The sequence below is a fragment of the Monodon monoceros genome, unplaced genomic scaffold (assembly GCF_005190385.1).
Source record: "Monodon monoceros isolate NGI ecotype Baffin Bay Population unplaced genomic scaffold, NGI_Narwhal_1 Super_Scaffold_5, whole genome shotgun sequence".
Taxonomy (NCBI): Eukaryota; Metazoa; Chordata; class Mammalia; order Artiodactyla; family Monodontidae; genus Monodon; species Monodon monoceros.
Window position 1 is genome coordinate 106,834,183 of NW_021703782.1, and position 66,196 is coordinate 106,900,378.

At 56.4% G+C, this 66,196-nt stretch overlaps 3 protein-coding genes across 7 annotated transcripts; 1 reads left to right on the forward strand and 2 right to left on the reverse strand.

Annotated features, from left to right (window-relative positions):
• Positions 1 to 24,521: 24,521 nt before the first annotated feature.
• Positions 24,522 to 31,168, reverse strand: CUNH9orf50 (chromosome unknown C9orf50 homolog). The gene is given in 10 exon segments (XM_029203482.1): positions 24,522 to 24,841; positions 25,244 to 25,369; positions 25,523 to 25,685; positions 27,213 to 27,373; positions 30,078 to 30,192; positions 30,265 to 30,387; positions 30,651 to 30,681; positions 30,683 to 30,812; positions 30,814 to 30,888; positions 30,969 to 31,168. Coding segments are annotated over 9 exon segments (1,089 nt in total). The 3' UTR covers positions 24,522 to 24,841; positions 25,244 to 25,278.
• Positions 31,169 to 34,324: 3,156 nt separating this feature from the next.
• Positions 34,325 to 43,443, forward strand: NTMT1 (N-terminal Xaa-Pro-Lys N-methyltransferase 1). 5 transcript variants are annotated; one of them, XM_029201422.1, is made up of 4 exons: positions 34,325 to 34,470; positions 40,330 to 40,542; positions 41,355 to 41,607; positions 42,454 to 42,843. In XM_029201422.1, the coding sequence occupies exons 2-4, from the start codon at positions 40,381 to 40,383 to the stop codon at positions 42,708 to 42,710; spliced, it is 672 nt and encodes a 223-aa protein (XP_029057255.1). In that variant the 5' UTR covers positions 34,325 to 34,470; positions 40,330 to 40,380; the 3' UTR covers positions 42,711 to 42,843. The 5 variants fall into 5 exon arrangements, with proteins under 5 accessions (XP_029057255.1, XP_029057259.1, XP_029057257.1 ...); XM_029201424.1 differs by lacking the exon at positions 34,325 to 34,470 and adding an exon at positions 37,925 to 38,776; XM_029201423.1 differs by lacking the exon at positions 34,325 to 34,470 and adding an exon at positions 38,847 to 39,915.
• A 164-nt stretch (positions 43,444 to 43,607) lies between these two features.
• On the reverse strand, positions 43,608 to 48,877 carry ASB6 (ankyrin repeat and SOCS box containing 6). Its single transcript, XM_029204007.1, has 6 exons — positions 48,628 to 48,877; positions 47,410 to 47,591; positions 46,269 to 46,375; positions 46,060 to 46,168; positions 45,247 to 45,333; positions 43,608 to 45,144 (listed from the first exon to the last, which is right to left on the reverse strand). The coding sequence occupies exons 1-6, from the start codon at positions 48,738 to 48,740 to the stop codon at positions 44,477 to 44,479; spliced, it is 1,266 nt and encodes a 421-aa protein (XP_029059840.1). The 5' UTR covers positions 48,741 to 48,877; the 3' UTR covers positions 43,608 to 44,476.
• Positions 48,878 to 66,196: the final 17,319 nt, after the last annotated feature.

The following is a 66,196-nucleotide window of genomic DNA, read 5'->3' on the forward strand; positions in this document are numbered from 1 at the left end:
AAGTGGAGGACGGCCGAGGGGAGGGGAGGGGAGGGGAGGAGGGGAGGGGAGGGGGGGCAGGGCCCGCCCCCTCCTCCTCCTCCCCTCACCCCGCCCGGCGGCCCCTGCCCGGGTCTGCAGCCTTCAGCGCAGAGCGCGGCCCCGCGGCCCCGCCGTGGGATCGATAACTAATTTCACCGCAGCAGCCGCCCCAGTTTTTTCCCGATAATTGTGCGCCTGCAGCTGCGAGCAAGGCCCCCAGCCCGGCGCGCGGCCCCCGCCCGCGCCCGATCAATTGACACCGCCACCGGGCGGCAGGAAAACTCATTTTTCTCTCCCTCCCCGGCTCCGGGTCGGCGCAGGAGAAGCTCCGCCTCGGGCCGGGGCGGGGGGGTGGGGGGGAGCGCGGGCCGGTTCCCGGACTGACTCGAGTTTGGGAAGGTTTCCAGGGTATCCGATGCAACCAGACGGCCTCAGTTTCTCTGTTCCACAAGTAAGGGCGTGGCCGAGGACCTGGACTGACCCCGCCCCCTCGGCTTTCCCTGGGCGGGCCAGCGGTGCATCTGCCCCCCCATCACTTCTGGGAGGGAGGACCAACAGCGCAGGCGCCGTGGTCTGGGCACGTGGGTTCCAATCCGGCCTTTACCAGTTACCACTGTATGACCTTGGACTGGTTCTGCCCTTTGGGCTCTTCCTCTCCGAGCCTCAGTTTCCCCATCTTCCCAAAGGGGCTGGCATAGTCGTCGGTGCGCAGGGCTGTAGATGGGTGTGCGCAGTGCGTGCCCCACAAACGGCGGTGGTCATTAGAGAGTGGAGGAAATCTTCACTCACTCACTGAGCACCTACTGTGCGCCAGGTACTGTTCTGGGCTGGAGGACAGAGCAGTGATGAAGCAGACAAAAGTCCCTGCCCTCGTGGAACTGACCTTCTAACGAGGGCATGAACGATAAACATGTAAGTGAAGTAACTAGTGAGAAGACGAGAAAAGCCACGGAGAAAAGTAAACTAGGGCGTGTGGCATAGGGTGTGAGGAGGGGTTGCAAGGGCAGTGCAGCCCCCCAGGACCAACTGAGCAGGGCTTCATTGCCAGAGGCCCCTTTGCAAAGCTCTGAGCTGCCCCCTTTGCAAAGCTCCCAGCCTGCTGTCTGCTCAAGGTCAGGGAAAGCTGCAGACTTGGCATTCTCTGAGAAGGGTGGGCAGGAGGAAGGAGAGCAGAGCGGGGAGAAGGCGAGATGGGGGGGTGTCTGGAGAGAAGGGGGGTGTGCAGACAGAGGGAGAAGGGAGGACAGAGCTCCAATGGCCAGGAGGCCTGGAAGGTCAAGGTCGGACGGGACTCAGGTAGCCAGCCACCCCAGCTGGGCCACGGAGGCTCAGAGAGGGGCAGAGGCCTGCCCAAGTCCACAGTACATGTGGGGGTCAGAGGTGGGCTCCTGGGTCTTGGCTCCAGACCCTGCAGAAGGGTGAGAAGGGCCAGAGAAGAAGAGAGAAGAGAGGAGAGACTCACGAGGGTAGGGAGGGGTGCGGGCAGCCCAGAGGCTGGGTCAGAGGGGGGCTGGGAGCTTCCTTGGAGCAACATGGGTTGTGTTAGGACATCTTCGGGAGGACTGGGAATGACTCGGAATGACTCAGGGAACCCAATCTGCTGACCAGACTCCCTCCGCCCCACCTCCCCTCCAAACCAGTTACCCAAATCTGACAGAGGAGTCCTAAGGCTTCTGCATGATGGTGGGTGAGTCAGGCAGGGGGCGGGGCCCTTGGCTGCTGGGGAGGTGGGCTGTTCTGGGGCTGAACAAACCTCAGGACATTCCCCCTGCCTCAGTTTCCTCATCTCGAAAATGGAGTTAGTGGGGACGTTCTAAGGTTCTGTCTGTCTCCTTCCCTCCGGATTCCCGGCACACCCAGCCCCATCACGGGGTTGAGAGCAGTGACTCGGCAGAAATGAAAGCTCGAGACTGCTAGCAACCGAATGAGGTTAGCAGGGGAGGGAAGGGCTGGACTGGGTGGCTGGGATTTGGAGCAAACGGAGCTAGGCCACACCCACCTGTTTGTTTGTCCATCCATCCACCCACCCAGACAGTCATTCAGTCATTCAGCACACACTCAGTAAGCACCTACTATGTGCAGGGCAGTATGGAGGGGAGTGGGCATAAGGTCCTGCCTCTCCCATCCTCTCCCTCCCCCCATGACCCCCACGCTTTCTCTCGAGGAGTGGTCGAAGGAGCATTGGACTGGGAGTCAAGGTAGGACTGATGTCCCCTGGGTGCCCCTCTGTGCCTCGGCTGGACTAACAACAGCCACGTCAAGGGTCTGGCTCCCAGCATCATGTTCGGTCCCTCAGTTCCCCTAAGGCCAGATGAGGGATCGGAGACCAGGACCCACCCAGGGTCCCATGGCCAGGAGGCTGTGCCTGACCCAGTGCCCTGTCCGCCTGCCCCGAGTCTGGGAGGAATGATTGCCTATCAGGAAGGATTTGAGGATCCCAGGCAGAAACCAGGCTACAGCATTCAGAGTCCCCTTGTCCTGTCTCTCAACTGGTGGCTTTGGCCGCCAGTCATCTCAGAAAGGGCCTGTGTGGGTCAGCCTAGCAGCTGCCCCTTTGCCCACACCCAATGGTGGCTGATGCCCTGGGAGGCCATCCAGGGCAACTTCAGCCTCCACAGTGAGACCAAGCCTCCCTTTTCAGAGAGATGTATATTCAGTCCGTCCCATCTCTCAGAACACCATGGCAGATGACATCCAAGGCCTTACAGAATTCTTGATCTGGAGACATGGGATCCCGTCCCCCTGGGCCTTGGACCAAGGGCCCTACTTTATGGCAAGGAAAGAGCACAGTGGGTGTGAAGCACGGTAGCCACTGGTCTGACCCTGGAGCAATGGGCCTGACAGAACGCTGGGGCAGCCAGCTCGTGCGACACCCTGTGTCCAGAACCCACAGCTAATCAATGGTGCTGTGACCCCAAAAACTAGGACACACGGTCCAGGAACAAGCTGTGGAAATAGGATTGTGCCCGCCTCCATCACTCCAGTGCCTCACTTGTAGATTTGTACTTCTCCTCCCTGCAGCCTGAGATTTTATCAGAGAAGAGGTACCGGTTCCCTGGGACTGGGTGGGGGTGGGGGGGGGAGAGCTGGAGGGAGGGAACAGGAAGTGGAGGGAGGGAACAGGAAGTGGAGGGAGGGCTCCACCTGGCACAGAATGGGTCCCGCTGAACTCAAAGCTGTGACTGCCATCTGACCACTTTGGAGGCCTCATGCCAGGGACCAGCAGGCCGAGAAAGGAGTTACTGTTCAGGGGTGGGTCATCTACCCCAGATCCAGCTGCGGGGGCAATAGTTTGCTTCAGTAACAGGCTTGTGTCAAGTCTTTGCAGGGACTGTGGATGGCCAGCTCCTTTAAGGGGACTCTAATGGGCCGGGCCCAGCACAGGGCAGGGGCAGAGCTGAGTCCTGCAATGGGTGGACTGTATTGAATACCTTTCCTGCGCTACTTCCAACGTCTTGGCTTTGCCTCTTCATCCAGGCCCAGTGGCGGTGAATAAACAGCCCCTGCAGGGTCTGGCCAGACAACTGCAGGCCAACAGTGCCTCACCCTGAGCTGCATCTCTCTTCCTGCGCTGGGAGTTCACTGATGCCCCATATGGGATGTCCCTCTCCCCATCAGGAACCCGCTCAGAGATCAGCTGTAACACCATTCAGGCCAACCCTTGATCCAAGGGAGACGGAGCTATGGGGTGCCTCCCCCTTTCTTCCCCCAGGCAGATGGTCCCAAGATGCATTTCATAAGGAATCCCGGACAACCCTGGGGGCCTGGGCACCCAGGTTGCCTTAATGGTGAACTCAGGAATGCACATTTGTATTGGTTCTCTTTCCTCTCCTGTTTCCCTCTCCCCTCTCCCCATCCCTCACTCTTGCCCCTGCAACTGTAGTCCCAAACAAACTACGCGTACCTCAGCCTTTATTTTAGCCTGCTTTCAGGGAGCCCAGACCAAACAAGTGTTATGGGCAGAATTATGTCCCTAACCCCTCCCCGCCGAATTAGTAGGTTGAAGTCCTAACTCCCAGTACCTTAGATGTGACTATATTTGGACACAGGGTCTTTAAAGAGGTAATTAAGTTAAAATGAGGTCATCAGGATGGGCCCTAATCCAATATGACTGGTGTCCTTCTAAGAAGAGGAGATTGGGACACAGACACGCACAGAGGAAGGATCACATGAAGACAGAGCAAGAAGATGGCCGTCTACAAGCCAAGGAGGGAGAAGAAACCAGCTCTGCCTATATCCTGGTCATGGGTTTCCAGCCTCCAGGCTGGAAGAAAATACATTTCTGCTGTTTAAGCCATCCGGTCTGTGGCACTTTGTTATGTCAGCCCTGGGAAACCAATACACAGGTATATTCTATTATCGTCCCATCTTACAACCAAAGAAACAGAGGCTTTGAGAGGCAAAGGACTCGCCCAGGGTCACACAGCTGGTGAGTAGCAGAGCCCAAATGCAGACAGGGGTCTTTGGGCGGCAGAGTGCAAGCCCTCCACACTAGGGATACTAGGAACCCAGCAAGTCTTCAAACTCCCCCGGCCCAGTCTCCCCTCCCACGTCTGGGAAGCCCCTCCCTCTATCCAGACCCACCCCTCCTTCTCCAGCCTTGGCTGTATTGGCCTCGGGAAGCTCCCTCCAGCTCCCCGCCTCTGGGCCTCTGGCTCTGCCGTTGCTGCAGCACTAAGCTTTGCCAGCTCATTCCCTCCCGCCTCTCCTCTGAAGTCTGTTCTCCAGCAGCGTCTCACACACACACACACACACACACACACTCACACGCGCTCTGAGCTCACCTAAGCACTCAGGCTCTTTCTACCACCTTCCCTCATGCCTGCTGCAGACCAGCCACAGAGTGGCTTTGGGGGTGCCCCCTGAAGACCACACCTCCCTTACTCCCTGTGTCCCAGTTCTGCAGTGAGCACCCTCCTGTCCTAGCTGGGCACTGTGCACAGAGCACCTCACTAACTCCTACCCCCTGCAGCAGGGACTACTACTGTCTCCATTTTCTATATGAGGAACTGAGGCCCAGAGAGGGATAGGGCTCTGCCTAAGGAAGGATGCACAGCAATGAGAGGTGGGGCTGGGATTCATCCCAAGTCTCAGGACCGAGCTCTCTCCAGCAGAGGCCAAACTCAAAGAATGGGATTAATTCCAAAATGTTGTGGCTACGACACGGGACTTTCCCTGAGAGCAGGTTATGATGCAGGGCAGAGGGCAGGGACTGGGCATGTGCACCCGGAGGTCATGCCCCTCCCTGCCACTGCCCTGATCCTCCCCCTGTGGGTGTTCCACTCCCCCAAGGACAAGCATGAACCTCCACCCTGCCCACACTCATTATCATGTGGCCGCCTGACGCTCGGCCATGAGGGTGCTATGCAGAGACCCTCAGACACTCCCACTCGGGGGGTGGCGGGGGATGCTGGCAGTGGCCAACCGTTATCAAGCACCTCCTGTGTGCCAGGCTCTTAGCTGTGTTGTGTAGCAATGGAAGGGAGAGGCCGACCAGGGCTGACCTCCAGGAGCACGTGGTCTAGTGGGGGAAACACACACAATGAACTTTCTGATCAGAACAGATGCTGGGAGAGAAAGGCAGTCAGTAATGGGGTGGTTTGACCCAGTCTCAGGAGAGGTTAGGGAGGGCTTCCCAGAGTGCGGGGCCCTAGAGTGGAGATCTGAAGACTGAGTGGCAGTCACCTAGCTAAAGAGGGAGGGAACGGCATGGCAGCTTGAGGGAACAGCATGTGTTGTTCAAAGGACCTGTGCAGGGAGGGCCGCAGGGAGGGCCACGGGGAGAAGGGGCAGAGAGAAGGCCTGTGGAGTGGAGCTGGTGGAGGCTTCAGATGAGGCTGGAAAGACTCCCAAGGGCTGGGACATGTGGGGCCCTGTGAGCACGTTAGACTCTTGTCTTTCTCTGGCAGACATCTGTGTTTTGAGACCCCTGCACCAGCTCTCCATGATGGAGAATGGGGTCAAGGCAGGTCGGCAGTGTGTCCAGGGGAGGGGGCCTGGGGATGTGTTAGCTGGCATGAATATTAAAAAAAAAAAAAAAAAAAAAGACGCAAAACTCAGCACAGCAGCGACAATAATATCCAGTCCTCACCTGAAACTGACACCACATTTTAAATTAACTAAACCCCGATAAAAATGAAAAAAAAAAATCCAGTCCTGATTTCAAGATGGGAGGGACCTCAGAGATTCTTAGTTTGTGGACACACAGTTTTACACACGAGGATACTGAGGCCTGGAGAGAGGAAGTGCTTTAAATCCACATGAGTCTGCTGGTTCATTCATTTAACATACATTTTTTGAGCAACTGCTCGGTGCCAGACACTGTGCAAGAGGCTGGGGACAAAAGTAAGAGCAAGACAGAGCTGTCTTACGGTCCCAGGGTGCGCTGACGCCAAACCTGCGCGGTTCTCAGGGCAGGATGGCTACTGGGGAGGAGGTGGGGTGATAACGATATTGACAAAATTATACTCACGAGGGCTTCCCTGGTGGCGCAGTGGTTGAGAGTCCGCCTGCCGATGCAGGGGACACCAGTTCGTGCCCCAGTCCGGGAAGGTCCCACATGCCGCGGAGCGGCTAGGCCCGTGGGCCATGGCCGCTGAGCCTGCGCGTCCGGAGCCTGTTGGGGAGAGGCCACAACAGTGAGAGGCCCGCGTACCGCAAAAAAAAAAAAAAAATTATACTCACGAGCATTCTCCATCCCCAGACACTGTGTCAAACCTTCTGTAAACATGATCTCATTAATTGCTACAACACTGCAAGGGAGTGCTGTGGTGCCATTTTACAGATGACAGGATTAAAAGTCAGAGAGGTGGCATGACCTGCCTCACCCACGGATGAGGGAGGGACCAGGCAGGCTGTCTGGGCTAAGGGGCCAGGCCACCCCTCACCCAGCCACCGCACCCCAGCTTGCCCCCCTCCTGGCCTGATCAGGTCCTCCGCAGGACCCAGGACCCCGGCCAGAGCTGGGGGGATGCGGGGGGGCGGCTGCCTGGAGAAGTAGTGCCTGGCTTGGTGTCCCCTGCGGACACTGGGAGGTCTCTGCCCCTTCCCCCATTCAGTGGAGGAGCCCAGGCTGGGGGATGGAGGTCATGGGGAGGTCAGGGAGGAAGGAAGGAGCAGAATGTGTCAGCACTGAAGGCTGCAGGCATCCTCCTTCCTTCTCCCACTCTCTCCTCCCCCTCCAACAGTAAAGCAGCCTCCCTGAGTCCACGATCTGTGCAGGGGAGAGGGGACCAGAGTGGGGAGTGGAGCGCTCTGGCCTCCCCCTGCTCCAGCCGCCCTCCAGGGCACAGTCTTGACTCCACCACTGTCCCCCATCACTACCTGCAGGAACATACGGGCTGCACACCCCTCCAGCATCGAGCAAGCACAGACGTGCACACGCGTGTGATCGCAGCCTCCTCGCTCATGTACCCACACCTGTGCATTCACTCGTTCATTCATTCATTCCACAAAGTTCTGAGCACCTGCTCTGGGCTAGACCCCATGCTGGGTGCTGGTGACAGGGGAGAACAAGGCAGTCTAGGTTTCTGCCCTCAGAACAGGACCTCAGAAGGAGGAAGGATGCTCACAAGCGATTATCCTGCCCTGTGGTTAGTGCTGAGACCAGGGGAGCACATGGGAGGGAGTTGCTGTGAGGTCAAAGGGTAATCATCCCAGTGGGGGTAGCAGTCAGGGAAGGCTACCTGGAGGAGGTAACCTTTCCAAGACCCAAAGACTGAGTAGGAGCTAGTCAGTGAGGAGGAAAAGGGAAAAGTGTTCCAGACAGAGGGAATAGCATGGGCGAAGGCCTGGACTCCCACGGGAACGTGACCCACCTAAGGAATGGAGTGGAAGCAGGCAGGGCTGGATCTTAGGGTGCAAGCTGGGCAGTTGGGGAGGTGGAGAGGCTGCAGGTGCTAGACGGTGCTGGGTCCTGGAGGCCATGGTGAAGAGGTGAACTTCTCCCTGGACCAACAGCGGGCTGTGAGCCGGGCAGTGACAGGTCAAAGGTGAATTTCAGAATACTCATCCAGACTGCATATGTACCTGCACACAGGTCCTGGCACACGCAGACCTGCACGTGCACATCTGTCCACAAGCACCTGTACACGCATGCCTGCCCACCCGGACACACGCAGGGATACACCTGTGTGCCTGGCCCTGTGCTGAGCTCTTCACACACGTGGCATCCAGTTGGGCCCTACAGCTAAGTCCTACCAATTGTCTGCATTTTACCGAAGAGAAAACTGAGGCTCGGAGAGGTTGGGGGACCTGTCCAGAGACTCAGGTGACAGCTCAGCACAGCGGAGAAGCAGCGCCCGGGCTCCGGTCTCCAGGCTAAGCTTGTGACCCCTGGGCTCTGAGGCCTCCTGGTGAAGGGAGGCAGCGGCTGACAGCAGCCCAGAGGGGCGCCACAGCTCTGCTTCGGAAGCACATTCTCCTGTTTCTCCTGCTCACCTCTCAGGCCCCCCAGCAGCCCCAGGCTCGGCAGTCAAACGGGCTAGTTTTGTTTCCTGGAGGAAATACAGATGGAAAGTCCCAGACAAGGACTCCTCTGTGACCCCATGACCTCAGAAAGCTCCCACCTCTGCCCCTTAATCATTTGCATCACTGCATATTACTTCTTTTCTTTCTGGAACAGCAGGGCTGGCTAAGACCTGGGAGAAGAGCTGGTGCAACACCCCGTATGGGTTTGCTGTAGCTGCTGCAACAAATAAGCACAAATTTAGTGTTAACCCAAATGTATTCTCTTATGGCCTGGGCGTCAGAAGCCCGAAGTCCAGATGTCAGTAGGGCTGTGTTCCTTCTGTGGGTCTAGGGGAGAATTTTGCTTTTTCCAGCTTCTAGAGGCTGCCCACTTTCCTTGGCTGTGGCCCCATCCTCCTTCAAAGCCAGCAGCACAGCGCCTTCCAATCTCTGACTCTGAGCTTCTTGCCTCTCGTGATTACCATGGGCCCACCCGCCTAGCCTGACTGTAAGCCCCTGGAGGGCTCGGCAGTGCTTCTCCCACGTCCTCCTCCCCCAGCCTTTACACACTGCCCGGGATAGGCACGGGGCCCACCACTGCTGCCTAGAAGACAGGGAGCGCCTTCCAGGCTTCCTGGGAAGGAGTCAAGATGCTCCTGAGGTCTTCGGCTCTTTGGCTCCAAACTTGAGGCCTGCCTCTCCCTTGCCAGAGGTAAGAGCTGGCCAAGGAGGAGTGGAAGTTTGAGCTGCTGGGGACCCGTAAGTCCTGTATGAATTCCCCTAGGCCTGATTGGCATCTCCCACTTTGGGGAAACAATGCCAGCAGCCAGTGAGCTGGGCCCCACCAGGCTCTGGACCTCTCCTGGGGGCAAAGGGGAGGGGGGGCTCCAGGACCTGGAACCAAGGGCAGTCCAGGGAGCTTGGAGCAGGGAGTCCTTACTCTACCATGTCCCTGCTGGGCCACCCATGGGGAGTCTCACCCCCTCTCTGAGCCCCACGGGCCCATTGGGAAGATGGAGATAATCGTGGAGCCCTCTTCCTGGGTTGTGTGGGGATTCAGGGCAACTGGTTGAGCACGTACTGCGTATTAAGAACAGTTCAAACCTGCAAGTAGGCAGGGGCCCTGGCTTACCACGAAAACAGCTATGTCTCCACCTGGATCCTGGAGAGAAGGTGACACACAGCGGAGCTGCTGCCCTCCTGCGCTCAGCTGACCTCTGCCGTGAGCCAGAAGGAAGAGCTTTGCGGAATCTGGCAGGAGGCCCAGCAGATGGGCGACTGGTGTCCAGGTGGGGCTGGGTGGAGAGACAACGGGGCTCTCTGGTCGTCTGGGCCTCTCTCCCTGAGGGATGGAGCCTCAAGGCTGGAGATTGGCCTTTCCAGGCCTCCTCTCTCTGCACCACACCCAGATGGATTAAGTAGGAAGATGTCCCCAGGAAGAGCTCCTTGGCAAGACACCCCACGGGGAGGCAGCCACCACCCAGGGGAGGCGTTGGAGAAACGCTGGTGAGACAACATCCCCGGGCTCCTACCCACCCCCAGGCTCACCTGCGTGCTCCCCCAGGATCAGGACACCCCAGGAGCCAGAAGCTGGGGCAGGGCCACCCCAGCGTCCACACTGCCCTGGAAAGATCTTTTCACACTGATTCAGTCTCATTTTGTGAAGGAGGCCAGAGGCTGCCTCCACGTCGCCCCTCCCCCTTGGCTCTCTGGAACCCTCCATCACAGCTGCCCTGCCCCTCCGTCCCCTCCAAGTGGTAAACCCCCCTGCCCTGTCCCGGAGCTGGCCTCGCTGAGCCCCCTTGCATCAGGCCAGGCTCAGTCCTGGAGGCCACAGCCCAGACTCTGAGCCAGCCCAAGGGGGGAACCCACACTGGGGGGGTGCCCAGTGCATTTATGGGGCGCATGGAGATGAGCAAATTCAGTCGGGTCAGTAGTTCATCGTGCAGCTATTTATCAGGCACTGCAGAGAAGGCGAGACATATCAGCTCTAGAGCTAGAAGGCCACAGGTTCACATCCCAGCTCCACCACTTACCAGCCAGGTGGCCTTGGGCAGGTGACTTGACTAATACTGTTCCTCAGTTTCCCTACCTTGAGGGTTATTGTGAGGATTAAATGAACTACTGCAAAGTAACGTAATAAGTACACGTCAGCTGTTATTATTATCATTATTATTACTGTTATAAGCCAGGAGATGAGAACTGTTGACACAGGCTGCTAGGTCTCTTTTCTCTTCAACCATAAGAATAGCACCCCCGGGCTTCGCTGGTGGCGCAGTGGTTAAGAATCCGCCTGCCAATGCAGGGGACACGGGTTCGAGCCCTGGTCCGGGAAGATCCCACATGCCACGGAGCAATTAAGCCCGCGTGCCACAACTACTGAGCCTGCGCTCTAGAGCCCGCGAGCCACAACTACTGAGCCCGCGTGCCGCAACTACTGAAGCCCACGCGCCTAGAGCCTATGCTCCGCAACAAGAGAAGCCACTGCAATGAGAAGCCCGCGCACCGTGACAAAGGGTAGTCCCTGCTTGCGGCAACTAGAGAAAGCCCGTGCGCAGCAATGAAGACCCAACACAGCCAAAAATAAAATAAATTAAAAAAACAAACAAACAAAAAACCGAATAGTACCCCCCATTCTTAGCTAGACATAGAACTGCCTGGCCTAGAGACTACATTTCCCACCTTCCCTTGCAGCTAGATGTGGCCATGTGACCAAGTTCTGACCAATGGGATGTTGGCAGAAGTGCTGGGGCTCACTCCCTGGAAGCCTCCTTAAAGGACACCTTCTCCCTTTTTTCTCTTTTCTGGGATTAGATTGTGAGCATGGAGGCTGGAGCTGGAGCAGCCATTGTGCACTGCGAGGTTGCAGCTGTGTGTCGAGGACGGCAGGGCAACAAAACAGTAGGAGCCTGGGTCCCCAGTGGCCATGGACTCTCATACCAGCCCTGACTGCCTGTATTTATTTCAGCAAAGAATAGAAACTTTTCTTGCTTAAACCTCTACTATTTGAAGTCTGCCCTGTGTGAAGCACAACCAAATCCTTTTTTTTTTTTTTTTTTTTGTGGTACGCGAGCCTCTTACTGTTGTGGCCTTTCCCGTTGCAGAGCACAGGCTCCGGACGCGCAGGCTCAGCGGCCATGGCTCACGGGCCCAGCCGCTCCGCGGCATGTGGGATCTTCCCGGACCGAGGCACGAACCCGTGTCCCCTGCATCGGCAGGCGGACTCTCAACCACTGTGCCACCAGGGAAGCCCACAACCAAATCCTTTTTAACACAGAGATGCAGCAGTGAGGAAGACATACAGTCCCTGCCTCGTGGGGACTTCAGTTGGCTTGAGAGTTGTGGAGGATCCACAACCATGTAAACAAAGAAGGAAATAATTGCAGTTGTGACAAGAGCTATGAAGGAAGTGAAACGAGGGAATGGAGAACAGCATGGGGGGTGGAAGAGGCACTGACTGACTCTGGGAGGACAGTCCACGGAGGGCCTCGGGAGGAGGGAACAGCTGAGCTGAGATCTGAGGTGGGAGGAGAGGAGAGGTAAAGGGATGAAGATGGACACCACCCTTCCAGGAGCACAAGCCTGGGGTGGAGTCTGGTGGTCCTGGGCCCCTAGCCTGGTCCTGCCTCTTCCCAGCTGTGGCACCTGGGCGAGCTATTTCTCTCTCTGAGTCAAAGCGTTCAGCAAGTACCTGACACATAGTAGGGGTCCAATGAAAGATGGCTGTTTTAGAACACATGGGTGAACCGTGCATGAAATCATAGAGGGGACAGAGGCAGAGGGTGGAGGTATGTTCTGGAAGTCTTCACAGTAGAGGGAACATTTAGATTGGTTCCTGAGGGGGGAACTTCCCTGGTGGTCCAGTGGTAAAGAATCCGCCTTCCCATGCAGGGGACTCGGATTCGATCTTGGTTGGGGAACTAAGACCCCATATGCTGTGGGGCAACTAAGCCCGCACGCCACAACTACTGAGCTTGTGCGCCACAGCTACTGAGCTTGCGCCCGTCAACCAGACAGCCCGCAGGCCTCAACCAGAGAGTCCGCAGGCCACAAACTAAAGAGCCCACACGCCACAGTACGAAGAGCCCACGTGCCTAGGGGAAGAAAAAGTCTTCTAGGAGCGCGGATCACACGCCCTTTCTACTTGCCATGCACTTTGGAGCCAGCCCCACCCATCATACCTCCTCAGAGCCTAGTTTCTGGTTTCTCCGTTGGCCAGTCCATTCTAGGTGGGGTCTGATATACAGGCTGGGATTGTCTTCTAACCCCAATTTAATCCCTCCTGCTTCTTTTGGTCACACCCATTGCGTTCCCTCAACCGGGCAGTGAGGACCTTCTGGGCTGGATTCTGTGGGTTCCCAGGTCCGGCAAGGCCCTGCTGAACCAGGACCCTGCCCAGACCCCTTGCTGTCCCCTGGCCTCTGCCACACCACCCTGCTCTTCCCTCCTGCCGTGAGTCCCCTCTCTCACACTCACAAAATCCAGCCCACCCACTCTGCCCTCTGCCATTGCCACCACTTACTCTCACCTGCCCTGGCCTTTGCTTTCAATTCATCCATGCCACTTCCTGCAGGAAGCCTTCCTGATGTCTGGAGTAGAGCCTTTTCTCTGAACCGTCTGTAGTTCTACCATCATAGCCTGTATTTATGGATCTATTTGATTCGCGTCTGTTCCCCCCACTAAATGATGAATCGATCCTGTCCACAGAGGCATCCACAGCACTTAGCACAGGGCTGGCACAGAGTAAGTGCTCAGCAAACACTTATTAAAGGGAGGAAGTAGGAGAATTAGTCCAAACTTCCAGGAAAGATGAGAAAACAGGCTGAGAGGCTTGGCCCAGGCCGGAGTCAGGTCTCCTGCCCCCGGAGTGAGCCCTCCATTCTCTCTCCCTTCTCCCCACTGCCAGCTTAACCCAGGAGACAGCAGACCGTGGGATGGGGGTGGGAGCAGCGGGAGGGGTGGGGGGGAGCTGCAGACAGAATGCCCAGTCCCCTGGGGAGGCAGAAAGCTGGAGCTGGAGGGGAGGCTGAAGCTCGCATCTGGTTTGGCCCACCTAGGACTCACATCCACCTCTACACCCCGCCTAACCACGCCCCACCCTCCCCGTCCTGGGGAAGCACCGGAGGGCCCTTTCAGAGCTGCCCTTGGATTTGTGTGCACACACGGCCAGTTATATGGTGCCGTGCATGCATCTAAACAGCAGTTTCTGAGACAGAACACGGAAAGCTGTCTTGAGGCTTGCGGCCAGTTTGTTCCTGTATTTAGTATATGAAAGCCCCACCCCCCTCCACAAAAGGATGGTGCCTGGACCCAGGAGGCCTTGGTTGAATGGACTCTTAGGTTTGAATCTAGCCTGAGGGGCTCCGTCTCTTTCCTGAGGCCTAGCGCTGCCAGCTCTGTCCCCCAAGCTCTGGGACCTGACCCTTTTGTGGGCCTCAGTGTCCCCATGTGCAACTTGGAACCAGAACTCTGTCCCCAGACTGCCACTCTGGGGCGCTGGGACAGGCGCGGGAAGTCAGCTGGGCGGGCAGAGGAGAGGGTTTAAGGAGGCATCACGGGACACTGGAGCAGGGAGTCAGGAGGCTGGGGCTTTCTGGAAGCTGTCCGTGGTTGAGCCCCTCTGCAGTGAGGGCAAGGCCCGGGCTGGAGGTGGGGAGAAAGGCCACCCAGCTTTGTAATTGGAGGATACGGTGTACCGGGAACCTGGCATTCTCTCAGCGCCCTCCACCTCCCCCCACCAGACGGGCTGCCCCTAAGGCTTATTATTATGGCTGCTGTTACTGAAAGATTCCTTTTCCCTGTTTCCCAAGTGCGAACCCACAGCTGATCAGGATGTGGGGGGGGGGCGGTTACCAGAGCGTGGGCTGCCACGGGGGGCGCTGCGGCAGCGGACCGGGAGGAGGGCACCTGGCAGGGCTGGGGAGCGGTTCCGAGGAAGGCTCACAAGAAGAGATAAAGCCCCAACCCAAGAGCTGACCCTGAGGCCTGGAAGGAAAAGGTGGGAAGGACTTTTCAGGCAGGAGGAACAGCATATGCTAGGGCCCGAGATAGGGCAATATCTGGGAACCACAGTTATTGTCTGGCCCAGGGGCTTAGTGGGAGCATCACGACCGGTGGCGCTGGCATGGTACCCGCCGGTGGGGCCTTGAACGCCGAGGACAACCCTCTTCTTAGCTCCATGGGCGGGGCTTGGACGTTCCACACCCCCTCTCCCGCCTCATCCCCTCCTCCGGAAGGTCCGGGAAGGCTGGACCCACCGCTGCCCTTTCAAGTCGGCCTCCCGGAGGCTCCGAGCTGGCCGGGCGCTGGGGCCGCTGCTACTCCGCCGACATCAAAGCCCGCCGCCCCGGCCTGATCCGGTGGCGGGGGTGGCGGGCGAGCCGGGAGGGAGGCAGGTTTGGGCGGATTCCCCTTTCATCCCGCGGCTTGGCCGGCGCGCCCTCCGGGAGGCCCTGCACGTCCCTGCAGGGCATGTCCCTACAGGGCTTGGCACTCAGGGAAGGTAGGGGCTGCGGGGGCCGCGAGGCTGCGCTGCTGGGCACAGCGGGGACAGAGCCTCCATCCTGGTCGGGCTGTGTGACCTCGGGCCTGTCGCTGCCTGCTCTGTGCTTCGGCTTCCACAGTTACCCTCCTCCCTGCCCAGGAAGCCCTAGCACCGGGAAGATTCTGGGAAGATTCCCTAATGTCTGGATTACTGAGATCTGAGCAGGGAGCTAGGGCTCACCTTGGTCAGCAACCACCCTAAGAGGCAGCTATACTTATCACCCCCATTTTACAGATGGGAAAACCTTGGCATTAGGAGGTCACACAGCCGGCTAAGTAGCAGGGCTGGGTATTGACCTGGGTTTGCTTGTTTGTTTGTTGTGTGGTTTTGTTTTTTTCTCCAGAGACTTGAAGCTTAGCTGCTGCCTCCGGGATGAGAAGGGCAGGGCTCCCCAGAGCCCAGGCAGGGAACCATCTCAGTCAACACAAGAACCCCAGTTGGAGGTACTGTTATTATGCCCATTATATAGCTAAGGGACTGAGGCACAGAGGAGTGAAGGGTGGGCCTCAGTCTCACGGGAAATGACCAAGTCAAAATTTGAACCCACACTGAGCCGCGGTGCCTGATTTGATAGCTTTGGCCACAGAGAGCAGTGGTGTCACCACCACCATCCCCCACCTCACGGGTCAAACAATACAGTTACAGAGCCTGGAAGTGCTTCTCTGTGCAGGGCCTTATCTGCCAAGAGAGGGCGGTTTTAATGGGCCTCCCCAGGATGTCAGGTGCACTCAGTCTGGGGGGATGGGATGGGTGCCCGGGTATCAGGCAGATGCCACCCCAACCCAGAGATTTAGAATTCCTCCCTGGAAAATCAGATAATCAAGGAAGTCACATACTGTGAAATGAGTGTGATCCTTGCCAGAAACTCACAGGGAGCACCAGAGAATCATCACATGGCACCTTACAGGCAGGGAAACTGAGGCGCAGAGCACAGCAGGGAGCCCCCTCGCCCAGCATTTATTGAGGGCCTCCTGTGTGGTAGGGTCTGGGCTGGGGACCTGTTCAGTCCCTGGGCTCCCGGAACTCAGTGTCCGCTGAGAGTGGTCCTCTGTGCACCAGTCATGTAACCATTATTCGGTTCTGATCCAGGAGGGCTTCCCTGAGGAGGAGACATCTAAGCTGAGGCCTGATGTTTAACAGAAGTCAGTGAAGCTAGTGGGAAGAGCATGTCAGGCCGAGGGGAAAGCATGTGCAAAGGCCCTGGGGGCGTGAAGGGGTCTGGCCTGCTGCAGAAGAGGGGAGAAGCCACGGAGAAGGCGGAGGGGCAGGACCTCGCGGCTTGGAAAAGCCTGCCTGGGCCAGGTCAGTGCCTGGTGGCAGGATAAGAGGCAAGGTGGGGGGAGGGGAGAGTGAAGGCCGGCAACCACGTCGGTGACACCCCAGGACTTCAGGTCTCCTTGGGAGATCCCCAGCTGGGAGCAGGATTGAGGTGGGAGCTGTCTCCAGCCCTGTTCTAAACCCAACTCTGTCGAGCTACTAAAAGAAGAAGGAAGGAGATCAAAAGGGAAAATTCGCAAGTTAGATTTACCCGCGATTCTATTAAACCACCAAAAGCTGTTGGAAAATAGTATTAGGGTCTTAACTCCACAAACGCTGAAAATCCCAGCCTCGAAGGCCCGTGGAGGCCCGGCCCTGTCCACCCTGCACTGGGGCAGGAGGGAGGGGCCAACTGGATCGGGCAGCCTGGCCTGGTCTGAGGGCTCAGCCCACATGCAAACTGGGTAGAGCTGGTGGCTCCCCAAGACGGGGTCTGGGCTTCTCAGAAGTGTGCTGTGTACCTGGTAGAGCTGTTTCCACCCTGGTCTTTGCCTTGTTTATGGAGGGGGGGGGGCTATGGGGGAGGGAGGGAGGATGGAATAGGGAGGGAGACAGTAGCAAGGGAAGGAGGAAAGAGGGGCGAGGGAGGGAGAGGAGGAGACTGCCTTGTGCTGGGTGGCAGTCTTCCAGGGGTGTCTGCACTGTGGGACACCCACTTTGGTTCCTTCCCTCAAAATAATATCAGATCCCGGGATGGTGGAGCCCGGACGCTGGCCCTGAGCCTGGGGAATCTCCAGGTGGGTCTCATCTGATCCTCACAAGGACTGGACCCCAGTTGTGAAGCTTGACCAGACTCCCAAGCCTGGGTGCTTGACCTGGGGCTCCCCACGCAGACTCTCCCTGGGGCTAACCCACAGGTGAACTGAGGCACCGTGTGTGTGTGTGTGTGTGTGTGTGTACCCTCACGCACACGCGTGTGTACCTGCGCACACATGTGTATATGTTAGGTTAGGTTAAGAGTACAGACTGGCTGGACTGGCTGGGCTTAGATCCTGGCGTAGCCCCTTACCAGCTGTGTGACGTTGGGTGAGTGACCCTCAGTCATGGGGCGTATGTGAGTTAATCTGAGGAACCCTGCGGTACAGCCCTTGAAACAGAGTAACTGCTCAATTTTGGCTATTACGATTATTATTTATTATTATTCCAAAAAGGCTGACTGTGGGATTCCTTTAGGAACACGTTCTAAACTGGAGGGAGGGGGTCTGTGGATGGGCCTCAGTAAGTCCTAGAAGCTCCTGGAACTGACTGCAAAGCTTTGTGCGTGGGTACATTTTTCTGGACAGATAAGGTCCTTAGCTTTCGTCAAAAGGTTTCATGACCCCCCCCCAAAGTTGCGCCTTCCTTCGCCAGCGTCGATGGCACCCCCAGTGCTTGGAGGGCCCAACTTCTGGGGCTGCCTGTTGCCTGGGGTGGCTCGGCAGGGCAGGCGGGTGTCGGGCTGTCCTGCTGACCCACCACTGGCACCCACACTTGGGAGGCCGTGTGTGCCCAGGGATAATGAGCCCCCAACTCAAGGGGAATTATTTTTTAAGGTTGAGACAACGCAGCGCGTTGTACCTAAACCAGCTCCTTTCTCCGGGATGGGGGAGGCTCGAAAACAGATTTCAAAGGCGAGCTTTGAATAAACAAAACACAATAAAAATAACCCTTAGAACCCAAATGCTGAACGGCAGCCCCAGGCATATTCAACCAGCTGATGCCAGCCCTCTCGACAGGTACAGCCCACCAAGGGCGCCTGCCAGGAGCCTCCACGCATCTGGGGCCTAGGGGAGATGCACCCACACCTGCCCCCCCGCCCCCCCCCACGCCAGCAGGCCACCAGGCTCAGCCCCACCCTCCAGGCCTTGCTGGGACTCCCGCCAGCTCCATCCTGGTGGCTCTGTCAGGCTGGAAGTGTCCTTTGCCCAATTTTCACCTGCTGAAGTCAGGGGCCTCCCCATCTGGCATCAGGGAAGTTGTGAGTATATGGCAAGGGGCAGTGCCCCTCCCCCCCCGGGAAATGTGAACCTGCTCCTGGGAGGTAGTGCAGCTTTGCAGGTTCCAACCTTGGTTCAGCTGTGTGACCCCAAGATGGTGGCCACACCTGTCTGAGCCTCATGTAGAAATGCAGATCATCACAGTACCTCCTTCACGGGATGGAGCTTTGGCTCCCTCCACGGTAGTCCTTGAAATTAGGACAGGAGAGAGGCTGTCAGGGAGGCCTGGGCATATATGAGCACGTGGAAGGACCATGAGTCTCAGTACGCCAAGGCCAGGAGCCACGCCTGGGTCACCAGAACACCCACACTTGCTGTGACACTCTGGGTCTCAGTTTCTCCATCTCTACAATTCAGTGACCTTGAAAGAGACTTCTCCGATTTCCCAGTTAGACTGACGAGTGGGAACACTAAGGGCAGAAAGTGTGTGCAATACAGAATGTATATAAAATCGACACCGCACCAAAAAACAAACCAAAAAAGTCAGTATCACAATACAAAAATACACGAGTGTAAGCACTTCCTTGTATGATGCAGAATAACTCAGGAAGGTGCCCAGGAAACGTTGTTACCTAGTGGGAGGGACCAGGGCCTCGTGGGGGATGGCTAAGCAGGGCCTTCTTCTCTCTGGTTTCTGGCTTCTGCCTACCGATGCCGGGCATGCGTTATTTAGTCGATACAGACGTGCAGGGGTATTTTTAAAGTCCCTTTGGAGATTTGCTGGTCCTGACCTCCTGCCTGATGCTGACCCAGCTCCCAGGGAGCTGCCCTGAGGGAGCTGGGGACCTATGAAAGGATTTGGGGTCAGGACAAAGCCTACTCCTAAGCCGATGTGTTACTGCCGCCTCCAGCAAACCTCGTGGACCCTCCTGCCAGCCCTCCCTGTAGCCCCAGCCCAGCATTCACCACAGTGTAATGTCGGTGTCCAGGACCAGCTATACAGTTTGCAAGGGCCCAGGGCAAAGTGAAAATGTAGGGTTCCTTGCTCAAAATTAATTAAGAATCTCAAGATGACGGCTTTAAACTCAGTGGAGGGTCCTTTTAGGCAAGCCCCTGTGTGGCTGACTGCAGGGGTCACACACTGTGAGCCCAGCCCCATCTGTATCTGCCTGGCCACCACGATGTGGGCTCCCTGAGGCAGGAGTGTGTCTGTCTTGTTCACAGAGCCTGGTACACAGTAGATACCCAATAAATGTGTTCTGTGAATGAATACGGGAGAAGGAACAGAACTGAGGCGTGGGTAGAGTTTACCATTGATAGGCAGCCTGTGTATGCTGGCTACAGTCCTGCCCTCCTGGGCCTTTCCCTCTGGGCCAGAGGAAATCTGGGGCTAGTTTTTCTGGAGGAGGAAACCCTCACCTCAGAGGAGGCAGCTGCCCTGGGCTCCCCTGCACACCTGCCTGTACATCCCTCATCACAGCACTTCTCACTGACTTCTCATCTGGAGCTCAGCTGTGTGACCCTGGGAAAGTGACTTAACCTCTCTGTGACCCGGTTTTTTCATCAGTAATATGGAGCTAAGGGTGTGCCTACTTCACAGAGCTGCGCCCTCCTTCATGGATCAGTAAGCTCTGAAGCATGGCAGTCTTTGGAGCGATGTCTGTACAAGCACCTGCTCGATAGCCTTTGTCACTGTGCCTCTGTGATCCCCGGCGAACTCTGAGCTCCGTGAGGGCAGGGCCCAGGTCTGTCTTGCTCACGTGGATTCTTGGTTAACATGATGGAATGGCTGTGGGCTGTCAACAGTTACTCGGGAGCCATCCTGGGGAGGCATCGTCCCCTGGAGAATGCACACTAGGGATCCGGGCTGCCTGGGCCAGCAGGTTCTTGGAAGAAGATTCTTTGGGGTTTGCTGTGCCCTGCAGCTGGGGGAGCTGGAAGCCAGCCCAGAGCCCAGATGGGGGCTCCCTGCGAGCTTGCGGGTGTCACCGCAATCCCCAGGGCTGCCAGGTGCAGACAATAAATCCGGAAACCCTGGCGGGTGAGTCATTAAGGGTCCCCAAGGCCTCATGATGGGAGATGGCAGATGAGCTGCCCCTGGCTCTTTGGGTCCAAGTGCCACCATTCAAGAGGGTTCCAGAACCCAGTGCTGGGTCCAATCTCTGCTGCTGGCTCGGACTCCACCCAGCGTCCGAAGCTGGCTCCGATGGGCCCAAACGGCACAATGAACTTCACCAGTGTCACCCCCTTTCCTGAGGCTGTTTACAGAGGAATGTTGAGGCTTGTGGAGGTGGCAGCACGCATTGTCTCCATGGAGGGGTTTGATGGCCCTCCGCAGGAGCCCCTGGAAGCTGCAGACCATCTGTCACTTAGGGCATATTTGGGAGGGAAGGACAACAGGACCCCAAAAGGCAGAAATGTCAGGGAAAGGGAGGACATGGCAGGGCAGGGGGTCTCGGGGAGTTAGGATAAATGGCACAGACAAAGGCAGTAGGAATGAGTAGTGCGCAGCCCCACATGGCCGGGGCAGAGTGGGTGTGTGTATGTGTGCCTGTCTTGGCTAGGGGAACTCCGGCCCTTCCTTCTGTGTCATCAACAGCCCTCCTGGGCCCCTTGCCCTACCCTGACCCGTGCTAAGAATCGTGGCGCCAGCCTCGCTGTAGGGCCTGCAGCAATCACCTCCCTTTCTGCGCTCTTGGTCTGCTGTCTGGTTCTGACCATGCCTCCATCTCACTGTCGTCAAAAGGCCCAGGTGTCCACCCCGTGCCCCAAACTGTGGGTTTGGTCCCCCCTCTGTGCCCCCAAAGCCCGGGCCTCCCCTCACAGCACTTGTCACTGTGTCCTGCAATCGCCCATTCGAGTCCGTGTCCCCCACCAGACTGTAGCGTCCTGAGGGCAGGGCTGTGCCTTACCGCGCTCCCAGGGCCCAGCGTGTGTGTGGCAAACAGTAGGTGCTCACTGAACTGCCGGCAGAATGAAAGTGAATGAGCCCCTGGGGCAGCTCATGTCCCCAGAGCCCACCGTGGGACCGGCTCTCTCAGGTTCCATGTCTCCAGTGGCACCTCATTGCTATCCGAGCTTGTGGGCAGGGACCCTCTCTGACCACGCCCCTGTCTGGAGGCAGGCTGCCCTCCCACCTCCCCGCGGGTCCAGCCCCACCCTCTGGGCAATTCTTGAGGCTTGCGGCTCACAGGACCCTTTGCTCCTGTCCTTTCGCTTACCAGTCTCCACATCCTCCACAAACACCACCTCCAAATGCATCTCTCTCCCTACCTGACCTTGCCCCCGTTCTCCCTGCCTCCAAGGTGCCCTTCATGCAGGAGCAAGGACCCGGGGCAGGAAGGGTCCTCCAGACCCCCCTGCTTGCCCTGGGGCGAGGGAGCCCCAGGATTGTACATCGTCGGCATCTCTTCCTGCTGAATTTGAATCCTGACTCCAACCCTTCAGAACGAAGTGACCTTGAGAAAGAGATGAACCTCTCTGGGTCTCGGTTTCCCAGCGACAAATGGTTGTGAGAGGACACGGGTGTGGGTGGCTGAAGGCTGGGCACTGGCATAGGACACGCGTGGACCTAGTCCCAGCTCCGGCTCCTGTGCTTGGCACGGCCTGGGCAAGACCCCCTAACTTCTCTGGGCCTTGGTTCCCTTATCTGCAAAGGAGCTAAGGAGATGCCCTTGCAGCGGGTGGAGAGGCCCAGTGAGGTGGGGACCGCCGGGAGAAAGGAGCATTTTCCTGCTTCTCCCATCACTTCCTTCTGCCCTGGGTTGGGAGTCATTCCTCCCTCCCCACCACCTCCAAGACTAGACCAGCTCCCACTGCCCCCCAGCCTGGGTCGGCCCCGGTCTTCCCGTGGTCCAGGGCCGGGGTGTGGGTGGCAGATGGAATGGGGTGCAGGCTGCTATTGTGATAAGGGCAGACAGGAATTGGAAGAGACCGGTGGGGGGTACGCCTGCCTTGCCCACCCCCAGAGATTCAGGGGGGCTCTGAGCTTGTAGGCAGCAAGAGCTGGGGCACCAGCTCCAGCCACAGCCACTTCCCCAGCCTTCCTGCCGCACTGCTCCCAGGAGCCCAGGCAGGATTGGCCACCTGCCAGCCCTGAGTGGAAATGTACCAGCGAAAAGGAGGACCCTGGGGAGGGGTCCATCCCCTCTCTGCAGCACTCCCTCCCCTCCGCTCCCCCTTCTTGGTCACCCCACATTCAAGTTCAAGCTCTGCCTGCAGAGGGGCAGGGGCACGTTGCAAAGGTCTACAGAGGGCTGGGGTGGAGGTTGCATCTGTGGCCTCCAAGGCAACAAGTGGACTCTGGAATGTCGGGGTGGGGTCGCTGGGAGACCCTAGCTGGGGAGGACGTGCGCGTGTCCTCTGTGAGTATGTGGGGTTTCTAAGTGTCGTGGTGTGTGAGTCTTTGCATGGGTGTGGGTGTGGAGGTGTTTGTGGTGCCTATCTGTGTGCGTGTGTGACGTGTGTGCGCGACGAGTGTGTGGTGTGCGCGTGGGGCGCGTCTCCGGGGGCCTGTCTGCGGCTGTCCCTGTGTGTCCCCGCGTTTCTGCTGGCAGCGGCGGGCGGGGAGGCTCGGGGCTGCCGCTGAAGGTCCTCTTGACACAGAATCCATGTTTGTCGAGGAGGGAAAGAGAGAGCGGAGGGAGGAGAGGGGAGGAGAATGGAGAGAGGGAAGGAAGAAATGGAGGGCTGGGGCGGGGGCGAGGGGGGCGATGCGAGCGGAAGGTAGGCCGGCGAGGCGGGCGGCGGTGGGGGGGGCGGGGAGCAGAGGGGTCCCCGAGAAACCGGGCTGCGGGACCCCGCGTGGCCGCCCGCCGGGTCCCCATCCCCAGCCCACCGGGCAGGTCCCCGCCGGGAGGCCGCTGTCCGGCCGCCCCGCCTTGGGAGCCCCGACGCCGCAGGGCCGCCCCCGGCCCCCTTCTCCGCCCCTGTGCGCTGCACGCGGGACTCAATCTTCAGTGCTCGTGGCTGACGGCGCTGTTGCAAGCTTAGCAGTATTTTGGTTGAACAACGAAAAGCGAGAAAGAGAAGTTGGGGGTTGGGGAGCCTCCCCTCCCCGCCCCGCGGTCCGGCAGCGAACTCGGGCAGGTGGAAGGAGGCGGCGCGGCGCAGGGCCGGAGACGCGAGCGCCGCGCGAGGGGAAAAGTTTCCGACCCTTTAGCAAGAGGCTGAGAAGTTTCGGCCGCGCCGGGCGGCGCCAAAGCCAGGCCAACACTGCCCCCGCGTGGGCGCGGCGCGACGCTGCAGCCGGTGGCCTGTTTGGGGTCCGCCGCGGCTCTGCCGGGGAAACTGAGGCTCGGAGAGGGCGAGGTGGGCTGTGCAAGGCCACGAAGAAAAGGTGCAGTAGAATCAGGCCTCCTCCGGGACCCGCAGGCTCTCCAGGAAATATAAGTACTGGGGGGGGAGTGGGGGAGGAGTGAAAGTCCAGAAAGTGGGGATGGAGGGGATAGGTCATCCCAGGGATCGAAATCCCACTACACTCCCCAGTGAAGGGGAATGGTAGCACTGCTCCATCCCATCCCCACAGGGTTGGTAGATCCATGGCCTTTTCTGGAGCCAGGGCCCTCCTTCGAAACAGTTCTCCCCCATCCACAACCCGTCCTGGCCCTAAAATCCCCACGGCCGGTCCAACCCAAATCCCAGCCTTTGCTATTCAGCACTGCGCCTGGGTGTGGATTCCGTGGCTGTTTCTTCACTGGCCAGGAGGTGGCGATAAAGACCTCGATCCCGGCCTTGGCGAGGGGTTGGAGCCGAAGCGCTGCTTCTAGGAGAGAGGGGAGGGGGCCAAACTTTGCCCAGCAGTTGGAACGCAGGTGTGTGGCAGGGCCAAACCCAGCAGACAGGCAAATGGGGGTGGAACTGCTGGGTCAGTGCAGCGGTCGGAAAAGCTCCAGGCAGTTCCTGCCACCTTGTCTTGCGCCACCTCCTGTGTGACCCTGAACACTGCCCCCCTAAGTGGGAGAGAAACATCTGACCCCTGCCCACCCAGATGCTTGCCCTCCAGGGATAAGACTCTGGCCTGGGGAACACAGAAGACAAATGTTTGTCCCTTTGGCCACAGTCTGGATGCCCTCACCCCACAGGGGAGGTCCGCAAGCAGCCTTTGGTTCCCGTCAAAGATGGAGGCTGGGCTGGGGGAGGTTGGGGCAGGTGCCTGTTTCAGGTGTGGGCTGATCTAGGTTGACAGAGGCGTGGTCCCAGGTTTGAGATGTGTGGCAGGGTCTCCCACCTCCCAGAAGAGGGGCTCATTTGGAACAAGCCTGACCCCTGAAGATGCCTTGCCCCCCCATCTTCATCCCAGCTGTGACTCCGCCCCAGCCCTCCCCCTGGCGCAGGACCCCCAAAGACCAGCAACTAGGAGAGGTTTGTAAGGTGAGCCCTGACAGCAGATACCAGCCACCGGGGATGTGCGTTTATTTGTGGGTCAGGGAAGGCCTCTCCTCACCCCTCACCCGTGTCCACACCTGGGCTTGGGGACCAGCAGCCATTCACCTCTGAGCGCGACGTGATGTTGACGGCAGGGGAAGCTGGTGCCCCTTAGGGCGGCCTTGTTTCAGGACCGTGTGTGCAACACCAAGCTGGGCAGGAAGGACTCCTAAGGAGAGAAGGGGGACCAGCTGGGCGTTTTGGGGGCCTCTGGGCAGGAGATGGGGTTCCCTGGGCCCAGGGGGATTCTACACCACAGCCCGAGGGGGCAGGCACTGTGGTCAGCCCCATTTTACAGATGCGGAAACTGACACGAAAAAGACCCCACCGATCGAAAGTTAGGAGCTTGCGATCTGAACCCAGGCAGCCTGGCCTGAGAGCCCACCCCTTAGCCGAGCACATACGGGGGTTTTACCCAGAGCCCTGGCCACCCCACTGGGCACCAACCCCCACCAGGCAGGGGGGCTCCAGGTGGCTGGAGTGGGGTTGCTCACTAGCTTCTGGCTCACTAGCAGTTGAGCCAGAAGTTGCTCACTAGCTTCTGGCTCCAGGAACAGGGTGATTTGCCCACCTGCTCCAGAAAGGTTTTCAGGTGCCCCCGCTCCGCTACCTCTGGGTGGTGGGCCTGGGGATGAAGGGCAGGCTGCTGTTCATAGAGGTGTCCTCAGAGAGGTGGCCCTTCGGCTCCAGGGGGGACCTAAGGGGGACAGGAGCCCATGAACTGTGTGGACCCTGAGTCCCAGGTCCACCCATGTCTGGCAGAGCCCTCAAGGGCCCAGACCACAGCTGGACAGGGAGGTTTACAGGATGAGGAGATGCATGAATCCCATCCCCTTCCACAAAGCCTCACAGGCCAGGGAAGTCCCAGCCGAATGAGTTGGCCATGGTGTCCTCCTTGGCCCTGGGATACAGGGCTTTGGGCAAACTCTCCAGCCATCTCCCGACACTCCCGAACACCTGCTCCGATGCTGCTGACCCGCTGGCTGTCCTGTTCTCGAGGGTGCCCTGCAGGACTGGAGGAGAGAGAACACGGGTGAGATCTCTCTCACCCGTGGTATAGGCGGGGCACCTATACCCCCCTCTCTCCTCCTCCCTCTGGCAGGCAAGATCTGGCAGAGTCCTGTCTCCATGGCAACCCAAGGCTCCCAGGGCCTTCTGGCTGCCTCCAGGGAAGGCTCTGGTTTTAAAACTATCCTGCATGACTGTTTCTGCCTCTATTACCGAAGCTGTGCCCCCTCCCCCCTCCCCACACCCCCACTCCTGCTTCAGCCCAAAATGGGCCCCATTTCCCACAGTCGGAAGGCCAGTCGTCCCACCATGTAAATCCAAGAGACGATGCTGAGAATCCTATGGGGATGGAGAGTGTTTCCTGTCCAACAGCTCCCCCTCCGGCTGGTCAGGAACCCCGAATTCCTCAGGATGGAAAGGGCTGGGAAGCAGCCGCTGAGCTCCACTCTGGTGTTCTGGGGTATGACCACAGCCCAGTGGCTGTCAAGGAAGTGTCTCCCGTGCCAGCCAACGGCCATTCCCAAGAAACTTTCTCCAGGTGCTCCCTTTCCTTGGATTCCCAGGGGTGGCCAGGGGGCACTCTGGCATCTCTTTTCAGCTGCTGTGTCATCTGCCCTCAGGGCCTTGGCTGCCCCATCAAACAACCAGAAGTTGGGCAGAATTGCAGCTTCCACCTCCAACTTCCTGTGACCCTGAGGGGGATGGGTCGGGTTCCTTCTGAATCCGCCAAGGTCCTGGATTTTGAGGGCTTTGCCCCCAGCGAGGCTTTGGGGCAGCCGATCCCTGAAAGCGCACACAGTCGGTGCTTAATAAATAGATGAGGCTGTTGGACTGCTGGATCCTGAGAAGAGAAGGGGCTGGGCAGATGGGGAAAGCAGGCCTTAGGAAAGATCGTACCAGAGCAAAGACGTGTATTCTTCCCACCACTTGACGCCCACTTCAGAAAACACTGGAAACTGTGCCAACACGAGCAAAGCTCTGCCTGGGGGCCTGGGCCTGGTGGTTGGTTCCTAGCTTCTTTGCTGGACCAGGCAGTGCCAGCCTTCCGTGGAGGCGTGACCTTCTAGAACTTTCTGGCACCTCCCAAGCCAGGCCTCTGAGGTCTGCCTTCAGGGATATGGGAAAAGGATGCTTTGGGTGCCTTTGTTGCTACCTTCTCCAGCCCCTGGAGGCCATGTGCGGGGTCTGCAGGCTGAGGTTGTGGGTTCCGAGGTGGGCAGATACAGCGTGTGGGAACCCTTGGCAGTGAGAAATCCTTCCGTGGTGGCCAGGCCTGGACAGCCACTGTTTCCTGGGCCACAGCTGCAGCCTTGGGACATCTCTGCTGGACCTCAGACCCTCTACTTGGTCCTTGAAGGTCACCCTAACAGCCTCCAGAGAGGACAGTTCAAGGGCCTCCTCCACAGGATCAATGGTCTCTTGGGCTTTTTGGCCGGCCCCTAACTCCCAGGACCCAGGGCCACAGCCTCTGCTCTTCAGGTTTCAGGCTGGAACTTTCTGGAGTCCTGGAGCTCCCCTTCCTGTCTGCTTACCTGCACAGCTGTGTTCCCAGTAGCGGAGCGCTGTGTCCCGTAGCGTCTCATCTGCAAACTGCACGCGGAAAGGGCAACACCGCCTGCGGTGCCCTGAGCCTTCCCCCGAGGAGCTGTGGGTGAGCACGGCCTTGAGCTTGGGGGCCTGTGTAGTGTGGGGCCTGGTGAGAGAGATGAGAAGGGCAGGGGAGGACCAGGGCCTGAGGCCCCAGCCCCTCATGCCACCCTGACAACACACATCCACCAGGCCGGAGCTCCCTGTGGGATCCTGACAACCACAGCTGGCCTCTCCAGCCCACCAGCCCACCAGGCATCAGCCCACCAAACCCACACAACTCTGTGAAACACGATTATTATTATTCCCATTTTACAGATGACGAAACTGAGGCACAGAGCGTTTTTGTTTTTCGTTTTTTTCAACTTGCCCAAGATCGCACAGCTGGTTCGGGGCGGAGCTGAGATCTGAATTCTGGTTCCAGAGCCAGTTCTCTTATATATCAAGCAATTCGGCAGAGAAAATAAGGAGATGAACTCCGGAGTCAGGCAGTCCTGGGTTTCAATTCTGACTCTGTTGAGCCTGAGTTCCTTTGTCTGTAAAATTGGGATCACTGTTGTGCCCACCATACAGGGTTGTGAAGAGATGACAGAGACTGAAAAGCACCGTCCCCCGCACCACCACCCAGGCCAGGGTCTGCAGGGCCAAGGGTAAGCATCTCTAACTGAGAACTGTTCTTACAATCGTCAATTTCAATTATGCCCCTTCCCAGTCCTGCGACATGGGGCAGACTGCCCTCAAGTCTCCATTTTACAGTTTTCCCTTTTAAATTATGTACTATGTATTGTAGACACGATAATAGCATCCTTATAAGAGTCTGGTGAGTAGCAAATAACTTACGTGAGGCATCTGGTACAGGGCCTGGCAAGGGGCCTGTGCTCAATAAAGGGGATCTGTTATGGTTACATTTATTAATTTCAGCCTCCAGAGCAAGGCTGCAGGAGGGCTTGCTTGATTCATCCACAGCTCTGTTATTCAGAAATGCCACATTTGACCTTACGTACAATGCTTATTGATATATCTGACTCCATGTATCTGTCCACAGCTTTATGTCCGTTTGGACCCAGAGGGGACGCTTTTCATAAGCCCATTGAAGAGCCAGGCATCCAGGAGATGGCCAAGACAGTGTCGGCTACAGGCGTTGGGACCTAGTTATGCAACAGCTGTTTGCTCATCCATGCCTGCTTGGTGCTGGCCTCAGGACCAGCCAAAGGCTTGCCCCAGCTGTGCCCACTGGTCTGAAATCTCAGCTTCTCCTCTCAAATGCTGCTGGAGCGGCTTCTAATGCACCCAGCTGTCCCCAGCAGGGCCTACTAGGGAACCCCACACACCTTAAAGTGCTCAAGAACTAGCTCCTGAACGTGAAACACTGTGAAGGTATCCATCCCTGTTGTTGCTTACATTCAAGATAATGAGTTCCACACTCTTATTTATTATATCTTATGAGAAGTAGTGTGTTTATTTGGTCCGATTGATTTAAAGTTCCTGGGTTGGCAAATGTGTTTCATTTCTGGCACCTGCTCTGATCCACTGGCGGTGTCTGCCTGGAGCACTGTGTCAGGAAGGGTTCTGAGGCTCAGTGGGGGAAAAGTGCTGTGATCAGTTAGTACTGTCTGCCATGGGTCCAGGATAAGAAGGAACGGCAGGTCTAGTGTATTTCCTCTCCCTGGTCTTTAAACTCATGGGCAGTGCTCTTCACCTTTCATCCATGTTTAAGCCTGTTTAAGCAGGAGGGCAATGCTCTTCACCTTTCATCCATGTTTAAGCCTGTTTAAGCAGGAGGGCAATGCTCTTCACCTTTCGTCCATGTTTAAGCCTGTTTAAGCAGAAGGAATTATTTCTGTATTCTTTCCCCCCGCCATTAGAGCTACAGCATCTAGGCCCAGTTAAGCTCTAATGCCCAGGCTCTTCCTACCCCCATCCCTTATTTTACTTCCCCCGATATGTGACATATAGTAAAAGCTAATAAAGATTAGAGGAAGAAATGGATGAATGAATGGTGGGTTGTGTGAAAGGATGGAAGACTGGGTAGCTGGGTAGGTGGGTGGACAGATAGATGAATTAATGAAAAGGTCTTTTTTGTTTTTTTTGACCGCACCGCGTGGCTTGCAGGATCTTAGTTCCTGCACCAGGGATTGAACCTGGGCCACAGCAGTGAAAGCACCGAGTCCTAACCACTGGACCGCCAGGGAATTCCCGAAGAGGTCTTAATACAAGGATTGGATCTTAGGAGGATGGGCACACGTATGGATGCATAGGTGGGTGAATGATTATGTAGATGAGTGTGTAGACTTGTACATGGCTTCAAGACTAAAAATGGATAGCATCCTGGATTTACAGGTGGATGGAAGGATTGGTAGATGGTAGATTGGTAGACTGGATTCATGGGTAGATGGATAGAATTGTGGGAATTTGGGAATAGCTGGCTGGCTGGCTGGATACGTGGATTAATGGATCAACAGGAGACCTGATTCATGGGTGGATGGATGGATGGAGAGATTCACGAATAGGTTTTAAAAGACCTGGTTCACAGATAAGATGTATGCAAGGGTGAATGGGTGAATGGGAGAATGGATTCATCGATGAATTATGAAGGTGTTGGTAGAAGACCTGATTAATGGGTGGATGGATTCACAGATGTTGATGGATGATCCTTGAACAGGTTAGGAGAAGACCTGATTCATGGATGGACACACAGATGGATGAATAGGTGGACAGATGGATACATTCATGGGTGAAAGGCAGAGGAAAGAAAGGAAGGAAAGAAATGCCCTTTCTCCCCACTCCCCTACCCCATTCTCCCATAACGCAGATTGGTCTTCTCGACCGTGGTGAATTGTGAGTGATCTCTCCTGAAGGGCCCCAGGGCAGGTATCTGATGGAGCAAAATCTTCTTAAGACTATTCTTGAAGTACAATGACTGGCCTCCTGAAGACAAATAGGCCACACCTGGCATGAGTGATCAGGGTCCCCCATAGTCAGAGCATTGATGACAACCCTGTCCCCACCGGCAGGTCACTGACACTTACCCCAGGTCTGGGAGGAAGGAGTAGCGGGGACACTGCGGAGGACTTCCAGAGTGTTCTGACACACCCCTTTGATGCTGTGATGGTGAGGATGCTGGGAGCCAGGAGGAGGTGGAAATAGTTCTGAGTCTTCTCTTGGGGACAATCCTTACCAGGCTCTTCCTGGTTGCATGGCCTTGGGCCTCAGTTTACTCATCTGTACAATAGGGGCAGTGGTAGACCCGCCCTCAAGGGGTGGTTGCCATCGCCAGGACTCTGCCAGGCATACTCTGCTAACACTGCCATTATTCTACTCCAGGTGGTGGGACCCCCACCGGAAATGACTCAGCCCCCCCGTGGGGGCCGTAGGGGCCTCACTCGGTGGTCGCGGCTGCTTCGCAGACTCAGGCCCTGAGCTGGCGCAGGAACTGCCAGGACTGGCCAGGGAGGAACTCTCCTAGGAGGTCGCCCATAGAGTCGGGGTTCTCCCTGGCCGAGCCCCTGCGGGGGTCCTCGCACTGTCCAGGCCCGGGGCGCCGGTTCCCGGGGCTCGCCGGCCAAGAGCATGGGCGGCGGCAGCAGCGACCTCAGCCCTTGTCCGGCTCCGGGCCGCCCGCTGGGCCACGGTGGGCAGGACGGGCAGGCGCGACCGGGGGCGCCTGACGCCCACCCCGGGATCCGAGGGCGAGGACTCACACGCGGGGGCCTCCCACCACTCGGCGCCGCCCTCCGAAGCCCTGGAGCCCCCGGAGGCCCCCGCGCCAGAGGCTGCTCGGAGCTCGGGCAGCAGCAGCCTCGGCAGCAGCGAGTCTCTCTCTCCGTCTGCGATCGCCACCGCCGGGGAGCCCCTCGGGCGCCACCTGCTGGGCACAGGAGCTGGGCCGACGCCAGGGCATGTCTGGCCCTGCGCTCAGCCCAGGGCATCCTCAAGCCAGGGGGGGCGGTGCCGTGTGAAGTGGAGAGGAGGGCGTAGACCAGCCTCCAGGCCGTAGCGCCCGGAGCGGGACAGCGTGGTTCGGGGCTACTACCACTGGCTCGCCAGACAGTAAGTGGCTTCAGGCTAGAGCGTCCCGATCCTCTGTTTCCTCACCTCACCGAAAAACGGTGACGGTGAGAGTACGCACTTTTTGAGTTACTGTGACGTTTAAATGGCTTAGAATAATGACAGGCACGTTGTACGTGCTCAAGGAAGCCTAGCTGCTGTTGTTATTATATTTTAAAATTATTATTTAGGATTTAGTCTCAGTTCCACTACTTATTAGCTGTACCCTTGGGCAAGCCAATTAATTAACTGCTCTCAGTGCCCTCATCTACAGAATGGGGATAACCCAGCGCCTGCTCCTTTGTGAGAATGAAGCAGCACCACATGGTAAAGAGCACTTAGCATCTGGAGTGTTCAACGTGCTGTTACTGTTATTAGCGCTGAGGTGGGAATTGGGAAACCTGAAACCAGCTTGAAAGGGTGACCTGCCCTGCAGCTGCCCATTCCTTCTGGAGCCCCAGAGTCCCTTGGGTGGGAGCTTAGTGAAAATACAGATGCCCCAGATTCCGATTCAGAGGTCTGGGGTGGGGCAAGACATATTTTTAACAAATTCTCCCTTTGGGAGACAGAGCCCCAGCCCCGCCCCCCATTTCTTTCTTTTCTTTCTTTTTTTTTTTTTGTGGTACGCGGGTCTCTCACTGTTGTGGCCTCTCCCGTTGCGGAGCACAGGCTCCGGACGCACAGGCTCAGCGGCCATGGCTCATGGGCCCAGCCGCTCCGCGGCATATGGGATCCTCCCGGACCGGGGCACGAACCCGTGTCCCCTGTACCGGTAGGTGGACTCTCAACCACTGCGCCACCAGGGAAGCCCCCCGCCCCCCATTTCTGACACTGGCATCTCAGAGCCTGCTTCCTCCCTACCACACCCCACTCCCAGATTGTTGTCAGCTCTGAGCTGGTTTCTAGTGTCACATTCACCCTAGTGGGGCTTTGGGGCGGGGCCGGAGACGGTCCCCTGAAGTTAGAGCCCCCTACCAGGTGGGCTGCTCCTTGGAAGAGCCCGTCTTCCCGGCTTGGTCCCTCTGCTGGCCCCTCCCTGCTGCCTCCATGGCCTCTTCAGGGTCATTATGATCCGCCCCTCACCCAAGGTGAAGTGGGCACTGAGGCTGGGGGGCAGAGGGCGGGGCTGTTGTGCTCAGGATGCCAAGGCTGCAGTCACAAGGGAGCGTGGGACTCCTGGCCAGGGCAGCCAGGCCCAAGCCAGGGATGGAGGGCCCTGGGTTCAGCTACCCTCTCTGGATCTGGGAGGCTCAGGTGGGTCATGTTTGGGCTGGGTGGCTTTGCAGGTGGAACTTCCACTAGAAGCCTGGGTAGTAAGAATGCGGTGGGCCTGGAAACTACGAGGAACCAGTTGTGAGTCCATGCTCTGTTCCTGCTTGCTGTGTGGTGTTGGATAAATCTCTCCTTTCTCAGGGCTCCATGGTAAAATGGATTGTTGGGCTCCACCTGTGACTCTTGGCTGGGAGGGGGCAGGGAAAAAGCTTGTATTGTAAAACTTGAGTGGGGGACGAGTGTAGTTTGGACCAGTAATTTCACTGGCCTGGTAGGATTTTACAATTTGAAAATGAATAAAATGACTTTGGAATTCAAATTACAAGATGTCTGCCTGGAGGAGGCATCCCAGACAATGTAATACATTTCCGAAAATACTCCTCAACCAGGGATGGAAGGGCATACCTCCTTGGGAAGACAGAATATTGAGTGGGGAAGGTGAGAAATTTTTATATTTATTCTAAGGGTTTGTGAGTTTTTAAAAAATGGATGAGGAACACCAGACTACCTAGATGATTTCTAAGGAGGCCTCCAGCCCTTACATGCTGCAAACATTTATTGAGCATCTACTATGTGTGAGGCTTGGGAATTCAGAGATGCAAGAGGCTTTGAGGTTAGTGGACTGGCCAGACCTGGAAAGACCTTGGAGTCCAGGTGTAGGGAAGGGAGCTTGTCTTCCATTGACAGGAAAAAAAGGTAGGGGTGGAATTTTAGGCACCCCTAAAAAAGCTAGGCTCAGAGCTGCCCCCCAAAGATTATAGAAACCTCCAGATTGAGATTGCCCAAGATTTATCCCCTTGCCATAGTGACATGGAAAATGAAGCTTGGGAGAGGAGCCCAGGCCAGGGGAACCAAGTCTGACCTGCAGTGCCCTAGCGAGGATGCCACATAATATGGACAGATTTGGGGGACTCAAAAGCAGGTGGGGCTTTTCAGGGCACCCCCCCATAGCTTTCTCTTCATTAGAGCAAACACATTTTAAGCCCCTCCTTTGTGCAACACCCAGAGGAAGGCACTGTAAATCTAAGCCAGGATGTCAGTTTAGGAAAAAAGAACTTATGGTGAATACTGTGAATATTATGACATAGACGAATATTACGACGAATATTATGACTCAGCTTCTATTTACTGAGAGCTGGCTCCAAGCACAGGGCTGAAGTCTTGACGCATAACATCCCACAAATTTAACCCTCAGAGCATTCCATCTATCTGGCAGAAGTGGAGACTGAGGCTTGGAAAGGTTCACGAGGTCTACCTACCTGCAAACTCTCATTTCCATCAAGGCTGCTTCAGGGACCGCGCCAGAAATTCTGTGTATGGCAGGAGCCTAGGGGAGGGCAACCTTTTGGGAACAGAAATTTCATGGATTTGCTCTGCTTATTTGGAGTGGCAACCTCTTGGCACTGTCAAGGGTATTTTTCTTCCTTTTTTTTTTCTTTTTGATCTGTATATTTTAAGATATTAATTGTCATGGGTGGGATTAAGGCTTGCATAAGGCTCCCCCTCCCCTTTTTACCCAGTGGAAACTCCACAGAACGCTCGTTTTTAAAAGTCCAGCCTTGCCGCCTCCTAATGAGCTGCAAGCTGGAGGCGGGACAGGGTCGGCGATGCGGCTTTTCAGAGCTGGGGAGCTCTTCCCGGCACAGTACTCGAGTTAGGGCCGGAGCCCACGGGGCGGAGCCCGATGCGGCCCCGCCCCCGGGAGCCCGGAAGTGACGTAAGCGGACAAAAGGCGGCGCGCGCCGCGAGGTGTAGCGTCTGGTAGAGGTTAGGTGGAGCTGCTTGGGGGCTGTTGGGGTCTTCGCCGCCGCCGCCGCCGCCGCCTCTGCCCTCCCTTCCTTTTCCCCGTCCTCTTCTCCCGGGTCCTAGGAGCCCCCGCGTGGGGTGAGTAGCGCGAGGCGGAGCGGGGGGCGGCGGCCGCCGGGAGAGGGGAGGCCCCGGCCCCCAACGGCCTGGGCGCCCTGAGGCCCCGGCTCCTCACGTGACCCGGGCGCGAGCCGGCAGGGCCCCACGTGCGCACTCCGGGGAGGTCCGCCGGCAGGCCGGCCGGCCCTGGGCCCCAGGTGGGGTGGGAGGAGGAAGGCCGAGGCCCCCCAAGCCTGATCAGGGCACTCCCCCACGCCGGCCCCCGCCGCAGCAAGTTCTTTTCCCTCTCTGAGCCTCAGTTTCCCCTGTGAGAAACGGGTAAGGAGAGCACCCACTAGGAGGGTGGGTGTAAGGATTCAGTAAAATGCTCAGATTAGAGTCGGGCACAGGGCAGTTCCCAGTTACATAGGCGTTGCTATCATATTTCACCTTGGACCCGACCCCAGTTAGGGGTCAACATAGGTGCCGCTCAAAAGACAGCCCGCCGCGAGGAGCCCTTGGAGCCAAGGTCAGCCTGTTGGCAGAGAGGCTGCCATATCAGAAGGCCCAGGCTTTGCTGCCCATCAACTGTGTGATCTCTCTCTGGACCGTGGTTTCTCTGTACAGCAAGGGATAGAACCAGCTGGTGTCAGAGGCTTTGCGGGTGGGGCTGGGCAGTATTGCACATGGTCTGGATGTATGGAATCTGCCCAGTGAGATGGGATGAACCCCTGGGAGAACTAGAGCCTTGACCCAGTAAGAAGTCTGGATTCCGTCCTTATTCTATTCCTGGTTTTCTGTGTGTGTGCATCACTCCATGAGTGGAATGGTTTTTCTCTCTGTGAACTAGGGACTGTGGGAGGGTTGAAATACGTGTAGAATGCTTTGGTGGAGACTAGAAGCCGTAGAATCACAAAGACAGAGGCACCAAAACCAGCAGGGTTTCCGTGCTTCCATGGATGGGAAGCTCACTCCCCTCTGCGGATTGGCAGAGCTGAGTCACTGGAACGACCACCCAGCAGTAACAGTCATGACCCCTTAGGTGTGGCCAGCACTCTGGTTTAGAGGGCCTTTCAGCACATTTTCTCATTAGGGCTTCACACTTGGCAGAGAGAATTGATGAGAATCTCATCTGACAGAGATTTTTGGGATTGGCAGAGAGAATTGATGAGAATCTCATCTGACAGAGATTTTTGGGATTAATGCATGCCCAGCAGTGTATGGATCACTTTACGCTTGTATATCCACGTTTAATCATCACAGCCTTCCTATAAAGTCAATGTTGCTGTTCCCATTTTATAGATAAAGACACTTAACTGAGGTTGTGTCTTATCTGCGCTTACACAGCCAGTGAGAAGCAGAGCCAGGATTCACACCTGGTTCATTCAACTCCATCAGAGCCTTTGTTTTTAAATCCCGCTCCCCCTCCTTTTTTTTTTTTGGTCTTCTCTACTCCCTCCCTCCCTTTCTTTTTCATAGAACACCCTGCCATTCTCAGAAGTCCAACGGCTGTCCACACAGAGCCAGGGAGAACAGGCCCTGTCCACGAGGGTGTGGGAAGGAAGAGGTAACATCAGGCAGGCTCGTGCCTCCCGATGCTTCCAGGCTTTTCCCTAGAGACTGGTAAATGAGGATGAGATGAGCCTGCAGAGCCTGACGGTGACAGTTCCAACCCCATTCTCTTCCATGGATCCTGGGAAAAGAGTAATAGCTGGGGCGGCTGGCCGGGGTGGCCCTGAACACCTTGGAGGGGGGCGTGGGTAGGTGGCCAGATGATCATGAAGGATTCACAGACACATTCCACTTGCTGAGGAGCAGAAGTTCCCTAGGAGCAAAGGGTCTCACTTCCCCTCCAAGCTAGCCCAGAGCGCACGAAGCCAGACTGCCCAGGCCCCTCCCCTGTCCCTGGGGCCATGTGGCTCCTTCCTTGCCGTGATCCCAGCAGGGCAGAGTGCAGGAGGACCTCCTGCGGGTTGACTGACAGCCCCGCCCTTCCCTCTGACTCCTAGGGACCTCCTGCCCACCTCAGTCTGGACGCTGGGAGGCAAAGTGTAGACAGGGCCCCAGAAGTCATGTTTACTAATGAATCTAAGCTGTTAGGACAAATGTCAGGGTTATACTTGCCATTTCCCGGCCTAGATGTGCCTCCCCTGGCTTGTTCCTAGAATGTACCCATAAGTGGAATTCTTGTAAATTGGATTATTCGGGGGACCTTGACATTTAAAGGAATCATGTTGTAAGCCTTTTGGTAAAGCAAAAAATTGTATCGTCAGTAAAGGGCTTCAGTGATATCAGGTTTGAATGATTCGATTTTTGTCTGTAGGATTTTCTTAAAAGTGGAGAATGACTGGCCACACAAAGGTCCTTCTGTGATTCATTCAGCAAAACCAGTTAGTAAACACCCACCTCACAGCAGGTGTTAGGCTAATAGTGTAGACTTAGCGTCCCTGGGCCTCCTGGGAGGGAGGGCAGACAGATAGGCAGAGAGAGTACAGCCAGGGAAGCGTCTGGCCCCGGATTTGTTCTGTTCATCTGATCGGAAGGGAACTTTGTTGAATACCTATGAGCTACATGAGACGCAGGAGAAATACAGTGACACATCTCAGGGTGTCGCCACTGCTTTCTAAGGAGTTCCCAGTCCAGTGGGGTGATAGACACGAATACAAAACCAGAAGTTTGTGTGAGGGGGACAGGGCCAAACTCGCTGTGCTCGTCCGAGTGGGAGCGCTGCTGTGTGGCCGGCTTTGGTGCTGTCCTTCCTGGATGACAGCGGAGGGGCTGGGAAAGAGTTGCCGTGGTGCCTATCGGCGGGGGCTGGGGAGCCCACTTGGCCTTTCAGACCGCGTCCACATAAGCAGCCCCCAAACCCAGGAAAGTGAATGGTAACATTCAAGCTGGTGGCTCCCTTTCCTGTCAGTTCTCAGGGAGCTACGGTGACACTTACTGTGCCACATCTGCATTCTCGGGGACTGGCAGGTCTCCACGTGCTTTTGCTTGTCACGTTCCTCGAGGGTGGAACGAGAGTTCATTGTCACAAGCAGCGCGCCGCTTCCTCCTGTGGGCTGGGGCGCGGGTGTGGGACACTGCCGTGAGCCAGGGCTGGGGGCAGTATTTAGAACTGAGGCCCCCCCAGCCTGTTACCCCAAAGGGCTCTTGGGTTGGTGCCATAACTGGAACCGTCCTCATTGGAGTCCCAAGCCCTGTACCTGAACAGGGAAGGGAGGGGATCCGTCTGACAGCTGATTCGAGAACCTGAAGGGGGGGGGAGCCAGGGGTCTCTGGGGGCACAGTGGAAGGGGTCTACGGAGGGTGGAAACAGTGGCAAAGTCCAGGTCTAAGGGCGACCCTGGTGGGGCCTGTGGATGCTGTCGGCTCCCTCCTGTTCCGCAGAAGGCCCGTGTGTGACCCCTGTCCCCGGGGAACGCCTGGGTCCACAGAAGGAGCCGGGTCCGGGGACGAGGCGGCGGCCCCCTTCCCATCTGTTCCCAGCAGCCAGGCCAGGCCCTCCCCCGGTGCCCCCACTGGCTGGCTGGCGTCTCCAGAAAGGGCTGGCCGTGGCAGAAGTGGAATTGCATCAGGGAGCAGCATTTCTGAGTTGTTTGGCTGGGGTGGTCCTGCTGCTTCTGGAAGGTTCCTTGTCTTCCAGGACAAGTTCAGAGTGCAGGTGTATGTTGGAGGCTAACTACAGACATGGCAGTGAAGATCTTCAGCGTTTCTTATGTTTTGTTCCCCTTCGCTTCTTCTGGTCTCTAAGTTATGTGTCGAAGGCCCGTGCTTGTCCTCGGGGCACTTTTCTGTTACTTCTCTTGAAGCTCTTAAAGCACTTCTCCGTCTTACAGGGGTTTCAGCTGGTTTTGAGGACCATACCGGGAGGTCAGTGACTTAACTACAGCCCCGTGGAGTACTGTAAAGGGGGCGGAGTGAGCCCCCGGGAGCACAGACTTGCACAGCTTTCCTGGGGGACTGGGGGGCTTTCACCCCTGTACTGAGGGACTCCTGTGGCTCGGTGCCGGGATGCAGTGGTGAAAAGGCAAGGTCCTACCTTGGGGGCTTCCATTCTAGTGGAGGCCAGATGGTCAGTAAACTGTCATTTCAGCTAGAAATACGCACTCTGAAGGCAGGAACCACAGGGATCGGGTAAGCGTGTTGGAGGAAGTCACCTTAGACTGGTCAGGGAAGGCCTCTTTGAGGTGACACGTGAGTGAAACCCTGTGTTGAAAATCAGCTGCTCACGGGGGAAGGCCCAGGGCTCGGCAAACGCACGGGCCCCTTGAACTTGGGTAGGACGCCACCGTGTGCATCGCCTCCCTCCTCTACACGGGGCTCGTGGGGTGCCTGGGTCGCGGTGAGTCGTGAGGGTCCAGTGGCCAGCGAAGAGTGCGCAATGCGTGTGGGCAGAGGATGGGTGGCTGCTACCCCCGTTCTGTCTCCTGGCACGGCCCTGCCGTTCCTGCACCGTTGCCACTCAGCCCCCGCAGGCTGGGTCCCCGCACACCCCTGCCCTTCAGAAACTCAGCTGATCAGTTTCCCGTTGTTGACAGACTGGACCCATGGCCCCAGGCTGCACTCAGGGCGCTGTACTCCAGGCCCCGTCTGCCAGGACGGGCTCACCTCCCACACTCTTTTCTCTGTCCACACTGCAGCCAGCCCGGCCGTCCCCAGCCCTCTGTGTGGCACGCGTGCCATGCCACCTCTGCTCTGTCCCTGTCCCCTTCCAGAGCATTCCTTGTCCTCCGGGCCCGGCCTTCTCTTGGCTGCTGCCCCGCCTGCCATTCAGAAGGGACTCCTCTATCCCTCAAGTTCCCATAGCACTTTTTGGCTCAACGAGAGTCCTCATTTCTGCCTTGTGTTCTCGTTGGTTCCATTTCTTCCCTGTCTCCCCTGCTGTAAGCCTCTGGGTGTTGAACTTTATCTGGACAAGCCGAAACAGCAGCCGAAACAGCCCCGCGCACGGTGAGCATCTGTAGAGGAGCGCGGTGCCTCGGGAGAGGTGTGACCCTCCATCCCCTACGTGGTGTGGCCCAGCTGGCTGAATGTGGCGCTCGCAGCGGGCCTCCGCTCTGCCACTGGGGCCCGGCCGTCTGCTTTCACTCTCCCCTGTAGCCCACGCAGCTGCCACCGCAGCCCCCAGAGGCGCACGGCAGGCCGCTCCCTGCTTAACCTAGGGTGGTTCCGGCCTGCTGTTCTTTGGTGTGAAGTCGGAACTAGTACATGACCCTTAGGACCCCGAGTTTCCCGTTGGAAGGGCAACGCACGTGCCTGTCTTCCTGGAACAGTCTTCTTGGTTGCTGAGCGAGCGCTTCCTCATCCTTGATGTTAGCTGGTGTGTCGCTTCTCCTGACACCTGTGCTCTGCCAGCACCTTGTACCTCTCCGCAGCCCTCACACATGCCTGATCGTGTGTATCCGCCTGGCCGTCTCCCTGTTCACAGACAGCACCTGGCACAGAGTCAGGCTCATGGGTAACCGTGGACTGGACCCCCAAGTGAGCTTGTTTCTGCGCTCGCGACGGAGGAAGGGAGGTGTGGGGCTCCTCGGGCCCTGCTGGGATCACCCGGAATGTCTGCTGTAGGAGGCTTGGGTTCCTTGCTTTGTTTTCATTTGTCTTAAGTGTAGATCGGGGTTCTCTGTACCTTGGGTTCAGAAGCCACTGAGTCAGGTGTCATGTAGGGTAAGGAAAGAACTAGAAGCCAGGACTCTGGGTGTCCTGCTCTGACATGAAGATAGATTTGCAAAATGACTTGAATGCAAGAGACGGGGGGCAATGCCCTCTAATGGGGAGAAGCAGGTTGCGGGACACTGGCCACTCCTCTGCGTCAGGCAGGATCGTGTGACCAGCAGAAGCATGCGGGGAGCCCAGGGCCCTCAACCTGGCTGCTTCCCTCCTTTTTTTATTCAGGGATACCGCTGCTGAGTCTGGTGCCTGAGCAAAGACGTGGCTGGTGACAGCATGACGAGCGAGGTGATAGAGGACGAGAAACAATTCTATTCCAAGGCCAAGACGTACTGGAAGGAGGTCCCGGCCACCGTGGACGGCATGCTCGGGGGGTATGGCCACATCTCCAGCATCGACATCACCAGCTCCCGGAAGTTCCTGCAGAGGTTTCTGAGGGTAGGCAGGGCTGCTGTGCTCTCCAAGAGGAGAGGCGGTGGCGCCGGTGGCACTGCCTGCTCTGCGTGGGGCGCCACCTTCCCACTCGCCGCCACAGGGTCACCCCACTGTGTCCACGACCCAGGCCTTGAAGAGCGGGTGGGGCGGGGTGACTCACAGGCTTTGCCCCAAGGTCACCCGACAGGAGGCAGCTGTTACGCTGGGGCCTCTCGGTGCCGGAACGGAGCAGTCTCCTCACAAACTGTTCTGTTTTTCCAGAGGCAAAACCTTTGCTCTCCTGCCGTGTTTGCAAGCATCTGGGCTGTGGGTGTTGGCCGTTCGGCCAGCACTGGCTTCTCGTTCCTCGCCCCGCCACCCTCCTCTGTGCCAGGTGGCATCGCCGTGGCCGGAGCCTCCCTGCCTGTCCCTCGGCAAACACCGAGGCTGCTGCTTGCCCCCTGCTCCACCCACGTTCCATCTTCCCGGATTTGTTCACTGAGTGCCCTCTTCCATCCTTTCACTGCTTGAATTCTTTATTCTCTCTCTGCTGCTGTCCTTTTAATGGGGTCTCAGGAGTGACAGGAGATGAACGCACGTATTTGAGTTAACACCTTTAAGTGGAGGTTGGCTTTCACGTTAGAAACATGTGGCCCAGAAAAAGGCTGTGCTGTGCTTACGCCCACTGCTGGCCCCACCGGTGCCAGCTGCCGGCCTGTGCCCAGGCCTGATCTGAGTAGTTCCAGGGGCTCGTGAGGAAAGGCCCCTTCACAGTGACAGGGTCCCTGTGGCTTTCTAACCCTTCCTTATAGTCTGTGCCTTCTCTGCTTTTTCAGGAAGGCCCAAACAAGACGGGAACCTCGTATGCCCTGGACTGCGGAGCCGGCATTGGAAGGATCACCAAGAGGCTGCTCTTGCCTCTCTTCGGAGTGGTGGACATGGTGGACGTGACGGAGGACTTTCTGGTCAAGGCCAAGACCTACCTGGGTGAGGAAGGCAAGAGAGTGAGGAACTTCTTCTGCTGCGGCCTCCAGGACTTCAGCCCGGAGCCGCACTCTTACGACGTCATCTGGATCCAGTGGGTGATAGGTGAGCATTCCGCACCCCTTCTCCACCTGCCTGCACATCTCTCACCGCAGAGGCCGGGCTTCCCGAGGCCGTGGGAGCTGAGGCTCTGGCACTGCTGCAGAGGGCGGCCAGCGGGCATTCCTCGAATCCTCCCTGCACTCGCCAGGACTCCACCTACAAGGTTCACTTGCTTCCATGTTTTGTTTCAACTCAGTACCTGCTGTGACCCATTTGGGGACAGATTCTGTGGTTGAAAAGTTTTAATTATCAATAACTTACTGCATTCAAAGAATGTGGAAATGAGTTTTCATAAGAGGGAGCTTTCAGTAAGAGGAGAAGTTGAAGCCCTGGCTGCCCCTCTGCTGTTCGCGGTGAGCGAGCCGTTTTATCACCCGGTCCTGCACCCACGTGGCCTGACGGCGTACCCAGGGTGCTCTCCTCAGGCTGCCGACCTAGCAGCAGGCCACCTCCTCCAGGTGGGCGGCCCAGGCCTGCTGGGAACACGCTGGATTCGCCCTGTATTTTGTGGTCCTCAAAAGCCTGTTAGGAGTTGTGATGTAGGGAAGGAACTCTGTTGGGTACACTCCGCTGATCCAGGCCTAGGAGGGGCGGGTGGAGTGTAGGTGCTGGGCACGGCCTGGAAGTCACCCAGTCAGGGTGAAATCCCAGCAGCATACGTTGTGATTGCCCTTGGGTAGGTGACTTCTGAGCCCGTTTCCTCTTAAAATGGGCTTTGGTAAACCCCTCCGGGCTGTTGAAAGCCAGTGGCCCTGTGTGTTCAGCACTGAGTAAGTGCTCAGCAAGTGGACACGCAGTGGCATGGAGGGGCTGGCATCCTTCCCTCGTGACGGCCTCTGCCTCCCCCAGGCCACCTGACCGATCAGCACCTGGCCGAGTTCCTGCGGCGCTGCAAGCGGGGCCTCCGCCCCAACGGCATCATCGTCATCAAAGACAACATGGCCCAGGAGGGCGTGATCCTGGACGATGTGGACAGCAGCGTGTGCCGGGACCTCGACGTGGTCCACAGGATCGTCCGCAGCGCGGGCCTCAGCCTCCTGGCCCAGGAGCGGCAGGAGAACCTTCCAGACGAGATCTACCATGTGTACAGCTTAGCCCTGAGATGAGCGGGGCTGGCAGGAGAGAGGGACCAGCGTGGGTGGGGAAGGACTGACAGCTGCACGCGGTCCACACGCTCAACCTCGATGGTTTGGGGGTGCTGAGCGGGGCCGCGAAATATACCTGTCTGCCGTCCACTCACTATACAGACTCTTATTAAAAAGGCATAAGGGGACCCAGTCGGGAGGGGTGCCACTGAATGGGGCAGCGAGGCCGGAGTGAGCGGCGGGGACTGGGCCCTGTGGGCCCATGCGACCCCTGGGCCTCCAGTGCTCGCCTCGTGGGAATCCGGCGGTCCCACCAGAAGTGAGACTCCCTGCTCTCCAGTAACACCACCTGGCCTTCCTGCCACAGGCCTGGCTGGCTTAAGAGGAAGAGAGTAACCACTAAAGCGGTTGCCGAGGACTTTATGCCTCCAGAGGGGAGGGGAGCGGAGCTGGGCCCGTGGAGCCTGCGGCTCTCAGCACCCTCCTGCCTGCGCTGAGCCTACATGGTGCCTGCCGAGTGGTGCAGTTGATGGGATGTCCACGTTCCGGGTGCTATTTGGAGATGGGGCCCTGGGGCCCTTAACGTGATTGTCGCCACAGCCTGCAGGGAGGGGAGAGGCCTGGAGCTTCCCTCTCGGCTGTGCCTTGTGGCTCCTCCTTAGGGGGCATTTTCAGTCAAAAATAAAAGGGTGAACCCCTGTACTGGAAAGGCCTTCGCCAGTCTGGAGTGGTGCTTTTCTTTACTGGGACAACAGTGCTGTGCTGCTTGAAAACTCCTCTCCTGAGCTGGGCATCTCCTCGTGCCTCTGCCACCTCTTTTTCGGCTGCCGTGGATCCTTTACCCTGAACTCGGGAAAGGGCGGGCGGGGGGGGGGGGGGGGGGGGGCCGAAATGTTATACAAGGACCTTTAAGGCCAAGGGAAATCAGTTTAATTTTATAATATATCATTTGGTTGTCTCAGCTCATCTCCCAGGCATTTACACAATTCACAGTGACCACCTGTGTGACTTGCAGACAGCCTGGTGAGGGCTCAGTCCAGGGCGGAGGCTGGCTTTCAGTCTCGGTGGCTTCCTCCGTCAGATGATCCCTCACAAAGCGAGACACTTTGGAAGGACAGCCCCTGGCTATGCATGATTGCTTTGTAGAAGGCATGGTCCCCAGAACCCCAGGTTTGGCACCAACAGCTGCCGCCAGAGCAGAGCCCTGCACCCTGGTGGGCGACCTGGGCCCAGAGCTGCAGGTGCCGCAGGAGTCAGCTCAGCTTCCTCCCTGCCTGCCCAGAAGCACGCACTTTCTGACGGACTCTGGAGTGGAGGCGCGTGTAAAGGGTCTCGGCTGGGCTGCACCCCGCGGGCCCCTCCCGCCTGCTCCGGCCTCAGCCGCATCTCCATGCAGAACAGCCCAGCTTCCTGCAGCCCGCAGGAGGGCCTGGTCTCGGAGCTACCCTGCTTCTCTAAATGCCTGGCGCTTCCCTCAGGTTAAGAGGGTACAAACGTGTCCCAAATCTAAACCCTGTCCCTTGTTCCACTGTGGGGTGAGACTTGGGGGGTGCTGCCAGAGGGAAGCGGGGGCGGTCTGCCTGGAAGACGGAAGCCTTTCCCCACTGGAGTGCTTGCAGCTGCCGGGTTCCACCTGGCTTTCTCTGTCCTCAGTAAGGATCCAGTCTCACCTCCAACATGCACCTTCTGACAGACGGGGCTGAAGGTTCCCCCCTAAGGCCGCCACAGGTACTTAAATCCACCAACAGGTTGAGCTGCCCAGACCCTGTTCCCTGCAGTCGCAGCTGTCAGATGTCGTCTTCGACGGTGCCACTGTGCTCACTGAGGAGGTACCACTTGAGCCTGTCGGGCAGAGGTAGGGCCTTGACCTTCGCGTCCACAGGCCACGGCTGAAGGTAGAGCCGGATGTAAACGCGACACAGGTGCTTGAGGGGTGGGGGGTAGCTCTCCAGCTGCCTCAAGGAGAAGTGAAGGGCCTGGATCTTGTCTGCCAGGCTGCCCACGGGATGGATATCGAAGTTTTCAGGCAGCTGGAGTTTATGGGAATTAGTCACCATGAGATCCAGGACGGTCTCAGCTTTGCGCAGCAGGTCCACGTGACTCTCGTCCTCCGCGCAGCCTGGGTGGGAGCAGAGCCTCTCGAAGATGATGTGGAAGCCGGACCAGCAGGACGCGCCGTGGAGGGAACAGTTATAGGCGGCCCCGGACTCCAGCAGGAAGCGCAGGAGAGGGAAGTGCAGCTTAAAGCTCTTGAGGCAGATGTGCGTGAGGGACTCGTGGGCCGGGCACTCGCTGGGGTCGGCGCCGTGAGCCAGCAGCAGCTGCGTTACTTGGAAGCAGAAGCGGTTGATCAACTGGGCCTCCTCTTTGTCACCTCCCACCGTCTCGCCCAGCAGAAAGATGATGCAGGTGAACACGGTGTCCCCGTCTTTGGTGGTAGCCTTGACATCCGCCCCTAGAAGAACCAGGAGGGAGAAGAGACGGTGGGAGGAGGCCTTAAACCCTGGCAAAGCAATGCTTCGTGTTCCAGGGGGCAGCGTGGAAGGACAAGGCTCACCTCCTTCCAGCAAGAGGCGGATGTTCTCAGTGTTGTGGATTTGCACCCCGTCACTGCTGGCCAGAGCATGGAGCAGAGCAGTCTTTCCTAGGGAGGGAGAGTGAGTGGGGGGCAGTGGGAAGCCAGGAAGCCGAGGTCAGGCCAATCCCAGAGGTGGAAGGGAAACACAGACCCTCGGGATCAGAAAACGAACTTCAAAAATGACTGACCTCTCTCAGCTAGGGCTGAGGGTGACAGGTTTCTTTTTTCTGAATTTTTTTTATTTTTTATTTTTTATATAGCAGGTTCTCACTAGCTATCTGTTTTACACATGGTAGTGTATACATGTCAATCCCAATCTCCCAATTCATCCCACCACCAGCCCCCCTGCCACTTTCCCCCCTTGGTGTCCATACGTTTGTTCTCTACACTTGTGTCTCTATTTCTGTGTGGAAGATGACAGGTTTCTGGCCATTCTCTCTCCACTCACACAAAAATGGGAACAGAAGGGCCAGGGAAAGCAGGACTTTTCTAGACCCTGAGATGCTACCTGAGACCCAGGGTGGGTCTCTCCCGACAGGGAGCCCCGTCCCTCAGAAGCTGAGCACACAGGTACCCCGTTTCCTCCTACAGATGCCCTTACGGGACCGATGACGCACTGCCTCTCAAGCCTCGGCGAGTCAGCAAAATGCACCAGTGTGCGCCCGGCCGTGCTGTGCCATCAGAGGGACTGCCTCCAGCCTGCCTGCCGAGCCATCGCCCCGGGTTACCCTGGGTAACCTCACAAGGCAATTCGGCCCACGCCCACCCTGCTTCTCTACAGGAGGCACCCACCATGCTTGTCGGCCGCGTTGACATCTGCTCCAAGGTCCAGGAGGCGCTGCAGGCAGGGCAGGCGCTCCGGCTCCTCGCTGGCCAGGTCCAAGGGGCTGCTCTCGTGGATCTGAGTCAAGAAAGCACAGCCGCGTCGGCCCGGGGGCCTGTGAGCTGCTCAGGGCCCCGACCATATCCCCCCTTCAGAGCAGGCCGGACCTGGCTCTTACCCGGTCCCTGCGGTTAATGTCGGCCCCGTGGCGCACCAGCAGCTCCACCATGTCAGGCTGGTTTCGCAGGACGGCGATGTGCAGGGCCGTGTAGTAGGTGACCGGGTCTGAGGGCACAGACACAGCTTACGTCAGTCCTGCCTGTCGGCACATTCTCGCAGGGTCCCAGGACCAGCCTGGCAGCCCAGCCGCAGTGCTCCGACCTAAGGGATCCCAGCACCACGAGGGGTCAGGACACAGCTGTCTTCGTCGGACAGTGCATGGAGTCAGGCCTAGGTTTGGGTCCTGGGGGTGTTCTGATTAATGGACATCGTACTTAATCCGGGTTTTAGTTCCTTCTGTAAAATGGGACCTAAACAGGGCTGTTGGGAGTAATATGCAGAGTGACAGCTCCGTAAGTCTTGCAATAAAAGCCAAGTTCTCACAGCTGGGTCTCCCAGTGGCTGACTTCACAATGCCTCCCCCACCTCTCTCAGCTCTGTGACCCTCCAGGAGCCTAGAAGCCTCTGAGCCTGTCCTCAAATGGGGAGGGGAGACACGCCTGGCCACATCCTGTGTCAGCACAAAACCCCCAAGTCGGCCCCAAGTCAGCCCTGCATGTCTCCTGGCCGACTCTGCCTGCCCTCCCAGGGTGAAAGCGAAGAGGGAAGGAATAATGGCTCCATCACCACCCCCAGCACACAAGCTAGAAGCCAACACCGTCCTGCTGTCATTTATGCCCAGTGAGTCTTATCTGTTTTCCCCTCTCCCTGTGGCAGGAACAAGAATGCAAGGTAGCTCAGAATGAGTGTCAGAAAATTACATTCCCTGAGCTCTGGGCACAGCGCCAGCAGCCACATTTTCACATTAATGGAAGCAGGGATTTAGCTGGGAGCTGGGGGAAAGTTTGCTAAAGCAATCACATGGTAGAAGCAGTGGCAAACTCGCTCTTGATCAGAGGTGGTTAAGGGCCATTTGAAAGCCCGCAGGGGGATGGGAGGCCACCCAATGTGGGTTTCCTTAGTCATCACCCATGACATAAATGAGGGAAGTATCTCCCAAGAGAACAGTAAAAGCAGAGCCTGAAGGCTTGGCCGCCCACCCAAAGCAGGGCCACACTTAAGCCACCTACCCACCCCGGCCCCTCTGGGCTCCAGCTGACCTTCGAAGTTGAGGTTGGCCCCATTCCGCAGGAGAACGTCAGCTGCACGCGTCAGTCCCAGCTCGGCCATCTTCAGCAGGGCGTTGCTCACGCCTTCCTGGTAAAATGGAGAGTGGGCTTTTCTCTCCAGCAGCTCAGTGAGAACAAGGATCCGGCTCTCCTCGCTGGCAACATAACTGGGCCTGGGGCAGGAGAGAGGCAGACCAGTTGAGGGTGGGAACAGCAGTGGGACCAGCTGGCTGGGTACCCTGTGGGCAGGTGGCCTTTAGTCTCCTGCTGTCACACACAAGCAGGGCCCTGGCTCCGTGGGGCTGAAAGTCTCTTTAGAAAAGGTCGGTGGTAGAGAGGGCCAAGCTGGATCTGCTCACTGGAGCAGACTCCTCGGGTTTGCTGAGAAAGGACTGGGGCTGTCTTCAGCCTCCCTCCAAGCGGCCCAGAGAATCTAGCCCCTGGCTTGGGTACAAAGCCTCATACACCTGGGCTGTTGGCACTGAAGGGAACTCTTGTGGCCAAGATCAAGTACCAGACACTGACACCCTCCCACCGCAGACAGTGACTGTCCCTGAGCGGCAGAGGACGCCAGACCAGCCCAGGCAACCCCACAGCCAGGGCAGTCAGCAGACCTCCTCCCTCGCTCACACCCAGGGACGTCTGGTGTTCCGAAGGCTGAGCGCACACAAAGTCCCAACCCACCTACCTCCCTCGCCAATTCCAACGGGTCCCCAAAACGCACACCTGATCCCCTTTTCCTCTGCTCTTTTCTCTGTTCCACCTAATACACTATTTACTTAAGTTCACTTATGACTGTCGGTCTCTCTCCTCTGGAGCACAAGCATCATGAAGGCTGGGGGTTTAGCTCACTGACGTAGCCCTGAACGATGCGCTTCCTAACACCGTTCCCACCGGTTCACGGATAGACCCGCGCCTGTGCAAACTCGGCTATGGAAAAGCGCATTTCGCACTGCTCACAGATTCCACCCTGCTCCTCTGCAACTCCAGGTGGAGGGCACAGGACAGGCAGGGCGCAGGGTGGGGCCCTGAGGCGGAGGCCCTACCGACACCCCACCCTCCGGCCCTGCCTGCGCTAGCTGGGAGCCCTCACCACCGCCGTCTGTCTTATCTGTCAGGTGGGGACACCGCCCGGCTCGCCCCGCCATGTTTGTAGTGACAATGAAAGGGATGCAGCTCCGGGTCGGAGGCGGGAAGGGAGCGAGTTACCCGTCCAGGGGCTCCTGCCGCTCGGGGTCCTGGATGCCCAAGGAGCCCAGAATCGCATCCACTAGCGGCTGGTACTCGAAGATAATCCTCCGGAAGCCGTGCAGGAACGGCATTGCGGCGGCCGCACCTTCCGCCGAGGCCGAGAGGCCGATTGGGCACGTTCCGGGGGCCGCGGTCTCGGCCAGGCTTAGCCACTGCCGGTCCAGTCCCCTCGGCGGCCAACTGCACCGCCCAACCAACTGCTCCGCGCCGGAAGTAACACAGAAACTTCCGGCCCGCTCCGGCCCGGGAAAGCGAGCGGGGGACGACAGCGCCCTCTTTGGGCTGGGAGGACCGCGGCGCGACTGGGCGCGCCAGCTTGGGGGTGTCTCGGGGGGCGGCCCTGGGGGACTGGAGGGCGCGGACCTGCAGCCCAGCCGGATCCCAGCCCTTGGAGGGCCCGTCCCTTGCCTGCCCGGCCCGGCTCCGCCCTGCGATCCCGCCCGCGGCCGCTGGGCGTCGTCCGAGCTCCGCCCATTGAGCGAGCACACCGGCTTGACCCCTGTCCAACTCCCTCCCGCGGTGGAGGTGACTCGAACCCCCGGCGCCCGCGAGCCGCCATGGACTCGGGTCGGACCACGGCTGGGCCTGGCTCTCGCCTCGCCCCACGCTGACTGGACCACACCCAACCCGACGGGCGATGGGGATGATTCCTGAGTCTCTGTCCCCTGGAGCTCCTGGCCCCACAGGCTGCCGTCTCCTTCCACTTTCCGCCTTGATGGACTCAATGAACTTCAATTTCTTCATCTGTATAATGGGGATAATCAAACGCACGCGAGAACCTGGATCAAGAGCTCTGTCACTGTGGGTGGAAGTGGAGTCTAGCAGGAAGGAGCCCAAGCCTGGGGCCACTTTTCTGGGGTGTAGGCATCCGGCCCTGGGCCTCGCATTTGAACCTCCACAACCTTGAGGCCCACAGTGGAGCCCTGATGTCTCCGTGATTCTGGAAAGTCCGTTATGAAGAGGTGCGCCAGTCCCAGCTGTGCCCGTGGCAGCCCTGGTGTCCCATCCACCCCCACTTCCACCACATGGGCGTGGGAGCTCTCCCACCTGGCACCTGTCAGAGGCAAGCGTTGTTGAGCGAAGTAGAAAACGTTTAGAGATGAATTTAAAGACAACCCCGTGTGTCTATGATTAAATGTAAAAAGATAGAGTAAGGCTCCCCTGCCAAGAGCAAAAACAGTCTTAGCAAGGAAACCCAGTCCAAGGTATTCCAGGTCCAGCTATGGGGACCCAGCAGTGTGGAGTACACAGCAGGGGCTGGATAATTGCTCACTGTTATTATTGTTCAGTTTACAAGGTTGTTGTGCATATCAAGTGATGAGCTATTAAAATCCCCATCAGGCCTCAGAAGGCCTCATTTTGCCTGCTCCTCCGTTGCCTAGAGGAGCAAGAAAGAGGGGTGGGGTTTAAGCCCTGTTAGGACAGGCCAGCTTAGGGTTGCCAGAAGGGGCTCCAGACCAAAGGGTCCCTGGTTCCCAGCACACATCTGCCTTGGTTCTCACTCCAGGAAGAAGTATCTTCTCCTTAAGTGAAATTGGGACATTTTTTGCTCACATAGCCAATTTCCAGCTTGTCTGGTAAAATCAAAAGATCGGGCACCTGGGCCCAAATTCCTATCTGGCAACAAGGCGCATCTGGATGGGGGTTTGCTCTGAAGTGCCTCAGTCTCCCCAGACGTTACCCTGGGGGTTTGGGAATGTCTGCCCCTGTCTGAAGGATCCACACCCCACCCCTCAATTGATCCCCAGGCCCTGAATGGTGCAGCAGTCCCCAGGTTTCACAGCCCTATTTGATCCCGGGTCACTTGCTCCATGGCGCAGGTGAGAGCCCTGAGGGGCCTGGAGAAGGCTAGAGCACGTGGAGGTAACTGGAGGAGGCCCACCTAGAATGGGGTCCAGGGCAGAACTGGGAGTGGTGGGCACAGCCCGGTCTGAGGCCAGCTTCTGCCCTGGCTTCATAAGGCCGTGGTAACAAAGCACCACAAACTGGATGGCTTCAAACAACAGAAATGTATTCTCTCCCAGTTCTGGGGGCCGGAATCTGACGTCAAAGTGTAGGCAGGGCCATGCTCCCTCTGTAGACACTAGGGAAGGTTCTGGCAGCCCCGGGCATGGCTTGGCTTGTGGCAGCATCACCCCAATCCCTGCCTACCTTTTTCACATGGTCTTCTTCCCTGTGTCTGTCTCTCTGTCCAAATCTCCCTGTCCTTTCTAAATGGCACCAGTCACTGGATTTATGGCCCACCCTAATCCAATATGAATTCATTTTAACTTGATTACCTTTGCAAAAACCTTATTTCCAAATAGGATCACTGTCATAGTTTCCACAGGGTTAGGACTTGAAAATATCTCTTTGGAGGACACAATTAAAGGTGCTCCAATGGATGACCCCAGGCATGGCCCTTCTGGTCTCTGGGCCTCAGTTTCCCCACCTGTAACCTGAAGGCCCTTCAGCTCTGACAGTGTTGGAGCCAATGAAGAGGTCCTAGATGTCACTGATGGGCTCTACCACCAAGAAAACTGTAACTGTCTTGTGATTAGGGTGGTGACAATCATGAATTAACTTTTTTTTTTTTTTTTGGCTGCCTTGGGTCTTCGTTGCTGCGCGCGGGCTTTCTCTAGTTGCAGTGAGTGGGGTCTACTCTTCGTTGTGGTGCATGGGCTTCTTATTGTGGTGGCTTCTCTTGTTGTGGAGCACGGACTATAGGCACGTGGGCTTCAGTAGTTGCAGCACATGGGCTCAGTAGTTGTGGCGCATGGGCTTAGTTGCTCCGCGGCATGTAAGATCTTCCCAGACCAGGGATCAAACCTGTGTCCCCTGCATTGGCAGGCGGATTCTTAACCACTGTGCCACCAGGGAAGTCCCAATCACAAGTTAACTTTTATTTGCTGAGCCCTTTTGATGTGCCAGGCACTGTGCTAAACACTTGACCTACTAATATTAATACACACCCCCTAAGTAGGTGATGGTATTAAACCCGTTTTCAACAAGGAAACTGAGGCTCAGAGAGATTTGGATGCTTGCCCGATGTTAAACAGCTAGGTTGGGACTTTAACCCAAGTTTGGGGGGGCTCTTCCATATACCTGGCCTCAGGTGCCCTGCAGTTCCTCTGGTTCTGGGCCTGAGAGGGTCTGGATATGCTGGAGGGAGGGGCTGAGCCCTGCTCTGTCACAGTCCTTGGGCACCACACCATGGAGCAGGCCCTGTCGCCTGCCCGTCTCCCAGGCTCCTATCTTTAGAAAGCTCCGTGACCCATGACCTCCTTCCTATCAGCAAGGGCAACCCTGTTTCCTCCATCTGCCTCCTATTAAGGCTCTGTCGCTCAGAGCCTCTCATTTCAGCTCTGAACCTTCTCTTTTTTCCCTGCCACTGCCTCTCACTGCCCTGTCAGCCCAGCCGCTTCCTGATGCCCAACTCCAGGGTTCTTAGCAGGCTGGGGTGTGGGGGCTGGGGCCAAGCACCCAGTGCTCAGACCCTGGCAGCGTCTCTCCCTGCCTCCTTCTCCTGGGGCAGTTTGGGAGTCACTCTGACTATCCAATGCACAGAGGGGGATAACCTTCATATATAAAGAACTGTTAAAATCAACAAGAAGAAGGCAAAAACACTAAGAGAAAAATGGGCAAAGGACATACACAGGCAAGTCAGAAAGGATGAAAAACTACTGTCAACAAACATAAGGAGAGAAGTTTGGCCTCTCTAGCCCAACACCAACAGTGATAATAGCTGACATATAAGACTTACCATGTGCTTGACTCTTCCCTATAGCAGCTCAGCAAAGCAAGTTACAGAACAGTAGGTACTCTCTGATCCCACTTAGGAAAAAGTGGTGTGTGTGTGTGCGCGCGCGTGCGCGCGCGCGTGTGTGTGTATGCACTCGCTCATGGGCAGGAGTAATTCTTGACGACCCTGTGCTGAGATATGAGTGGTGGTTGTTTCTGGGCGCTGGGATCTGGAGAACTTTGATCTTCTTTGTGCTTCTCTGTGTCTTCTACCTTCTTACCAATGAATGTGTCTTACTTGAGACTGAATCAGCCAGAGGCAGGGGATCAGGCCCTGCACACTTTTACACCTGGGGTTGAAGGTAAGGCCGTGAACACCAGGGCAAGGTCCATCCACAAAACCTTTTCTCCTCCCAACTCCACCTTCCCAGCACACAGGGCTTCCTGAATCCCCCACCCCTGGGCACCCCCCCCACTGCCCTCCCAAGTCCTTGGGTACCTCAGGGCCCAGTCTGATCGTATGAATGATACATTGATGACAGCAGCAGACTTTGGTGGAGTGAGTCCTGTGCCTTGTGAATCAGATTAGAAGCTCAGCACGGATGTCTCATCAACTCGTCATAACGCTCCAGGAAGGAAGTGACAGCAGGATTCCCGTGTCATAGTCTGGGAGACCGAGGCTCAGAGAGAGAACTGACCAGCTCCAGGGCAGCTGGCTAGCGAGGGACCTCCGGGACTTGATCCCGAGCCTAGCCCTTAAGGGCTCCCTGGACCCCGGCTCAGGACACCTGGCCCTGCCCAGCCACGGTCCCCTGCTTCCCTCCCTCACCGGTTCACACACTCACACAGATTCTCACACACCCACATGTGCTTGTGACACCACATTCACACTCAGAAGACATTCTCACACGCAAACACTCACTTGCTCAGACACACAATCATGCACACTCATTCATACACACACACACACACACACACACACGCTCAGGGCAGGGGCTGCAGGAGGGGTGGTGTCACGGCCCCGGCCCGGCACCCCACCTTCCTGGTGCCCCCTGTCCAGGAGGGGCAGTCGGCAGCAAGGTCTGTCCCTTATAAGGCCCTGGAGAGAGAAATTGAGTAAAAGGCCCCCCCTTTTATTTCTCTCTCTTTTTTTTTTTGATTTGGCAGAGTTTCCATAAAGTGAGATATTTGGAAAACGCAGCAATCTGCCGCAAGGAATATGCTTCCCCCTCTCCTTGGTGGAGCCTCCAGCTTCAGGCCTGGCAGCGGGAGCAGCAGGCGGCCTGGGCGGACTCCTCCAGTGCCGTCTTGGGGCCACCGCCCTGGGCTTCCTTCTGCCTGCGCCCCTCCTCCTCAGGCCGCCCTCCCTCCCTCTCCTTTCCCCTCCCCCACACCTGACCCCGCCCTGACCCCTGACCCTCAAGACCCCAGGAGGCCTGGCCTGCTTGGCCCTGTTTGGCCACCGTCCCCATGCTGAAGGGCCTGGCCCTCTGTGGGCTCAGGGAGGAGCTGAGGGACCAGGGGACCGGGATCCGGAGTGGGTGGCAGGGCCTCAGTTGGGCCAGGGAAAGACTTTCCTGTCCCCTCCCTCATTCCATTTGCTCTCCAGCACCCAGGAGCATTTTGGAGACCCTGACACCCAGGGACATCTCTGCTCCCAGTGGCCTGCCCTGCTCCTCCCCTGCCACCTGCGCCCTCCAGGAAACCCGGCCCTGCTGGCCAGAGTCCCCTGCTCCAAGGGCAGCCTCCTCCCTGACTTATCCCCCCACCCCATTCCACACCCAGACACTGCCAGGTGGTCCCGATGCTTGGCCAGGTGTGGGGCCTGTGAGAGCCAGTTATGGGCTGGGTCAGGCCCTGGTGAAGCCTCAGGTGGGCAGCCCAGAGCCTCAGAGGGGAAGATGAGGGATCCTCCCTTTCTCTGCCATCCTTGTGTGCCCACATCAGAGGCCCCACCTGACCCCCATCCTCTTCCAGATGAGGTGGGTCCTTAGGGATTCACCCAGGAGAACAGGGTGAGAAGGTGCTTACAGCCTGTCTTAGCGCGGGCTGCCGTACAAAGTACTGTAGGTTAGGTGGCTTCAACAACAGATATTTATTTCTCCCAGTTCTGGAGGCTGGGAAATTCAAGATCAAGATGCCAGTAAGGTAGGTTTCATTCCAAAACCTCTTCTCTGGGCTTGCAGGTGGCCACCATCTCCCCATGCACTCACATGACCACATCCTGGTCTTATAAGGGCACTAATCCCATCACGGGTGCTCCACCCTCATGACCTCATCTAACCTAACTCCTTTCAGTGGGCCCACCTCCTAATACCATCACATTGGCGGTTAGGGCTTCAACATATGAATTTGCAGGTTGGGGAACACAAACATTCAATTCACACAGAGGCCCTCAGGCCCCTCGCCTCAAGACAGGAGGGAGTCTGGGGCCTGGGCTCTGGCCTGGCCCTCTCTCAGCCTCACTGCCTCACTGGCACAAGAAGATGGTGGTTGCAAGGCTCACCTAGATTCCTCCCCACTCCAGGAGTCAGGGAGGGGTCCTATTGAGAGTGACCCTTAGCTTCACGTGGGGGAACCATCCCAGGTCTCTCCCTGGCACAGCCTCTCCACCTACATACTGATCAGCCTGCCTATGCCTTTCCCATCCCTGGCAAGCAGGTTTGTGTGATCTTGGACCCGGCCTTGCCCTCTCTGAGTCTTGGTCTATCTCACTGCCAGATGGGTTCGGAAGGGTGCCCAGGAGGTCCGAGCCTGCCCCATCTCTGGCTGGTCTGTGAGCCCAGAGTACTGATCCCAGACTCCCCATCTGACCCCTGCTGGCACCCACGTGGCATCAGTCCCCAGCAGGCCGGCCCAGAGGCAGAGCTCATGGGAGGGGACCACTGGGCCCCCTCCAGCCACTGCAGCTTGGCCCAGGCAGGCTCTGCCAAGGATAGGCTCGGGGGTGGGGGTCGGGGGGGCAAGGCTCAGAGCCCTTGGGGATGGAGGGGGGCAGAGGTGGGCGCAGGACGGGTCCTTTGTGCTCTGGGGAAGCCCCCTATTCCACCCCCCTGGCCCTGCTTGGCAAAGCTGATGGCAGGAAGAATCCCGTCGGCCATCCGTCAGGGAGACAGAGTGGGCCCGTTCAAGGAGGGGAGCCGGGAAATTTGATCATTAAGAAACCCTCCTGGCTGTCTGGGGGAATTTAATTAAATTGCTGGAGAGGGCTGTGAGAGAGAGCCACATCTGGAACCAATATGTAGGCTTTGATTTTTTTTCCCTCCTCTCTCTCTCTCTCTCTCTCTTTCTCTCTCATTCCCTCCCTCCCTCTTCCCATCTCACCGCTGTAAAAGGGAACACAGGAGAGCCCTAGAGTACTGGTTCCTCTGGGACATGATTCCTGGCAGACAGAGACAGAGGGAAACCAGAGGCAATGAAACCATGGTGGAGGCCCAGACAGAGGCAGGAGAGGAGCTGGCTGAACGCTGAGACAGAGGCAGGGACGGGAGAGCCAGGAAAGAAGAGGTGGGGTGGGTGGCCGGGCGGTGCCCTGGGATTTGGCCTCAGAGGCGTCAGCAGTGACAGGAGGTAAAGGTCTACTTCACAGACCAAGACAGTAAGTCCCAGAAAATCCCAGAAAACAACATGCCAGGCCAAGGGTCCCTCAGGTAGCCAGCATTTATCAAGCCCCTGCCCTGCTTGAAACACATTGTGGCTGAATCCTCCCGACACCCCTGAGGTGTAGATACAGATGAGAGGGAAGTGACTTCCCCAAGGTCACAGAGCACATGAGTGGCAGTGCCGTGGTTTGATCCCAGGCCTGTCTGATACTGTCTAGATGTGCTGCCTGGGTCACTGTGATGGTAATCGCTTCGCTGGGCAGTCAGTGCTGGGCCCAGGTCTAGGCTCTGGGGAGAAACAGTCAGTCTCTCCGGGCCTGAGTTGGCTAAGAGAGGAGGTATAGACAGAGGCCTTGGGGTCTCTCTCTTGCCCCTGTGGAACAGGACCCTCCAGGCCCCAGGCTGCAGCCTGGAGCTGGGTCAGAGCGGGTGCTCATGGGCACGGGGATGGGTGGGCGGCTTCCCAGCCTTGAGCCCCGTGGCCGAGCCATCTGACGCTGGCCTAGTCCCCTTTAAGCCAGACTCCTGCATGTTAGCAATCCTGCCCCTGGTCTCCAAGCTTACTGCTCCCCGCCTCCCCCAGGTCCCAGAGTCCCCAGGCCCCAAAAGGCCCCCAAGGCTCCTGCCAGCCAGGGCTGTAGGGGAGGAAAAGGGTCTCCACTCGGGGGTGACCACTTCTGGGCTAATTCCCTTCCTCCCCTAAAACCCAACACCTGCCCTGCAGCCTGTGCAGCCTGGGGGCCCTTCTCTGATCCCTCTTCCCCCCCCCAAGATGGCTGAAGTTTAGCCCCGAGTTCCGTATCCATCTTCACTCTTCCTCTGTAGGGCAGGAGCCAGCTCCAACGTGGTCCGCAGCTTAACCCCAGGTCTAGCCCAGAGCAGGCAGAGGAAGGAGCATGGTGCCTATTTGTGGAATGGCTATCTCATGATCTTGGTACCTGCGGAGCAGTTGAAAAATGTAATTCAGGCTCTTGGCTTGGAGAGGAAAGTGAGACACAGCAGGACCGAAGAGGATGCTTGGAACAGGTAAGGTTGGAGGCTCTGGGCATCCTTTGCACATGCTGGGTCTCCTGCCTGGCTACCCCTAGACTCTGTCTCCTGTCACCTGCTAAATCCTGCTCAAGCTTGAAGAGTCAGCTTCCTTAGGGAAGCCCTCCCTGATGCCCCTCCCCCAGCCCTCTCCCCCGTGGAGCCCGGACCTGCTTACTTCTCTGTTGAGACTGGCTTATTGACTTCTCTGCAGGACTGGGCTGTCTGGGTCACCACTCTATCCCCAGTGCCCCAGCCGGCTCCCAGCACTGGAAGGCATTCAATTAAAAAACGTGTTGATAGAGGTACTAAGCCCTGCGTTTGGGTGCACCAGCCTGTGAGCTGGGGTGGGCTGGGGGAGGGGGGACAGGCCAGTCCCTGCCCTCAGGCTCTGCTCTAGGTTTGGGGGAGCAGTAGTGGTGGTGACAGTGGCCGCTGCTCTAAGTGGATGTGCTCTGCGGGCTGGACACCGGGCGGATGCTAGGGAGACCCAGCAGCACCTTCTTGCAGCCGCCAGGTGTGCATGTAATTATCCTCCCATCGAACAGATAAGTAAATGAAGCCTTAGGGAAACTGGGGAGATGGGGGAGGTTGGAAAGTGACCAAGTTGGGACCGGAACTCGGTCCTGTCTGGGGCGGTCATGTCAGTTCTGTCACTGGCATAACCACAGAGCCATATTTCCTCGTGGGGCAGGGAAAAAAGGACCCCGAGGGGCCAGCACTGAGCAGCAGAGGCAGCTGGGGTGGAGGCAGGACAGGAAAGCCGAGGACCGAGGACCAGAGGCCAAAGGGCTGTACTAAGATCTGGGTGATCAGACGGGGTGAGGGCGCGGGCACACAATGCAGCGATCAAGGCCCCGCTAAGGGGGGGCAGCGGGAAGAGATGGTGGCTGCCAAAGCAGCCGGACTGCAGGGCCATCCACAAGCCCTGCTAATCCGAAACAAACCAAGAGGGAGACTCGGCGTCCCACTTGGAGGCCCTGACAGGGTGATGACGTACAGAGTTTTAAATAAATGTATCTCATTAGGGACGCGTTGTCTGGCAAGAGAACAATGATGCTCTTCCCCCCTCCCTGCCTCCCGTCCCTCCCCCCATAAGAAAAAAAGGAGAAAAAGGAGAAAAAAAAATCCAACGCTATAGCTAAAAAGGAAATTGCATTAATACAGATTGTTTTATTTAAAAAACCTTGACCTCCACTTCAAAAAAAGTCATTAGACATTCTCCTTCTCAAAGGCCGCCGGAGCGATTACAGGGAGGCCTGTTCATTTCTCAATGACTTACTGTTCCTGGCTGCTTGGGGAAATGTGTGAGGAATGGGGAGTAATTTAAGGCTCCCTGCAGAAAGGTGTGTAAATCTTTGCATGTCTAAAGAAACTTTACCAGACCGCTAAGTCAGAGGAAAAGAAAACTGGAAGAGTCCCCCACCGCCCCTCCTTTTTTTCCGTTTCTTTCCTTTGGAACTCTGATCTCTTTGATCGTAAAAATGGTCATATTTCACCCCCAAAATATCAACAATCAACGAACTAAGGAAGTGGGGGCCCTTGGAGAGTTTCACCGCCGATTAGGCCCTTGGTTTAATTATTTAACGCCTGCCCGGATTGTGCGGGCTGTGAACACACTCTCCTGGCGAGGGTTCAAGCACGAGTTATAAATAATAATAACGATTAGATCCCCAATTAAGCCAGTGAGCGGAAAGCCTCAGCCCTGTCCTTCAGCCCCACCTTGTCCTCAGCCACCACGGGGGCCCCATCGTGCACAGGCCCTCACCCCCATGCTGAGTGCCAAGAAGAGCCTCGTGTAGTTCCACTCTGCTCTCTGCAGAGTAATCACAGCAAGATGTTTCAGGGCCCGTGAGGGAGTGAGGGCAGGGCCCGAGGGCTCCGGAAGCCTTTGTGAAGGCTGGGGGCTGCCCTAGGCCTAGGCCTGTGCCCCTTGCCCTCGCATCCTTCCCTTGACTCCTGGGGAAGGCAGGGGGGGAGGGGGGAGGGGCAGTTCACCAAAAGAGAATTCTGGAGATCTGTGGGGTGGGGTGCGTCCCAAGTTTGGTCCTTTCCCCTCTGAGCCTCAGTTTGTCCACCTGTAACAGAAAAGAATTCTCCAACAAGGGCCAGCCTGGGAGTCACGTTGGTCCCAAGAGCCCAAAGCTCATGACTTGGAAGATGTCTTTGTTGGAACAGAGTGCCCGGCCCACCGGAGTTGAGCCTGTGGTGCTCCAGCTGGCGAGGTTGGACAGCAGCATGTCCTTGGAGAGTCCCACTAGGTCTATGGCCTGGTGCTCACCCAAAATGCCTCAGTATATAGTAGGTGCTCAATAAATCACTGTGGAATGAGTTGTTCAGGACTGTTTCCCATTGGTCCATCTCCCTGTGAAGCCTACAGCAACCCCCCACCCAGGGCAGCAGAGGGGTTGTCGTGGGTCCAGAGTGTAAGTCACATGGGCACCACGCCGTACCGTACACTGGGAGCCCTGCACACAGTAGGTCCTTAATAGGAGCTTGTCTTTGGCCCCAGACCCAGATCCAGGCCTGTCCCAGCCCTGGGGCATCCTCGGGCCCCCAGAACCGTCTGAATGTCATTGTGGCACTGGCCCAGGCATAGTGCACCATGCCAGCCAGGTGTGTCCTGGGCTGTAGGGAATCTGACCACCAGCCATTCAACCAGCCGTTCACTTTCGAAATAACCATATATGGAGCCCTACTGTGTGCCGGGTCAGGGCCTGCATCACTTCTCCTTTGTGGGCTCTGAGGACACAATGGTGAAAAGGATAAAGCAAGCAGTTTACAGATGGGAAGCTGAGGCTCAGAGAGGGAAGTACATGACCCAGAGTCACACAGCAGGTCCACAGCAGGCCGGCCTTGTATCCAGCCAAGTCTTCCCATTTAGGAGAGGTTCTCTCTGCTCTCTTGACTTTATCAAAGCCTTTTCTCACGCTCATAGGTGCTGTTTATTGAATATTTTCCACATGCCGGGCTCGTGCTGGGATTTTTATTTACACAGATCATTTCATTTGATTCTCACAACAGCCCTGTGAGATAGGTGTCATTGTTACCTGCAATTTACAGATGAGGAAACTAAAACCCTGAGAGGTTAAGTGACCTGATCAATGTCACGCTGCTGGAAAATGTCCAACACAGGGCCACTGCATCAAAAAGATTTAAAATAAAACAGGAAAATGAAAAAGTCACGTGAAAGGAGAGGAAACGAGGAGTTAATACACTGACTTGCCACCTGGACAGATAGAGTTCTTGTGATTATGTCTTAACGTTAGCCCTGGGGTTCCTGGTGGCCAAGGCAGAAAGGGAAATGCAATGGGCTGTCCAAATCTCATTATCTGGTTTTTTTTTTTTTTTTTTAGGAGAGACCATAATTCTTCAAGAGAAACAAACGACTTCCTAGCCCTAAATTCTCATGGGATAACTTGTTGTGATGGTTAGGAACCTGACGAACTTACCAGGAGACAGCTTAAGCTCTCTGAGTCTCGGTTTCCCCCTCCTCTCACGGTAGTTGTATGGATGCTACAAAACAATATTGTTCGGTACATCACCTGGTTTACAGTAAGCCTCACTGAATATTAGCTCCCGTTATTATGGAGCACATCTTTATCTTCGGATTTGCAGGTAGAGCAGAAACATTTTTCAAAGGGGTATAATATTTCAACCCTTGCCAAGAGCTGAGACCCAGTCACTTCAGCAGGATATCCTGGCTAGGGGGTCCTCAGGAAGGAAACTGAGGCTGGGAAAATTTTGGGCAGTGAGCTGAGGGAGAGAACCAGATGTTCTGCCCCATTGGGCTTGACTCCACTTCCCACAGGGTGGACCGGGGTCTGGGGTGAGCAGGGAGCCCTGCTGTGATAGCAGCCTGACACAATATTTACAGAACCCTGTGATCTGTCACGGTCACGCCTGGTCACATCTGAGTCACATCGTCCTGCAGTATTTATGATTCCGCAGACGTGCCGCAGGGAACAGAATTTGGCCTGTGAGCCTCTGTGTGCTGTCCCTGCTAAGCCATCTCCTTCAGAATAGACTCTTGGGTTTGGGGCTAAGGGGGCTGATCAGGTGAACAGAAAAGCTGCAGGATGCCATGTCATCCTTGGTCTTTGTTTTCCCATCCATGAAATGGGCTTGGTCCTTTAGTGACTGACAGTCAAGTGTCTTGCAGAGGTTGTTACAGCAAAAGGATGGCCTGATTATAACTCCATAAGAAACAGAACCATTCCACTAGAAAAATGGGTAGCGACTATAAACAGACATTTTGCAAATAAGAAATACTAGTAGCCATCAAAGTAATAACCTATATGGGAAAAGAATCTGAAAAAGAATGGATATGTATATGTATAACTGAATCACTTTGCTGTACACCTGAAACTAACACAACAGTGTAAATCAACTATGCTCCAATATAAAATAAAAATTAAATTTTAAAAACTTAAAAATAAGTAAGCATTAAATATTCCCATTCAGTGATTAATTCAAGGTGCGCAGATTAAAAGAAGGAAATTCCTTTAGAAATTTAAAATAAGTTATTATTATTAACCCTCTTCCGCTGTCTGAGGGCAGTATGATGCTAAGGAGAAAATGGGCAGAAACCCAGAGACATTGACAACAGGATACAGAGAAGACTCAAGGGCCTGTTCTTGATGCCCAGCAGTGGTGATGGGAGCAGCAAGGAAATGAGTACATGCTACCCAGTGGCTTCCTGAAGTTCCTGGTCCAGGGCATCGAGGAGCTGGAAGTAACAGTGTTGCTGATGTGCAACAGATCGTACAGTGCTGAGAGTGTTCAGTGTTTCCTCCAACCACTACAAAGCTGTCCTGGAAGGGAAAGCCAGCTGGCCATCAGAATCACCCATCCCAGCATGAGGCTGTGCAGCAAAGAAAGTGAAGAGACAGCTCACGTGCACATTTTATTCATGTTAAATAAAACCATAAAGACTGTGCCGTCAATAAAGAACATTAATCAAATAGCTCATGCACTTCCGGGGTAGAAATTGATACAACTTTTTTGGAGGCTACATAGCAATATTATCAAAAGTCTTAAATCTTTTTCAGTATCTTTGACTCAGTCCATTAGTTGTCTATTTGCTGCTGTAACAAATGATCACAAACGTAGTGTTTATAACAGTACAAAGGCATTATCTTACCTTTGCGGAGAACAGAAGTCCTGGGCTAAAATCAAGATTCTGCAGGGCTGCATTTCTTTCTGGAGGCTCTAGGGAAGAATCTGTTTTCCTGCCTTTTCCAACGTCTAGAGGCTACACACATTCCTTAGTTCATGGCTGCTTTCCTCCACTTTCAAAGACAGCACTGCCCAGTCAAGTCTCTTACATTGCATTACTCCAGCACTGACTTTCCCATCTCTCTTCCAATTTGAAGAACCCTTGTGATTACATTGGGTCACTCAGATAATCTAAAATGTTCTCCCTGGGACTTCCCTGGTGGTCCGGTGGTAAAGAATCCGCCTCCCAATGCAGGGGACTCAGGTTGGATCTCTGGTCGGGGAACTAAGATCCCACATGCCGTGGGGCAACTAAGCCCATGCGCCACAACTACTGAGCTCACGCGCCTAAACCAGAGAGCCCTAGCGCCGCAAACTACAGAGCCCACACACTCTGGAACCCTTGCGCCACAACTGGAGAAGAGAAAACCCGCACGCCACAACTAGAGAGAAGCCCATGGGCAGCAACGAAGTCCCGACAGAGCCAAAACTAATAAATAAAATAAATATCTAAAAAAATGTTCTCCCTATTTTAAGGTCACCTGATAGGTAACCTTAATTCCATCTGCTACCTTAATTCCACTTTGCCATATCCACAAGTTCCAGGGATTATAATATGAACATCTTTGGGAGGTTATTATCTGCCTACCACATCCAGATATCCTATTTCTAGGTATTTATTATCAAGAAAATAACTATGGGGAATTCCCTGGCAGGCCAGTGGTTAGGACTTGGTGCTTTCACTGCCGGTGCCCGGGTTCGATCCCCGGTTGGGGAACTAAGATCCCACAAGCTGTGTGGCATGGCTGAAAAAAAAAAAAAAGAAAGAAAGAAAAGAAAATGACTATGGATATATATTAATAGGGAATAATGTATCACTAGGCTTTCATTAAAAATAGTGGTGGACAAGGCTAATGACACAGTGTGCAAGTTATTAAAAAGTTAGTACAACATAGTTTGACTTTTATAACATATATAACTATCTCTATCTAGAATATAGATAAAAGCTAGAGAGATATACTCTAAATTTATTTTTAGCTCACTCTTTTTTCTTGTCTTATTGCTTCTTCTAGGTCTTCAATTCAATATTGAATAAATAGGATGATTATCATCAATCTCTTTCATTAAACCAACATATATATATATAATACCTACTGTGTCTCAGAAATCTCTGGGAGTGGGATATATGTGTTTTTATTTTATTAATTTTATTTATGTTTTCTAAAATCTCCTAAGTATATTACTTCTGTAATAAGGGAAGTTAACTTTTTTTTTTCTTTTAAGCATGCAAGTTTTTGAGACTGGGGCAAATATGCAGTTTTACTCGTGGTCAGGCCCAGGATCCAGCCTCCAACAGAGGCACCAATTAAGGATCAGCTACTTCCTCATGGACTCCTTTTTGGAGAGCAGGGGCCCTCTCTGTTCCCTTCCCCTCCTCCCCAGCCCCACTGCCTAGAGCAGGGCCTGGCTCAATAACCACTCGTTGAACAGAGAAGTTCCAAGGGATCCTATGCTCCCTTCATTCCTTGCTCTGGGTTAGCATCGTAGGATTTATCTAAATCACCATGAAAGTTATTTATCGTTTAGCTGTATCCCTTTCAGGTAATGAGTTCCATCCTTCCCAGGTTAACTGGAGTTTCCTTGGGTGCGTTTCCAGGCTGCGTCAGTCCCGGAGCCCTTGCTCAAGGGCTGAGCTTTGGAACAGCAGTCTACGCCTCTTGCCCCACTCTGCCATCCCCGTACCACCCCGGCCACCAGCCCCAGGACTGGCAAGGGTAGTAACAACCTGACAACAACAGAATTGATATTGCCAAGTTCACAAGGATCCTTTTGAATTGGCCCTTTTATTATACAGATGATGGATCAGACTCAGAGAGGACCAGCACGTGACCTCTTCAAGGCCACACAGCTAGTAAATGGCAGTGAACAGATTCAAATTCATGTGTCCCCCGCCCACTCCCCCAGCTCTAGAGTCTGAGTTTGCCATCACTGCCCTCCACTGCTTCTTGGAATAAATGTTTTAAAAATGGTAACTGTTAACACCAATTGAGTGCTCGCCAGGTATCAGGTGCCCCCCATATATCAACCTACGCAATCCTCCTAAGAGCCCATTTTACAGTTGAGGCAACTGAGAGGCAAGTAGATTGCCAAGGTCCACAGCTAGGAAGTGCAGGGTCTGCGTTTGAACCCAGATGATGTCCAGGCCCTTCCCAGCTCTGCAAGCCGATGCTAACAGTGTTCTGTGTTCTAGGCCACAGGCCCAGGATTTCACCTGTGATGGAATCCCCATAGTGCCCAGGAGGTAGGTACTTCATTAGACCCCTTCTACAAGGGAGGAGCTGGGGCTCAGAAAGGGAAGGTGACAGGTTTGAGGTCACACAGCAGTGTATGGCAGACTGGACCTGGCACATGGTCCTTGACACCAATGCTGTTCTGAACGCTGGGCTGTGTTTTTCCTGGGATAAGTACCCCCACCCTTGGCTGGCTGGGTGCTCCGGCAGGGGGGAGGCCCTTCTAGACAGTTCCTAGAGCCCAGTCACTGCCCCACCCTGATCAGTCCCTTAGAAAGTCATTCAGCCACTATATTGTGGGCAGTGCTGGGAACCCCCTGGTGCCACCTCCTTTGCCAATCTTTCTCACTGGACACTCGTTGGGGCAACTTTCCAAAGAAGAAGGACCTCATCATCTCATCACCTCCAAATCCTCAACCTACCCACGCATGTGCCTCTCTGGATTGCTGTGGCTAATGCCACCTTGGGAGACACTCAGCCTCATCTTGGGGGTGATTCCTTTCTGGGAAGAACTCTCACTCATGCAGAACCTGGGCTGCTGGTCTGCAGGTTTTCAGGGGGGGTGTGCAGGGTGGGTTTGCTGTGCGTGAGTGGGGAACGGAGATTCTGAAGGCCTTCGTCCTGTGGGCTTATCTTTGTTGCTATAACATTATGGCTCTACAATGGTGGCAGGGACTTCAGAGGGCCAGGCCTCCAAGCAGCCTTCCTGGGGAAAGAACTGTAGCATCTGGAGGGCTTACAGTCTCAGCTTCACCACCGGGGGCATCTTTTCTGTGCTTTCCTTGCAAAACAAAAACAAGAGCAGAGACTCAGGCTGTCCTCTCTCTTTCCCTGTCACCCATCTGTCAGTCTGGCTGTCAGTCTGGCTGTCTATCTACCCTCTGGGTGTAAACTAGGAATTCTGGGGGGAAACTCTTTCCTCCCGGTTTGGTTTTCCTTGGGGAGGGCCTGGGGCATTCTGGAGGTGGGCTCCGAGGTGTATGTGTTGGTGGGGGGAATGCATACACCCCAGAAGCTTGAGGATGTGCTGCTTTCTGGGGGAGAGTACCTGGGGCCAGGCGGAGTGAACAAGGCGGACCCAGGACTCTCCTCCGTTAAATCAGGGACGGCGTTGGGGTGCATGGGGGGTGAGAATGGAGTTGGGAGTTCCAGACCTTCCCTGGCAACTGTCTCAGAGTCGCTCCCCCCTCCTCTGCGGAGGAATTTGTAAATGGAAGCGGGGCTGCTAATCCCTCCACTATCACCTCCCCAGAAACTTGTTGGGGGATTAAAAACAAAGACACACACACCCAAACACTGAACTTTCCCATTCCTCAAAATATGGGTGGGGAGGGTGAAAGGAGGACACCCCTTGTTCTCCCCCTCCCCGCCGCCAGCCTCCAGCCTGGCTCAGGCGGGACCCCCTCCCTCCCCGCAGCCGGAGCGATGGGGGCGGGCGAGGCGAGGAGGAGGGAGGCAAGGGGGCGAGGTCTGCTTCAAGAAGGGGCGTGTGGCCGAAGGAGCTCCCGTTTGAGCAACTTGGGAGCGAGCGAGGCGGCAGAGAAGGGGAGGGAAGAAAGTTGGTTTCCCCCGACGTCAGCGCCGGGCGGGCCGCGGCGGCCGCGGAGCCAGGAGGCGGCCGGGAGCGGGGCCGAGCGCGGGGCGGCCGGGGCGCGCTCGCTCCGACCC

Coding starts and splice junctions, on each gene's coding strand:
- NTMT1 (XM_029201422.1), top strand. CDS start 40,381: ATGACGAGCGAGGTGATAGAGGACGAGAAACAATTCTATTCCAAGGCC. Junction 40,543..41,354: donor TCCTGCAGAGGTTTCTGAGG/GTAGGCAGGGCT, acceptor CTGCTTTTTCAG/GAAGGCCCAAACAAGACGGG. Junction 41,608..42,453: donor CTGGATCCAGTGGGTGATAG/GTGAGCATTCCG, acceptor TGCCTCCCCCAG/GCCACCTGACCGATCAGCAC.
- ASB6 (XM_029204007.1), bottom strand. CDS start 48,740: ATGCCGTTCCTGCACGGCTTCCGGAGGATTATCTTCGAGTACCAGCCG. Junction 46,376..47,409: donor GGCCAACCTCAACTTCGAAG/GTCAGCTGGAGC, acceptor CTGTGCCCTCAG/ACCCGGTCACCTACTACACG. Junction 45,145..45,246: donor CCGCCTCTTGCTGGAAGGAG/GTGAGCCTTGTC, acceptor TGGTTCTTCTAG/GGGCGGATGTCAAGGCTACC.